The 72089-nt window shown below is 40.3% G+C and overlaps 1 protein-coding gene and 1 pseudogene across 2 annotated transcripts; one reads left to right on the forward strand and one right to left on the reverse strand.

Annotated features, from left to right (window-relative positions):
- Nucleotides 1-1821: 1821 nt before the first annotated feature.
- RAB21 (RAB21, member RAS oncogene family) lies at nt 1822-38408 on the forward strand. Of its 2 annotated transcripts, XM_051845669.2 has the most exons (8): nt 1848-2257; nt 4858-5080; nt 17258-17317; nt 18637-18744; nt 22692-22755; nt 30222-30276; nt 30767-30855; nt 36648-38408. In XM_051845669.2, the coding sequence occupies exons 2-8, from the start codon at nt 5030-5032 to the stop codon at nt 36788-36790; spliced, it is 570 nt and encodes a 189-aa protein (XP_051701629.1). In that variant the 5' UTR covers nt 1848-2257; nt 4858-5029; the 3' UTR covers nt 36791-38408. The 2 variants fall into 2 exon arrangements, with proteins under 2 accessions (XP_002711381.1, XP_051701629.1); XM_002711335.5 differs by lacking the exon at nt 4858-5080 and having other exon boundaries at nt 1822-2257.
- Nucleotides 38409-63265: 24857 nt separating this feature from the next.
- Nucleotides 63266-63754, reverse strand: LOC127490922 (large ribosomal subunit protein mL42 pseudogene; annotated as a pseudogene).
- Between the last annotated feature and the right edge of the window lie 8335 nt (nt 63755-72089).

A 72089-nucleotide genomic window follows, 5' to 3' on the forward strand; every position in this document is an offset into this window, starting at 1 on the left:
GCAGGAGCCGGGTGCTTCTCCTGGTCTCCCATGCGGGTGCAGGGCCCAAGCACTTGGGTCATCCTCCACTGCCTTCCCGGGCCACAGCAGAGAGCTGGCCTGGAAGAGGGGCAACCAGGACTAGTACCCGGCGCCCTGACTGGGATTAGAACCCGGTGTGCCAGCGCCGCAAGGTGGAGGATTAGCCTAGTGAGCCATGGCGCCGGCCAGACTAAAACATTTTTAAAAAGCATGGAGTCCTGTCATTTGCAGCAAGATGGATGGAACTGGTAGAAATTACATTAAATGAAATAAGCCAGATACAGAAAGACCCATACCACATCCTCATATGTGGAAGGTAAATGAAGTCTATCACAAGGTAGAATAGTTATTACTAGGGGCTAAGAGCGGAGTGGGAGGTAGATATAGAGATATTGTATAATAGGTACCAAAACATAGTAGAAGAAATGAGTTCCAGTTTTTCACAGCACACTGGGGGTGAGTATAATTCACAATAATACATTTTTATTTTATGAAGAATTAGAGGAGAGGAGCTCTGAGTTTTGAAACATGAAGAAATGTTAAGGAAAGGCTTTGTGTCTTGTTCAGCACAGTGCACCACATATGGTGAGGCACTCCGATATTCGTTGCACCAAAAGGGTGGCAGGAAGCCAATTACTTGAGCCATCAGCTGCTTCTCAGGGTCTGCACTAACAGGAGGCTGGAGTTGGGAGCTGGACCTGCATATTGAACTGGCGCACTCCAATTGCATGAGCACCTTAATCAGTGTCTTAACTGCTAGGCTGTATCTATAGTATATCCAACGACTGTCTATCTATATCTATATGTATAGTATATGTATGTATTTAACACATACGTGTATTTTAGAGGTAGTGACACAAACATGGAGACAATCTCTTTATTTTTAACCTGTCTTGAACTGTGAACGTCTGATGAAAAAGAATGTTTGCCTGAGACCAGATTTCTAATTGCGAAATTTCAGAAATAGCAGATGGTTTCTTGTGGGGAAAGATGGTTTCTCTCCTGAAAGAAAGGAACGATAAATGAGGAGAAATAAGCAACCATCAAGCCCGTCGGGTTCACCAAAGTGGAGTCAATATGGATTGTCAGACGCTTCATATACAGGAAAAACTAGGAAGCCTGGGTCTAACTGCTTAAGATGTGTCATTCATTCCTTAATTTTAACAGAGTGCCTATTAATTTGCCTGTCAACTGAGCCTAGGAATTCAAAAATGGGCAAGTCTTAACGCTGTCCTTGCTGTTAACAAACCTACAACCTAATGAGAGACGAATACTTAGGAAAATCATTTTCATGGAGGCGGTAAGCTCTGATAAAGAAGGTATAGAACTTAGTGGGGTTGGGTGGGAGGGATCGAAGGATGGGGTGAAGCATTGGGTGGGCAAGAAAACCTATCCAGTTTACACGAGACTGTAAAGAGGTGTGAGAAACCTGACAGTCTGGGGGAACAGAGACAAGTTCAACAGCTGTGATGTGGGCTCCCACAGAGAAAGAGCTGGAAGGGCACCTTGGTAGACTTGGCCCACAATGAAGCCTGTGAGAGTCATCGGCCATTGGAACGTCGCCTGGGCAAGGCCGAGAACATTCTGCACTTCATTACACCTGGGCAGGCAGCTCTTGCTTCACGTTACTGGTACCACCTGCAGAACGGCGCCGGCCCGCACAACGCCGGGCTCTGCCCGGGACAGCTCACGGAGCTCCACTCACATCCGACCGCGCCCAGGGCGGCGGCCCCATAAGCCCCGCCCACGTCCACGCCGGTTCCGCGGGGCCCAGTCCCTAGGGCCGCCCCTGGCCTCGGCGGTCACGTGACGCGAAGTGTGACGTAGGAGGAAGGAGACGCCATTAGAGGGAGGAGGAGACCGAGTGCTCTTCGCCTTTCCTCCGGTTCCTGACGTGGTGGCTTGGGCCCTTCATTCTCGGACTTTCCTTGGGCTCCCCCAGGCCTTGCTGTGAGGAGGGAGCGGAGGGTGTGCCGGGGTTGGCGGCCCTGGGCAGAGGCGACTGCGCGGGCTGCGGCTGGGAAGGCGCTGTCGCGACTTTGGGGAGCTCTGCGCGGCTCTCGGGCTTGGGCGGCGGGCAAGCAGCGGGATGGCTGCGGCCGGCGGCGGGGCGGCGGCGGGCCGAGCCTACTCGTTCAAGGTGGTGCTGCTTGGGGAAGGCTGCGTGGGAAAGACGTCGCTGGTGCTGCGCTACTGCGAGAACAAGTTCAACGACAAGCACATCACCACTCTGCAGGTGCGGCCCCGGGGACGGGGGGTGGCGCCCGGGGCCCCCACCCTCTGCGGCTGAGGACTTGGCCGCCAGGCTCCCTGGGTCGGGGTCGGTGGAAATCAGGGGTGTCAAACCCGCCTTCGGAATTCGCCCCGGACTGCTGGAGAGAGGAGGGAGTGGAAGGGCCCTGAAAAGTCCCCAGCGTCCCCGGTGGTGGCTGCGCACGTCGCGGAGTTCCCGTCCTGGGCTAGTTTCCCCTCCCTAATGTGCTTCCGCCCGGGCCCTAGGTGTTCTCACCCTGCTGCCTCGGAGCCTGGGCCCTTTTCTTTCGGAATTGGGAATTTAACTGCCGGTTTCATTTTGCGGACTAGGCGATGATTTGTAACTTCAGCCCTTACTGATGACTAAGTGTTTATGCAAGTTCCATTTTGTCCTATCTTCGAGTCACAGAAACGGCAAAGCAGCCCTGTGTGGAGGGTTTTTGAAATGACCGCTTGCCGGTGTGGGTTACGCAGTTTCATTGCAGCCTGCTTGAGTCTTGGCTTGTGGGTCACTCATTTTCTGCGAGGTCGGTCGGCCCACGTTGAAACGTCACGTGAATACTGGCCCGCAATTGGTCCCCAAAATACCAATTTAGCCGCTGGTACCATGCATTTCCTCCACCTGTAATCCGGTACAGTTACTTTGGGGAAGCGTTAAAATGTAATCATTGCTTGAGAGTGAAGCCAGCCTTTGAGGGACCTGTCTCTCCCGAAGAAATCAATTTGCATGTGTCAAAAGAAATCCTACTGATCTGACTTGATCAGTTTGGTCAGAGGCAGTGAGGGCTAGTGGACTCTGGAGCCTCACTGTCTCCTTTCATAACCCACCTCCGTTTAACTGTGTGCTCTTGGGTAAAGTACTTAATCTGCCTGAGCTTAGGTTTTTTTCTGTTAAAGTGACTATAATGGTGTCTGGCTGTTAGGACCTGAGCCACTGCATGATCTGTATTATTACTGCCCCAACTTGCACAGTATATGTAAATTAGTAATTGTAGTAGTGTGCAATAACATGGAACATGGAATTAATGGAACGCACAGGCTCCCCGTGGTTGTCATTTGATGTTTGGTGCTATTATTAAACTACTGAGTCTAGAATCTATAAAGATGCACTGCTTCTGATTCCATGTTCTATTTTTACTTCTCTGCTTTTACTCCTATGTAAGTCATAATATCTAAAGAAATGAATACTAGGAGATTGCATTTTTTTTGCCTTAAATTCTTCAAGAGCACTTAACAAATTTTTAATAGTAAATTGTTGAGTATTGCTAGTGAGTACTTTGTGCTTTAGAGAAAGGAAATTTCATGGGGGTAAATATGAATGATCATTTGAAAGTTTAGAAATTCACTTAGGTAAAGTGGTAACAATAACATTTAGTGAGTTTTTAGTGTGCTTATTTACTTTATGTCATTTAATTCTTTTAACAGATTATGGCATGGATAGGGTTGCATTTGTTTTGTTTTTTTAAGAGGCGGGGGAGAGAGCTCCCATAGACTGGTTCACTGCCCAAATGCTACTGAGGGCTGAAGCCAGGAACTCAGTCCAGGTCTCCCACATGAGACAGGAACCAGATTACTTGAGGCATCACTGGCACCTCCCAAGTCTGCATCAGTAGGAAACTGGAATCAGGAGTTAGAGCTGGGCGTATAACCCAAATACTCTGACGTGGGATGTGGGCATCTTGACTGCTAAGGCTAAACTCCCACCCTGATGTGCATCATGTTATTAGCCTGGTTTTACAGGTGAGGAAACAGGCTTTGTTGAGTAATTTGCTGGCAGTCATATTGTTGTCACAAGTATGGTCAAGTAGAGCCCAAGCTTAAATTTGAACCTCGGTCTGACTTGAGATTTTGAGAAGGCACAAACTACCCCATTCAGCACTTTGTTTTGTGCTAAGGTCTAAAAGAAAACTATTGTAGTTGAGATCTTAATTTTTTTTATCTTCAAACTTTTTTTTTTTAAATTTATTTGTTTGAAGGGCAGAGTTACAAAGAAGCAGAATGAGAGAGAGAGAGAGAGAGAGAGAGGTCTTCCATCTGCTGGTTCTCTCCCCAAATGGCTGCAACAGCCAGAGCTGGGCTGATCCGAAGCTAGGAGCTCCTTCCAGGTATCCCACCTGGGTGCAGGGCCCTAAGACCTGGGCCATCTGCTGCTGCTTTCCCAGGCCATAGCGGAGAGCTGGATTGGAAGTGGAGGAGCTAGGACTTGAACCGGTGCCCATATGGGATACCAGCACTGTAGGCAGCTGGTTTACCTGCAGCGCTGACTCCTCAAATTATTTTTTTTTAAACTGTAGTGGTATGCAGTTCCTATCAGTTTGTTTGACAAAGATTTAAAACAAAGTTTTCCAAAGCATTGCATTTGCAGCGAAACTGATGCACACAGGCATTTCTTTTTTTGTTTTAAATTTCAGCTCCTACATTTAACAGAAAACATGTAGTATTTGTCTTTCTGTATCTGGCTTTTTTCATTTAACATGAGATCTTGATTTTTTTTTTCTTCTTAAAGATTTATTTATTTATTGAAAGGCAGAGTTAGAGACAGACAGACAGACATTGATCTTCCATTTGCTGATTCATTCCCAGATGACGGCAATAGACACGGCTGGGCCAGGCAGAAGCCAGGAGCTTCTTCCAGGTCTCCCACGTGGGTACAGGGGCCCAAGCATCCGGGCCATCCTCCACTGCCCTCTCAGGCCATAGCAGAGAGCTCGATTGGAAGAGGAACAGCCAGGACACAAATCAGCACCCACAAAGGATGCCAGCACCACAGGCGGTTGCCACTGTGCCAGCCCAAAGAAAATATTCTGTAAGCTGTGGGCAGTTGTCGTATTACTGGATTTGCTGTCAAGTGAAAAACACCCTGGCTCTTAATTGCTTCAAAAAAGTTGTTTCATCCTTCAAATTCTTTTATTTGGTTTTGTAGTAAAAGTTTATTTTTCTTTTGGTTCCTAATATATTTGATCCGTTAAAGTTGGGTTTAATTTGTTCAGATGGTTAAAGCCTGTTACTGTCCTTTTGAATACTGATTCTGTAATTCATGGAATATTGGGCAGAAGCACCAGGAACTAGATTGGGTCCTGGGTGTGCAAAGAAGAGTAAGGGAGTAGAAGCTATGGTTTGGGTTACCTACTTTTTAACTTTGTCACCTGAAGATTTGATAATAATGCTTCCATGTTCTCATCAGGACATTAATAGAGACTTTGAAAGAAAAGAGAGAGAGAGAATGCCAAGTACAAAGCTATGTAGCGGGTCTTTACATAATTCAAGTAGTGCATGGCCAGAGGTAAGTTTTTTCAGCAGTGCAAACTCTTAGGATGGGGCTTTTTCAGACTGTGCATGGGCCACAGGCCTTCTCCTCTTTCTTCTTGAGTGAGAAACACAGGTATTAATGGAGTGGTAGGCATATTAATGATAAATGAAATGGAAAATAACTTAGGACTAACTACCTTGGGTTATTGCCTAGAGTGGACCCAAATCCTTTTATGAAATTTAGAGTTATCTAAGAACTACAATTCTGACTTTTTGCCCTGGCCACATCAGTCTTGCCCACAGGATTATCATGAGGTACTTTGTCAAATGTATGCAGAAGACAGGACACACAGTGTTTTTGCAGTACCCAGATCTGTGAGAGGGCTATATGATGTGGTAGAAATAGAAAGGACTTTGAAGTTAAACTTGGGTTTGAATTCTGAATCCTACTTCATAACCATCATGATCTTGGTAGGTTATTCTAATGTCTGTAAGCTGTCTCCTTTTCTATAAAAATGCAAGTACCTGATTCAGATCTTTTAAGTGACTAAATAGTCATCACATTTAAAGCTACTAGCACAGTGTCTGGCACATGTTTGTTGAATAAACATTTGCTGTGGATTGAAGACATGATTATGTTTCTTTTTTCATTATAGTCAATAAAGGTAATAAGAGTAATTTGATATGAATGGTTTTGAGAACCCATGCTGTCTTTGAGGAATCACATATTTAAATTAACAGCATTATCCATCCTGAAGTTTTGACTGGGACATTTTATTTTTTTGAAAATTGTGAAGTTTACCATGCTTGGGTATTTTCATATTGGCTTTTTTCCACAGAGCTGCTTCTAAGCTACTGATAGTTACAAAGTAACCTTATAGGTATGCTTTTTGGCCTAGAAAACTTGAGTATTTTGTAGGGTCTCCAAGTTCCCTTACGTGATTTCCCCACTGATTTAAGGTATTGATAAACCTGACAGAAAACAAAGACAATTAGAAGGAGAGAGTAATTGCTGCTTCTCTGAAATTTATTAAGGTGGTCTTGTTGACTCTCAGCAACTAAATTCAAGAAATGTTTATATCTGTTATGTATCAAACATTGTACTAACTGGGAAATGTAAAGATGATTAAGGAACTTTATTTTTTTTTTTAATTTATTATTTATTTGAAAGACACAGTGAAGAGAGAGATCTTCCATCTTCTGGTTCATTCCCCAAATGGCCATAAGCCAGGGCTGGTCCAGACTGAAACTAGGAGCCCAGAATTCTATCCAGGTCTCTCACATGGGTGGCAGGCATCCAAGTATTTGAGGCATCACCTGTTGCTCTCCCAGGTGCATTAGCAGGAAGTTGGATTGGCAGGGGAGCAGCCAGGACTCATACTAGCACCCCTATGTGGGATGCTAGTATTGTAGGCCATGGCCTATTCCATCAGTTAGTACTGTTAACAGATTGTGCTATTTTTGCTGTAATCATCTTTGGTCTTTAGGTGTGTCCTTTTTGTATCTGTGCTAGTGAGTGATCATTTCCATTTCTCTTACTGTGCTGCTTTGTTCATGCTACATGCAATTTCACTTTTGTCTTCTGAGGCAGTTAACTTTATTTTTTTTAATTTTATCTTTTTATTTAAGAGGTAGAATTACAGACAGCAAGAGGAGGAGACAGAGAGAAAGGTCTTCCTTCTGTTGGTTCACTCCCCAGATGGCTGCAATGGCTAGAGCTGCTCCGATCCAAAGCCAGGAGCTTCTTCCCTGTCTCCCACATGGGTGCAGGGGCCTAAGGGCTTGGGCCATTTTCTACTGCTTTCCCAGGCCATAGCAGAGAGCTGGATTGGAAGAGGAGCAGCTGAGACTAGAGTCGCACCCACATGGGATGCTGGCACCGCAGGCGGAGGATTAACCTACTGTGCCATGGCCCTGGCCCTGGCAGTTAACTTTAAAAAGTGAAAAGGTTGATTTAGCTCACAGTTTTGGGGTGTTCAAGTCCAAGATCAGGTGACTCCATTGGTCTGGTAGCTGAAGAGGGTAGCAGAACAAAGGAAGAAAGTATCACTTGGCAAGCCAGGAAGCAGAAAGAATGGCTGGGCCCAACTCAGGCTGTTAAAACCAACCGTCTCACAGGAACTATCTTCCTAGGGCATGTTCTCCATTGGACCCAAGGACCTCCCACTAGACCCACCACTTTAACACAGTGATTAGATTAAGTTTCTACCCTCATATGGGCTTTAAACATCTGCATGAGTTAAGGCATTAAATAATATTCAAATTATAGCCTTTTCTTTATTAAAAGTAACATTGTTTATAACCAGAATCAACAGTAACTTTACCTTTTTAGGGTTCTAACAGTGGAATTCTACCTATTTGCATTCTGAGTCTAGGGTAGGTGCCTGGCATTTGATTAGCAAAATAGTACTGTAAGGTTGGCTGGGCAGGCAGTATCCTGACATTTTGGCAAATGAGAACTAAGACTTGAATTATATTTCTGAGATTCCACAAATAAAAATGGCATACTGTTTTTTCTTAAGCCAAGTCTACTACAATTTTTTAATACACTTAAAACTCGTGAGCAAGACTTGGCATTCAGGTCCTAGCAGTTCTACATTTTGTGTCAAGTTTCTGATCTAGGAACCTTAGATTAATATTTTGAGTAGCTGAAATATCTTCTAAGTAACTGTGGAAGCCATATCACTATTGATTTAGCTAATTCATTATAGTTTGTTTATATAATAGTTGATGTCTTTTAAAGTCTCCTCAACTTCAATATTTTACTAGATAGATACATGTGAGCCATAGAGGCTAGTAGGGTTTTTTCTGTTTTGTTTTGTTTTTAATTTTAGAGAGATGGGGTTTGGGGAGGGAGAGTGAACATGCCTGCTCCCCCACTGACTAGTTCACTCTCTAGATCCCTAGAACTCAATCCAGATCTACATGAGAGGCAGGAACCAAACTACTTGAGCCATCAATGCTGTCTGCCAAGGTATGGGTTAATATGAAGCTGGAGTCAGAGAGCTAACCTAGGCACACCCCTATGTGAGATACAAGCATCCTAACTGATGTCTCACTATTGGCTCAAATGCCCACCTTCTCCCTTTCTTTTAAAATTTTTTTTTCTGAATTGTGGCTACAAATTCCTGAGATATAAGTATTTTATAGCTGACTACCATTTTTCCCCTGTGCTTTAACCTGCTCATTAAAAGTGACCTTTTGGCTTCCTTTTTGAAAATTTACTTGAGGGGGCCGGTGCCGTGGCTCACTTGGTTAATCCTCCACTTGTGGCGCTGGCATCCCATATGGGTGCCGGGTTCTAGTCCCGGCTGCTCCTCTTCCAGTCCAGCTCTCTGTTGTGGCCTGCGAAGGCAGTAGAGGATGGCCCAAGTGCTTGGGCCCCTGCACCCACATGGGAGACCAGGAGGAAGCACCTGGCTCCTGGTTTCGGATCGGCATAGCACTGGCCGTAGCGGCCATTTGGGGGGTGAACCAATGGAAGGAAGACCTTTTTCTATGTTTCTCTCTCACTAACTCTGTCAAATAAATAAATAAATAAATAATTTTTAAAAATCTTTACTTGGGATCTTAACTGATTATAAACCCTCTTTTTAGCAACTAAGAACAAGAAATGAAAAAAAATTCAGATACTCAGCTTAGTTTTTGATAACTAACTTGTATTGCCTTGATACAGAGGACAAATTTCCTAAGTTACCTGCCTGAATCCTGTTATGTGTTAAGTGTGGAAATAGTTATTGATACTTTAAAATTTTGTACCGGCAACAGTGTTGGTGACTAGCAAAAATAATGTAACTAGTTATGCTCCTATGCTCACACACTTATACGCACCTGTATTCATGAGAAAGTTTCTTGCCTAGTAGGTGTTAAAGACAGTAAAGTAGGCCGGTGCTGCGGCTCAATAGGCTAATCCTCAGCCTGCGGCGCCAGCACACCGGGTTCTAGTCCTGGTCGGGGCGCCGGATTCTGTCCCGGTTGTCCCTCTTCCAGGCCAGCTCTCTGCTGTGGCCCAGGAGTGCAGTGGAGGATGGCCCAAGTGCTTGGGCCCTGCACCCCATGGAAGACCAGGAGAAGCACCTGGCTCCTGCCTTCGGATCAGTGGATCAGTGCGGTGCACTGGCCATTGGAGGGTGAACCAATGGCAAAGGAAGACCTTTCTCTCTCTCTCTCTCTCTGTCCACTCTGCCTATCAAAAAAAAAAAGTATTTGTTCACAATTCAGTACTATTTTATTTTCAACAAATTCCTTATGGTTGTAAAATACACTGTTTGGTATTTTGTTAGTACTTAGCAAACTTAGCAAAATAGAACCACAAAATTGGTTAAATAAGTTAGGAGATTATCATTTGGCAGATATGTTTGTCCTGTTCTTTCTTTCCTATAATCCTTTTGGTTTTGCAAAAAAAATTTTTTTCTTTTCCACTATGATTGTGATTTTGGATAAGATGTTGAGTAAATAAGCCTTAGGTACAAATGACAGCATGAACTAAATACCCCTAAAATTTGGAAGATAAATGGAATTAAAAGATCTAGTGCTGGCACCGGTGCTGTGGTGCAGTGGGTTAGTCCTCTGCCTGCAGCACTGGCATCCCATATGGGCGCCGGTTCCAGTCCTGGCTGCCTCTCTTCCAATCCAGCTCTCTGCTATGGCCTGGGAAAGCAGTGGAAGGTGGTCCAAGTGCTTGGGCCCCTGCACCCGCATGGGATACCTTCTGGAAGGAGCTCCTGGCTCCTGGCTTCGGATCGGCGTAGTTCCGGCCATTGCGGCCATCTGGGGAGTGAACCAGCGGAGGGAAGACGTTTCTCTCTGTCTCTCCCTCTCACTGTCTATGAATCTACCTCTCAAATAAATATTACCCCAAAAATATTTTGGGAGGTAAATTCATGTGCAGGGGCACTTTGTAAATGTAAGTGTGCAAGATTAGGATATGTATATGTGTTCTAGAATAGCATCTTTGTGTATTGGCAAAAAGCATTATGGAGTCAGTCAGACTTCCACCCACTGTAGCATCCAGCTGAGTTGCCTGACCTTGGGTGAGTCACTGTATTTCTTTAAATCTCAGGATCACAACTGTAAAATAGGGCTAATTATCTGCTTCACAGGCTTTGTTAAAAACATTAAATGAGAAAGCTTAGGCACAGATCTTGGCACACACTGCATGTACTTTTTTCCCTTCCTATGGTCCAACAACATTTTGAGTTGCTATTGTTTTAATGTCACTTTGCTCCTTTCCTTACTATACTTGGGGTTCTTCACTGAGATGTTGCCAGGTATTTATAAATACCTTGGAACAATGTGGAAAGTGTTTTTGGTATGCGCTTATGAGCATTTTTCTTGGGAGTAAGAAGGTTCATGGCTTTCTTCAGATTCTTAAAAATGTCCATGATTACTTCTCCCCATCTTCACTACTATGTCACAGAATTAAGAATTGCTTTTCCAGATTGTATATTACTACCATAAATGGTATTTCAGTAGTATGGTCAAGTTAAGTGTTTCATAGATGTGGTTAAAAAGGAAAAGACAAATGTCAGCCTTTTGCTCATTTGTTAATATCTTCATGTTATATTAAATCTTTTAATTTGATTTCCAAATATATTTGTATTTTTCAAAAGTATTTTTTCCTTAAGAAAATAATTATAGAATATTACAAACTTTGGATGTTTATAAAATTAGATGACCTATATTACAAAAAGAATCTTTTTCATAGATTGATGATTAAGTTTTTCATTATGAAAGAAGAAAAATTTTGTAGGGATCCTATGCTAATATGCTCTGCTAGTGTATCATGTTGAGGTTAAAATAATTTGGCTTATAAGGAAACTTAGAGTGTATCATAAATAAATTGGGTAATACTTGCATTGTCTTTCTTGGGGATATTGTAGATGTGATTATCTACAATAACATATTTGAATGTATGTTGTAAGCAGAGCAGCTTGTGTGTCCTCACCCCCTTCACTAGAGAAGTGTTAATTCAGATTTCAGTCTGACCAGTCCCATAGTATAATGGTTATGAGTCATGTCTGGAGCCAGATGACCTGGATTTTAAATTCCCTTCTTTCACTTATTCTGTGACCTTATGTCTCAGTGTGCACATCTATAATATTTGAATAATCATTATATCTCATTTACTAAGTGTTATGATCATGAATTAAATTACTTAATATTTGGAAATCTTTTAGAACAGTGCCCATGGGCCACTGTTGTGGCATCATGGGTAAAGCTGGTGCCTGTGATGCTGGCATCCCATATGGGCACCAGTTCTTGTCCCAGTTGCTCTGCTTCCAATCCAGCTCCCTGCTAATGTGCCTTGGAAAGCAGCAGAAAATGGCTGAGTGTTTGTAGGAGAGCTGGAAGAAGTCCCTGGCTCCTGGCTTTGGTTTGGCCCAGCCCTAACCATTGCAATCATTTTGGGAGTGAACCAGTGGATAGATGATCAGTCTCTCCCTCCTCCCGCCCCCTCACCTCCCTCTCTGTCTCTCAGTAACTCTGCTTTTTAAATAAATAAAACTTAAAAAATTTAAAAGCTGCCTATTTCCTTGTGAACACCATGAGAGAATTAAATAAAAGTATGTGTTCTAGCTAACAAATTACTTATATCACTGAAAATGTGACTTATAGTACAAGGCAGTATATACTATATGTTGCATGATTGGATTCCCTAAAATTTTTCAGGATAGAGAAATTCAGTATGGATTGTATGCATACTATAAGAAAACTTAAAAATTCAAGGAAGAAGAGTATAAATCATAAAGTAAATTTATATAGGTAGAATCCAAATAGAGAGTAAACCATAGACCCAGATTTGATGAGAATTTTATGTGCAAACAGAATTGGAGGAAATGTAAAGTCCATGTAAGTTGGAGAGTAAGAGAAATACTAGAATCTGTCTTAAGGAAGATAGACCTATACATTGTTACAGAGATCTTTGGATACAAAGACAATGGAAACTTTGTAGATGAAGGCTCTAACTTTTATAAAAGAGAAGTTTATAAATGATTTTTAAAGTGGTTAACAATATTTGGTACAAGTAAACATTGAATAAATATTAGCAAGTGTTGGCAGTTGTGATAGAGATGACTTGTAGTGTTTCATTGAACAAGGGTATTTCAAAAAGTTCATCAAAAAGGGATTTAAAAGATGTTTATTTTAGTGGAAAAAATTATTGGAACTCATGCACTGTTTTTTCATAATATATATTTCCAACTTTTTGCATAGCTTCCAAAATATTTTGCACCATTAAATTTATAATTCCTTTTTCCACAAACTTTTTGAAGTACTTTTGTATGAATAGACTATATTTACATATTTTTTAAAGATTTATTTATTTATTTGGAAGTCAGAGTTACACAGAGAGAGGAGAGGCAGAGAGAGAGAGAGAGAGGTCTTCATTTCTGATGGTTCACTCCCCAATTGGCCGCAACAGCCAGAGCTGAGCCGATCTGAAGCCAGGAGCTTCCTCCAGGTCTCCCACGCGGGTGCAGGGGCCCAAGGCCTTGGGCCATCTTCTGCTGCTTTCCAAGGCCACAGCAGAGAGCTGGATGGGAAGTGGAGCAGCCGGGTCTCAAACCGGTGCCCATATGGGATGCCAATGCTTCAGGCCAGGGCATTAACCTGCTGCGATACAGCGCCAGCCCCTATATTTACATATTTTTAAGTAGTTGCCTGTTGATGAACATTTAAGTTATTTAATTGTTTTGTTTTTTTCTTCTCCCTTATAATCAATGCTGTGATGAGCATCTTTTCCACACAATTGTACAGCCATGATTTATAAAAAAAAAAACTTAATACTGTCCTTTAAATTCACCATGGGTAGAGGGCCATAAGCTGCATACGGAGTGGTAGAAAAACAGTTGTGACAGAAGGTTATTATGATATTAGTAAAATAGCAGGGATATTATTCAAGCATACTTATTAAAATTATAACTTATTAGGGAACTCTTCTATGAGTTTTTTTTTTTTTTTTTTTTTTTTTTTGACAGGCAGAGTGGACAGTGAGAGAGAGAGACAGAGAGAAAGGTCTTCCTTTGCCGTTGGTTCACCCTCCAATGGCTGCCGCGGTCGGCGCGCTGCAGCCGGCGCACCGCGCTGATCTGATGGCAGGAGCCAGGAGCCAGGTGCTTTTCCTGGTCTCCCATGGGGTGCAGGGCCCAAGCACCTGGGCCATCCTCCACTGCACTCCCTGGCCACAGCAGAGAGCTGGCCTGGAAGAGGGGCAACCAGGACAGAATCCGGCGCCCCAACCGGGACTAGAACCCGGTGTGCCGGCGCTGCTAGGCGGAGGATTAGCCTAGTGAGCCGCGGCGCCGGCCTATGAGGTTTTTTTTTTAAAAAGATTTATTTATTTATTTGAAAGAGTTACACAGAGAGGAGAGGCAGAGAAACAGAGAGATCTTCCATCTGCTTGCTGGTTCACTCCCCAGTTGGCTGCAAAGTCCAGAGCTGTGCCTATCTGAAGCCAGGAGTTAGGAGCTTCCTCCAGGTCTTCCTATGTGGGTGCAGGTGCCCAAGGATTTGGGCCATCTTCCACTGCTTTCCCAAGCCATATCAGAGAGCTGGATCAAAAGTGGAGTAGCCAGGAATTGAACTGGCACTCATCTGGGATGCTGGTGCTGCAGGCGGCGGCTTTACCTGCTACGCCACAGTGCTGGCCCCTCTACGAGTTATGATAAAATGCTTGTTTAAACTTGGGAGACTTAAGAAAATTTGATATGCAGTGCAAGGTATAGCAGGTATTTACATTATAACATACTGTGAGACTGGTAGACCTTGAACCCCAGAGGACGTATGATGACAAGGCTTGGTAGGTTGGAGGAATGGGGCAGATATGAACCAACAGGTGAGGGAAAAAATACTTTTAAGGTTCTAAACCTTCTTGACTTTAATGTGATCAAAATGCTAAGGTTGAGTGGGAAGCCATTTGGAAGGAAGACCAGTTCAGTTTTATGTGTTTGAAAAAAGAGAAGCATTTAAGTTGACCTACCTGTTAAATATTTGGATAGGATTCAAATTCTATAGAGAATGAAAGCTAAAACCATAATAATGATTGCATTCAAATAAATTGTATAGCTAGTAAGTGGCAAAGTTGAGATTGAAACCCAAAATTCTGCTCCAAAGTTCATATTCTTAGTTCCTGTGCTATAATGAATGGGAGAAGTCCCATTTATCATCATAACATATATTTGGTCTTCACATTTTCCTAGGTATTAATTTTATTATTTTGCCATTTAATTTATTTTTTACTTTTTTTTTTTTTGCATAATCTTAGTTCCTTTAGCAAAATATCTTGTAGTATAGCTTGGGGCTTTGAAGGCAAACATTCCTGAATTTGATACACATGCTGTTGTTTATATCTGTAGACTCTTTAGTTAATCACTAACTCCAGCAGCATTTTCTTTGTTCTAATTTTTCTTGGTGTGTGCATAGCAGAAAATCCTTCCTAAAATCTAAGGTTCTTCTGCTTCAGTAGTAATTCACCATCTTAGGCTTTAACCTGTTTTATATTTATTCTCATATACCTAAACGAACTGTCTTTACATAGCTCTGAACTGCTTTTTTCATCATCTCAGCTGACTCTGGTTCTGAGTGTATTTCCTGTGGGTAACTCTTGATTCTGTTCTCTTTTCTATCTTCATAGTCTTAGTTCAGACCCTTTTGATTTCTCTCTCCAACTTTGTAATAGTGTGTTTCCTGGGAGGAGACTTTCTAGTCTACCATTCCCTCCTATCCCAAAGTCATTCTCTTAAAATATAAACCTATTTCTCCACTGATTAAAATCCTTGAGTGAGTCTCCCTTTTCAGCATTACTATTGCTTAGTCATTGTGCCTTAGGGTGAATTAGGTATTTTTCCAAGGAGAAAGATATTCAGTGCTATTCAGAAGAAACTAAGGTAAAAAAGAGATCAGATGAGTTTGGGAAATGCTTATATTAATGTAGTTATACTGCTTGCTTTTTGGCCAAATCTACAGGTGCTGATTTGCGTTGTGAATGTACAGAGAGCAACATGAGGTACTTCCCAGATATATCTGACTATACTATATTGTATTTTAAAGTTTTATTTGATTTAAAAGGCAGAGTAATAGGGGGAGAGACAGAAAGATCATCCATCTGCTGATTGATTCCCCAAATGACCACAGTGGTCAGGGCTGTGCCAGACAGAAGCCAGGACCTGGAGCTTCTTCTGAGTCTCCCACATGGGTATAGGGGTGTAAGCATTTGGGCCATCTGCTTATTTCCCAGGCACATTAGCAGGGAGCTGGATCAGAAGTGGAGCACCCAGAACTTGAGCTAGCATTCCCATATTGGATTCTGCTACCGCAGGCAGCAAGGTGGCTTAATCCACTGTGTCACAACACTGGTCCCTGACCCTACTGTTAAAAAAAATACCTAGTATCTTGAGACAGGTTTTATTAAGACTCACAAGATAAAGCCCACGTATCTAAAAATGGAACTCTAGAACCTTTTTGATTCATCCTTTGCCCATCTATGTAGCCTCATCTGTGAATTGACCATACCAGGCTGGAGTTCCCCATGGGGTGGGGTCATGTATCTCAGGCTTCAGTGGCTTCGCCCATCTGTCAGGGAAAACCCCTACTACTCCTAAAGGGAAGATCTTTACCTTCTTCTTGAAACCTTCTTTGACTTAACCCAGGCAGTTATCATACTTCCTTTTTTAGCATACTTTTTTATATTATGCTGTTCAGACCCTCCATTTTAGGCATGATCACATGGAATTGTAATTCCCTTTAAAAGACTATAAGCTCTTTGAAGACTGGAACAATGGCTTTTCCTTTCTGTGACATTATATACTTAGGTTAATTATTAGATAATATGGTAAGCGATTGAACTGTATAAAATGCTTATAGAACCATTTTGAGTAATACTGGTCTTTAAGTAAATCACCAGGAAACATTTCTTATATTTTATTTTTGAAATGTCATAGACTCTTTTTTCCTTTGAGTAGGTAAGATGATATCAAATTAAATGCTGTCTGAAAAATTTTTTTCCACATATATAGGGGAAAAGCTGAAAAAAGTACATAGCATTTTCTTTATACTTTTTAAAAGTTTATTTTACTTATTTGGAAGGCAAAGTGATAGAGAAGTATTTTTTATTTACTGGTTTATCATACTATATTGTATTTTTAAGTTTTATTTAATTTAAAAGGCAAAGTAATAGAGGGAGAAACAGATCATCCATCTGTGGATTGACTCTCCAAATGGGCTGTGCCAGGCCAAAGCCATGAGCTTCTTCTGAGACTCCCGTGTGGGTGCAATGCCTACAACAGCTGGGGCTGAGTCAGGCTCAAGACATGAACCAGGATCTCCATTCAGGTTTCCCAAATGTGTGTCAAGGACCCAAACACTTGGGACATTGTCTTCTGCTTGCCCAAGTGCTGTAACAAGGAGCTGGTTTGGAAGCAGCATAGCTGGGACTTGAACCAGCACTCTGATGTGGGATGTAGGCATCCCAAGAGGTCACCTCTTGCCGCACCGCAATACCTGCGTTTTCCTGTATTATTCAGAAGTTGTGCTCATAAAATCTTTTTCATACATTACAATGTGAGTAATGTTCTGACTTTAATGTTTGGTAATTAATTGAAAGTTCTGATTACTTTTTTCCCAGATAACTTTTAAGTTCACATTGAGATGAGATGATTCATTCATCAATAGTTATTAGGATAAAGAACATTATTTTATACAAAACATTGCTTAATGTATATTTCTCTTTTCTTAGGCATCTTTCTTAACAAAGAAGTTGAATATTGGTGGGAAAAGAGTAAACCTTGCCATATGGGTAAGTTAATTTTTTCAACTATATGATTATGGCCTCTACCTATTCTTGATGTTCCAATTAACTAATTGGCTCAAGGAACAGAAATTTGAATTTTGTAAATTTTATTTTAAGCTGGTCCATAAAAATTATTCATATTTATGGGGTACCATGTGATGTTTTGATACCTGCATACTTTGTGTAATGTTTAGATCAAGGTAAACTTACCTACTTAAACATTTATAATTCTGGCCAGAGCCGTGGCTTAATAGGCTAATCCTCCGCCTGCGGCGCCGGCACACCGGGTTCTAGTCCCGGTCGGGGCACTGGATTCTGTCCTGGTTGCCCCTCTTCCAGGCCAGCTCTCTGCTGTGGCCCGGGAGTGCAGTGGAGGATGGCCCAAGTGGTTGGGCCCTGCACCCGCATGGCTCCTGCCTTTGGAGCAGCGCAATGCACCGGCCGCGGCGGCCATTGGAGGGTGACCCAATGGCAAAAGGAAGACCTTTCTGTCTCTCTCTCTCTGTCCACTCTGCCTGTCAAACAAACAAACAAACAAACCACATTTATAATTCTTTATGGTGAAAATGTTCAAGGTCTTTTTTTTTGTTAGAAAAATATGGAGTACATTATCATTATCTGAGTTTCTGTACTGTGCAGTAGAACACCAGAAGTGGAATTTGAATCTCTGATGTTTTTTAAATTAATTGAAGGTTAGCCAAAACTGTTTTGATAAAAAATTTCTTAAAATCTGGTTAATAATTGTGTCTTGAATACAATTTTATAATTAAATATTGCTGTCATACTTTTAAGCTGGAGAAGGATCAATTCAAAGAGAATTCCACTTTAGAGAGAGGGCAGGATGGATGGACAGCCTGCCTGGCCTGTTTTCTTCTTCACCCTGTGTTTCCGTGTTCTAGTCTTCTCAGGGAGTGACTCTTGTGTATTAGAGTGTGGTACCAGTTGGCAGGTGGTGCTGGTACATGCCTTATGCCTTGATGTATTCTCCCCAGGTGGGGAACCTAAAATTGTACGGTGAGACTTATTCTTGGCTTTAATACAGTGTTGGCCATTTTGATCCTTCAGCCAATGAGCTGATGTTTTAGATGGGGCAGGTGGAGATTGCTGAGGAGGAAAAGGGTTGAGAATGGGAAAGTAACCTTTGTATAACAGTAAAACATTACATATTGGTTATAATTTGACTAAAATTTTTTCTTTTGTAACCTACTTTATTTCTTTTAACGATTTTGGGATTATCTATGACTTCTCAATCAAAAATTCACTGTAGTTGTAGTATCAGATGTATTTTTTCTTCTGATCTAATAAGCATTTGTTGCTTTATTTAGGATACAGCAGGTCAAGAGAGATTCCATGCATTGGGTCCAATTTACTACAGAGATTCAAACGGAGCTATTTTAGTTTATGATATAACAGATGAAGATTCTTTTCAGAAGGTATTCTGTTTACTTTATGAGTACATGACTTAATCAGATTAATACCTAGTTTTTTTCAAGTTTCCATTAGTATGCTTTTGTTTACTAATATTTGGTTTTAAATGTGTAGTATACAGTTTATTCACTAGTAGTTACAGATCATATTATTGGGGCATTTAGTTCATATTAAAGCAATTGATTGTTTATTGCATGTTTTTCTCAAATATTTGTAAAGGGAAATAATTGAAGCTAAGCTTCAGAAAAATTTATAGACGTTCTTTCTTTGATTCCATACATATTGGGCACCTGAAAATTTGATGTGGCTGCTCTCTTACTGTGAAGAGGAAAAAGGAATAGCAAAATTAAATCTATACTTTTTTTCTCACTAAATATCCAAGATGGTATAATATAAAGTACAATCTAGGTAGTGTTTATTTAAAGTTCCTCTTTTAAAAAAAACTATTCTTCAAAGGTATATCGCAAATGCAGGATTTTTAAAGTTGTTTGGAACCAGAAATGAGTTAATGTTACACTTGTCTCTGAATTCTATTCAAATCAGGATGGGTTACTTATTTGACCTTTCTTCTAAAGCTTTCCTTGGAAAATATGTGTCAACCATGCAAAGGGGGTAGTTTGCAAGGCAGAACTTTTTCTTGTCTTGCATTATAGGTTTCTGCTCACTGAAATTGCTTGCCTATTTAATTTTTTCTAAGTTTTTTCCCAGTTAAGTCTGATGGAGCAGCTATACAGTTTAGGTCTTGGATTATTAATGATGTGTTTGAAAAAAAAATCCAAGGAATGGGAAAATGAAACAATATATACCTCGCAGAATTAATTTTTATTTTGTTTTTCTAGGATTTATTTATTTCTTTGAAAGGGAAAGTGATAGAAATAGAAACAGAGAGAAAGAAATCTTCCATCTGCCTGTTTACTCCCCAGATACTCACAACAGCCAGGGCTGAGCCAGGCCAAGTAGGAGCCAAGAACTCTTTCCCACATGGGTGGTAGGAACTCAAGTACTTGGTCCATCCTCTCCTGCCTTCCTGGGCACATTAGTAGGAAGTTGGATTGAAAGTAGAGTAGCCAGGACTTGAACTGGCATTCTGACATGCGATGTGGGTGTCTCAAGTGACTGTATAGCATGCTGCCCCACAATGCCCACCCCAGATTTAATGGTTTCTAAAAGTGATTTTGGGACTGCTATTTGGTGCTATTCATTATCCTTCCTGGCTTTTTGCATGGAAACAAATGGTCTAAATATTTAATTGAAGCTTTTATCTTAAAAATTGGCCAGTTACTCAAAATTAAATAATAATAATAACAACAATGATAATAAAAACAAACTTGGTGACTTAGAATAATGGTTTGGGGGCTGGCAATGTGGAGTAGCGGGTAAAGCCACTTGAGATGCTGATGCCAGCATCCCATTTCCTGTCCTGGCTGCTCCACTTCCCATTCAGTTCCCTACTAATGGCCTGGGAAAAGCAGCAGAAGATATCCTAAGTGCTTAGGTCCTTGCCACCCACGTGGGAGACTCAGAAGAAGCTCTTGACTCCTGTTTGCTTGACCCAGCCCCATTGTGACCATTTGAGGATTGAACAAGTAGATGGAAGATCTCTCTCTGTTTCTCCCTCTCTCTCTGTTAACTTTCAAAGACAACTAAATTTTTTTTTTTTTTTTTTTTAAGAAGAATGGCTTGTTATTTCTTCATACTTCTGTGGGTTGACCAGGCAGGGTCTCTGCTCTGTGTGGTGGTAGTAGAGTCACTCAGGCAGCTTCACTGAACTGGGAGTTTGGCTGGGCCTGGAATGTCCAAGAAGTGCTGGCTCTTCTTCAGATGACCTCTCCCTCTATCCGGTGGCTTATCCTCTAGTAATGTCACCATATGCTCTCTCATTCTGTAATTTTTTATTATAAACAATAGATCTGAGGAGTATAAAAGGGGAGTAACTGCCAGTCCTTCTTAAGGCTTAAGTCTGGAACGGGCATGGCATTACTTCTGCCATATATTCTTGGTTAAAGTAAGTTCCAAGGCCAGCCCAAATTCAGAGGGTAGGGAATTTGACTACCACTTGATAGGAGGATTGACAATAAATCTGTGACCATCTTTAACTCACCACAAAATGTATGGAGACAAGAATTAGGATGTCAGGGCTGGTGCTGTGGTGTAGCAGGTAAAGCCGCCGCTTGCAATGCCAGCATCCCATATGGGCACTGGTTTGGGTCCTGGCTGTTCCACTTCCAATCCAGCTCTCTGCTTTGCCTGGGAAAGCAATAGAAGATGACCCGAGGGGCCAGCACAGTGGCACAGTGGGTTAAAGCCCTGGTCTGTAGCACTGGCATCCCATATGGGTGCTGGTTTGAGTCCCAGCTTCTCCACTTCCAATCCAACTCCCTGCTAATGTGCCTGGGAAAACAGTGGAGGATGGCCTAGGTCACTGGGCTCCTGCAGAGACCTGGAAGAAGCTCCTGGCTTTGGATCGGCTCAGCTCTGGCCGTTGCCGCCATTTGTGGGAGCGGGCCAGCAGATGGAAGAGCTTTCCCTCCCTCCCTCCCTCTCTCTACTTTTCTGTGCAACTCTTTCAACTAAATAAAATAAATCTTAAAAAAAATTTTGGATGTCTATAAAGGAGAATCTAATTAGAGATATATAACAAGTTTGTTTCTTTTTAATTGGCTACTTTAGTAGGTTGTCATGTGTGCATAGTAGAGTAATATGTAATTAGATTCTGGCCTGTTTATTTTGAGGTGGTGAGACTATGCATTTTAACAGTACTGTCAAATTTTCCTCAATGCTTGGAAAAATTTAGACATGAATGAAGCAAAAGATGTGGCTGTATTGAAAAAATTGTGGTTCAGTCTGTTATAAGGTAGCAATAATAATTACCTTTGCACTTATAAAGATTTTGGGTTTACTAAAGACAGTTCCTCTGCATTTTTGCAGAGAATAGGAGTGTGGAACTGTTACATTTGTACCATAGGACCAGATGCACAGTAAGTGCTTACCACGTATCTAATATAATTTTTCTAACTTATATATGTGTGTACATTTTTTAGGAAGGTGTATAAGTTCTATGTGATTTGACCATATGTAGATTAAACTCCATTATAAAAACATGAAAGCAGGTGCCAAACTGTTCTTTATCTTGTTGTTTTATAATTGTTATTGAAATATTTAAGATTATGAATTTCCAAGATTAATTTGCTTTACTTGGAATTTACTGCCAGCTGTGCCTATTGCCGTGCTTCATCCACAGTAGATAATCAGTTTGTTACTGATGTTGTTGTACACCACTGGTTCTTCACCAGAGGATGACAAACTCTGGAGACATCTTTGATTGACTTAAGTGGAGAGTGCTGTTGACTCTAGTGGATAGGAGTCCAGGGATTCTACTAAACATTGAACATTGCACAGGATACTCCACAACAAAGAAGTATCTGAGCCAAAATGTCTAGTACCAAGGTTGAAAAGCCTTTTTATACACTGAATAAGGAAACTTTGTTTTGCCCCCCAGTGTCCAAGTACATTTTTTAAAAAACGTGTACCACAGAGGTTCCTATGCCCCTGTTTCAGAACTGTTTAGGGTGCAGAAGAGTGTTTTAAGTCCATCTGTTCTTGAGTCCAAAGTGATTCTGTACAGTATTCTATTTATCAGAGGCTGGAGTTGACAAGCTTTTGCTCTGATGAATAGCTTTGCTTGGATCTCTGGATAGTTTATGAAAATTTGTAATTGCAGTACCTCTGTGAATACCTGTATGCAAGTATATAGTTTTTTTTCATTATATGACTGTGGTTTGCAGTCTAATCTGACAACAAATAATCTGTATGTGAATCATTGCTTGTAATAACTAAACATATGACTTATTGGGCAAAGTTCTGAGATATTTTGACAATGTTGAGGTTTTGGGTATTATAATAGTAATTTCTAACAAGATTTGTTTTAATATTTGCTCTTTTGTATACACAGGTAAAAAATTGGGTCAAAGAATTACGGAAAATGTTGGGAAATGAAATCTGTTTATGTATAGTTGGTAAGCATCATTACTTTTTTAAAACATTTTTTTCCTTTAATGTTTTATTAAAATGATTCATAAATAAGTAATTCTTGTTATAAAGTTATATAAGAAAGGAAGAAGAATTGCATTTTAGTATTTAATATTTTAGAATAATTTAGGATTTAGAAGTGATTTTTTTTCTAGAAGATTCAGGTTCTTGTCTTTAGGGAATACCTTGGGAAGGAAGTGGGAAGCTACACTTAATGCGACAGGGTTCAGTTCCCCAGCCTTGTTTCAGTTTGACTGTTACTTTTTTCTCCATAAGATTCTGTTTGAAATAAAGAGTTTAAAAACTGTTTTAAAATTGAAGCCATCGACTTAAGCCAGTATTCCCTTTCTATTCATTTAATTATATACATTTAGATTATTATCTAGGGTGGAGGAATGTTCTTAATGGGTAAAAATAGAAGAACTATAGAAATGACTCTTAGACTTCTGGAATTTCTCTTTGCCACCCTTTTCTGTGGATTATTCCGTAGAATAATTGAGCGATAAAAGTGTCCTAGAGACTGCTGTGCACTTGACAGACATTATCTTGTATAATCATTGTAACCTTGTGAGGGCTTCTGTAGTAAAGGAAGCTGAGGCCTGGAGGTACTTAATAACTTGCCCAATATCAGGCAGTTAACAGAGATGGGATTGGGATTGAAGTCATCCTGACTCTGTTCTTACCTTATTAATCCTTAAGATGTGTAGCTCCGTGCTTTTTTGCTCTTGTTTTCTACCTGACAGATAATAGTAAAAAGGACCTGGGAGAAACCAGGATAGCTTTTAGTGGAGAATGAAGATGGTGTTTGGGGGAAATGAAAGAACAAGATGGTCACAGTGGGGAAATTCTGCTTTTCGCCTTGAGTTAATATTTCTTTCATCTGATTACCATTAGGCGGGTAACTTTACAGTCCCAGATCAGGGTGCAAGTCTGGAGGAGGAAGTTTAGGAGATAATTTTCTCTGCTTTCTGATCTAGATGCTAGATGTTAGGCTAGATGGCAGGAAAGTTTCAGACTGGAACACCTAGCACACCACCTAGGAGTTTGTGGCCAAAGCTGCAGCTAGTCATTAGTGAGTTTTGTGTGGCTTGATTTGATGGTGGGTTAAACAACTGAAAATTAAATTTTTGGGATTTTGGTCATCTGTCTGAAGAGAGAAAGAAATCACTAACATTTAGGTAAGAAAATCAAAGAAATGGCCGGTGCTGTGGCGTAGCAGGTAAAGCTACCACCTGCAGTGTTGGCATCCCATATGGGCACCAGTTTGAGTCTTGGCTGCTCCACTTCTGATCCGACTCCCTGCTATTGCCTGGGAAGGCAGTGGAAAATGGCCTAAGCCCTTGGGCCCCTGCACTGTGTGGGAGACCCAGAGGAGTCTCCTTTCTCCTGGCTTCAAATCAGCCCAGTCCTGTCCATTGCGGCCATTTGGGGAGTGAGCCAGCAGATGGAAGACCACTCTTTCTGCCTCTGCCTCTCTGTAACTCTGCTTTTCAAATAAATAAATGTTTAAAAAAATCTAAGAAGCTTCAAGAAAGTTGTTACATGTCCAAGGTCACAGTAACATTTCAAAAAAATAGTTGGGTTAAATAAGCATATAAATAGTTCATTTAAATTGCATTCTCCTCATTTTCATATTTATGAGAAGGTTTAGGAATATTGGGGTCTGACAGCTTAGTGCCTCAAATAGTGTCAGTTATACCTCATTTAACATTAAGTAATGTTTAGTGACGATTAGTGAGGAATATTGAAAGCTCTCACTCTCTTCTGTTAGAAAGTATAACATGGGATTTTAGTTAGAATTCAAGTAGAAGAATTTTGAAAACCCATTTACTGTTATTTCCAAACATGGCTATCATTAGGATGACCTGGAAAACATAAAAATATATTTTAGGTTTCTCAGGCCTCATTCTAGATGCAGTAAGTCAGAATCTCTATGAATGGGACTAGGAATTAATTCTTTCTTTTCAACCCACCTTTCTTCCTTCCACAAGTACTTTTGAGTGTCTCCTTTGAGCTGGGCACTGTTGTGAGTTCTGAGTTATCCTGTGTATACGCTGGTGTTTGAAATGGCTCACCTAATCTGGCACAATACAAGGATAGATCATCGTGTCATGGGAAGACTTGTGGTGACAGTTCTTACCAGAAAGGCCGCAACTTTTTTTTTTTTTTTAACTAATTTGAAATTTTTCCTTCACATTTAGCTGAAATCACATTCCTTGTAACCTTGATTTTTTTGAAGTGAACTTTTTATTGAAATACGACACGTAAGAAAAAGCATACAAATTGTCAGTAACCTGATTTTCTCAACATGAAAATTATACAGAGTGTAAACAGTATCCTTGAGTCCCACCTGTACTTCTTTATTATCCCAACATTATCACCATTCCATACCCCAAAACATTATCCTGACTTTTTAGTGTATGGATTAGTTTTGTTTTGAATTTTATGTAAATGGAATCATGTAATGCAAACTCTTGTGTTTGGTGTCTTTGGTTTTACCTTGTGTTTACAAGATTCCCCTCTGCTGTTGCTTATGCTTTTAGTTCATTTTGCTCTTTTTGCCATCTAGTATTTTATCCTATGAATATTCTACACTTTATCTGTTTTGCTGTTAGTGGCTATTTGTATTATTTTTTCTACCACTTGATTTTTATTTCTGTTGTCTGTAATAGTTCAGTGTTTATTCTCTTTTATTTCATTACTAACTTTGAATAAGGATACACAGGATTGTAGTAAAGAATGTATAATGATTTGGAAAACGTGGCATAGAGATTGACTTTTCGCAGATATTCCTTTCTCTTTATGTAGACAGTCCTTCAAACATTTGAAGTCTCCTAGAATGATTTACTTCATGTGCTGTATCTCTAGATCTTCAGCAGTTTTTCATTTGGCATACCTACCAGACAGGCTGATCACACTGATTGTTTTCTCGTAGGTTTGTTCATTGTGTTTCCTAAACATGAAATAAAATACTAGAATCCAAATGTCACTGATCCAAGCCCTTTGATTTTTAAAACATCCTCACACTATTTTATTAAGAGTGCCCAACATGGCATAAACTTCATAGCAGCCATGTCAACTCAATGTCTCTTTTATATAGATTACAGAATCCTTAGCTAAGCCCCTGATTAACACATCTTAAGCAGTAATAAGTGAGCCTCATACTTCACTAGCAGAGCCTTTTCCTTGTAGGTTGTCATGAATCCATTGATTGGCACTGTTAGATGTGGTTGTTCTACTTGGTAATTTTCTGCATTTAGTCTTCCATTAATATGTGCATTTGTTAAACAAATATTTGTTAGTAATTGTAGTTGCCATCTAGTGAGTGCCAGTCACTTGTCTGAGAATGGCATATTAATTATGTCATCCAAGCATCCTGACAACATTGCAAGAAGACCGTTTCTGTTTTACAGGTGAGGAAATGGGCATGGAGGGCTTGATATTTCTCAAAGTCAATTGCTAGTTAGAGATAGAACTTGGATTTTAACTTGGGTCTGCCTACTGCATCATGCCCACATCCTTAATCAACATGCCTGTTATGTTGCTTATTGTATATCAGGCTTTGGGAATAGTTTAGTGAATGAATACATAAGATAGATATGGCCCTTGCCCTCTCAGAATTTATTGTGTAGGGAGATACAAAAAAGCAAGCTTCTGTTTTTTGGTATGATAAATACTATTAAAGGAGAAGTGTAGAAGGGATCCCGTGAAGAAAACCTTAACTAAGTTTAGGAAAGATTTTTCTAAAATAAGTTTTGGGTAAACTATATGAGCTGGATGAAGCCAGCATGATGTTGATAGTAGTTTGTTACCTTCTATGAATTTTAATTCTCTCATAACAGTAATTGATTTTTCATTTGATCATTCACTGTGATTAAGAGGGCTGATATTAGCAACTATTTTTTTATTGAGCATGTTCTGTGTACTAGGTCTTTCACATCAACCCTGAGAAGTTGTACAAAGTGAGACTAACAGAGGTTAAGTAGTTTTCTTCAAATCTTAACATCTGTGAAGTGAACCAAGATTTTAAGTTTTATTACATTTGGAAACTTTATGAAACTTTCTTTCTGCTATGCAGAAAGAAAAGGCAGTCTAACTAAAATATCTATCACTCTTAGGCCATCCACCCTTAGCATAGGCATATTTCTTCCAAGTTCTTAATTCAGATATGTATTTTTAAAGGAGCTAAAGTTTTTATTCTTAGCAGGGAGCTTTCTTCTACTTTTAATAGTGTCAACCTATTTGTTTCTTGAACCTTCATAGCACTATTCTTTAAAATAGCTTACTGTATTGGTTGTCCTTATTTTCAGGTGTTCTAAGCCTATCAGAAAGACTCATGTGTAACTGCACAGTTACACTGAAACAGATCTGAGCCTGTGAGCCTTACTCCCTTAGCCATCTTGCTTTTGAAAGAATAGGATTTAGCTTTGGTAAGCACATCAGTTTTTTGTGACATAATCTATCAGTCCATTGTGAATACTGATTGTTCAAAGTAGTAGTAATTTAGTGATGAAGGAATTTAACATTTTCTAAACTTAAAATAATTAGGTTGTTAAAAAGTTACTTTAATGATAATCTGATATGTTGAAATTAGTCAAATTTGAAATCTTAGAAAAAACAAAACAGGTCTTAATTAATGCCCTTATATTTTTATTTGAAACAGTAAATAGCATTTCTGTGCTCACCTTTTATTCCATAGATGTTGATGATTATGGTGGAATTTGGAAAATAAAGCACTAAATATCTAGAAAAAATTCATAGGGAATTAATTAGAATAAAAATCTCCCAAATATCTATAGAGGAACACCCTGTTTTTGCCTTTTTATAGGCAGAATCTTGTACCTATTTTTGGTACTGCTGGCCACCAGGTGGTGCTTTTTGCATTCTTTATGGAATGAAACAACTTGTTTTCCCTCTGGTTATTGTTAGATATATTGGAAATAATATTTAAGAATTTTTATTGATAACATACAGTGTTGGAAATAAAAATTAATAGAAAACTTCTTGCTGAGGTAGAAAGATAACTGTTCAAAGAAGGACGAGCTCATTACTAAATTTGTTAGTGCCCGCTGAGCTTTGGTATTGTCTACTTTCCTCCCTCTCCTTAGTAGGTCATAGTGGTAAATAGCTTCTTGGAGTTGTCAGCAATTAGGTGCTCAGATTATTTGAGGTCTCAGTCTGTAGCATTTCTAGACTTAGGCTTCTCAGGGCCAAACATTGATTCTTTCTTTTTTTTTTTAGATTTTTATTTATTTATTTGAGAAACAGAGTTACAAACAGAGAGAGGTCTTCCATCTACTCCCCAAGTGGACGCAAGGGCCGGAGCTGGGCCAATCCAAAGCTAGGAGCCAGGGGCTTCTTACAAATTTCCCATGCAGATGCAGGGGTAGAAGGACTTGGGCCACCTTCTATTGCTTTTCTAGGCCATAGCAGAGAGCTGGATTGGAAGAGGAGCAACTGGGACTCGAATTGGCGCCCATCTGGTATGGGATACCAGTGCTGCAGCGGAGGTTTAGCCCACTACACCGCAGTGCTGCCCCTTGAGTCTTTCATTGTGCTTACTTCAGTGCTTTATATGAAATTGTTTTCTAAATTCCATCAGGTTCCAAGAAGAGATAATCTTAATTTTTAAGGTTTCCTCTTTTTTTTTGTAATAGAAAAGATGAAAATATTTGTTTGAAGTGTCCTCCTTTGGGCTTCCCTGTTCCTATCTGATGTTTGCATTACCTTTAGCACTACATACCTGGGCAACTGACTTTAACATCTCTCTTGTACTCAATAGGGAATCCACATTTTGCAGTTTCTTTATTTTTATTCTGGTGGCTTTTTATCATAATCGCTGTTTTTTTTTTTTCCAATGTTTAAAGAGAGCTAAACTTAATTCAGTAATTTTTGTGTTTTTTTAATTCAGTAATTTTAAATCTGAATGATATGCATGTATTAAGTTCTTGTAGTGGGCCCAGCACCTTGATGTAGTGGGTAAAGCTGCTTTCTGCAGTGCTGGTATCCCATAAGGGCACCGAATCTCGTCCTGACTGCTCCACTTCTGGCCCAGCTCTCTGCTATGACCTGGGAAGGCAGTAGAAGATGGCACAAGTGCTTGGGCTCCTGTGGGAGACCCAGAAGAATCTCCTGGCTCCTAGCTTCTGATTGACCTAGCTCTGGCCATTGCAGCCATCTGGGGAGTGAACCAGAGAATGGAAGATCGCTCTCGCTCTCTCGCTCTCTGTCTAACTCTGCCTTTCAAATAAATAAATAAATCTTTAAAATAAAGTTCGTGTAGTGAATCACTACAATTTTTTTTTTTAATATTTGTTTTATTTATTTGAAGAGCAGAGTGACAGAGAGGGAGAGACCAAAAAAGAGATCTAACCATTGTTCATACTCGGAATGGCTGCAATAGCCAAGAGCTTCATTCAGGTCTCATGTGGGTGGCAGGGACCCAGGTACTTGGGCCATCTTCCTCTGCTTCCCAGGCTCATTAGCAGGGAGCCAGATTAGAAGTGGAGCAGCTGGGACTTGAACTGGCAGTTATATGGGATGCTGGCATTGCAGGTAGTGTCTTAACCCACCACACCACAATGCCAGCCTCTAAAATTGGTTTTTAATAAACAGAACAGCCTTCCTTCCTGTTGTGGTGGGGTGTTTAACCATTTGTATGTTTTAATTCTTAACCAGTTTATGTTATCCATGAAACAAAACTATACTTGGTATCCAAGAGACTAGCCTAATATGTTTTGGTAAACAGTAAGATAACCATACTTAATTATTTTTTAAAATATTTATTTATTTGAAAGAGCTACGGGGGGGAGGGGTGTCTTCCATCTGCTGGTTCACTCCCCAGTTGGCTGCATTGGCTGGAGCTGCGCCATTCCGAAGGCAGGAGGCAGGTGCTTCTTCCAGGTCTCCCACTTGGGCCACCTTCTGCTTTCGCAGGCCATAGCAGAGAACTGGATAGGAAGTGGAGCAGCTGGGACTCGATCTGGTGCCCATATGGGATGCCGGCACTGCAGCAGCTTTACGTGTTATGCCACAACGCCGGCCCCCATACTTAATTATTGACTGCTCTAATTTGATTGGGGAGTGTAGAAATTATTTGGCTGTTACTTTTGACCATTTATACTTGGTCATAAATTATAATCTTGGTCTCTGGTATACCTAAAGCAAAGAATAGTGCCCATTTTTTGGAGAAGTTGTGTTTTCTGAGGGAAGCTACAATTTGGGGGAGGGGTATACAGTGATCCATCTGAGGAAGGAAGAGGCGTTTACCCCGACAGTCATGATCAATTCTCAATCAGTGGGGTTAACTTTATCCTTTCAAAATATTTGCAAGTCTGATGAGGATTTATATTATTTTGTCAGGTAATTAAAATGGCAATTATATATTTAGAATTGGCTTAATTTTATAAAATGAATTGATGTTAAAGATTAGTATTTACTTTTTTCAAATTAGGTAATAAGATAGACTTGGAAAAGGAGAGACATGTTTCCATTCAAGAAGCAGAATCGTAAGTGTTGTGTCCTCTTTGCTCCACTTTCCATCCCTCTTGTCTCTACTCTAGAAGTACAGTGTGCTTTACTATTTGAGTATTACTCAAACCTCTTAATGTAGATTGTGCTATTGGATTCAGTGGAGCATGTTTATTTTGATTATTTCTGGACTTTAGGCAATAATATATTCCACTTTTGTTACCCTTTTTGATTTCAGTAAAAATGTAAAAATGATGTAAAAGAAAACTACCATGATCAAATAGGCAGTGAGTCACAAAGTTTTAAAATTACTAGGGTTCTAGATCTATAAAACATTGCAAGTTTTGTTATATTTGTTATTTAAAATTTGAATCTATGTATAGAGAGGCTAAAAAGCTATATAATTTTTATTTTACTAAACTTAAGTAAATTAATAGATACTAAAATAGCCACTGTGATAAATGTCAAATAGCAGGCATAACAAAAGCATAAAAATGTTTTAATCACCGAAGTTACTTTTTTCTTAAGGTATGCAGAATCTGTTGGAGCAAAACATTATCATACTTCAGCCAAACAGAACAAAGGAATTGAGGAACTCTTTCTTGACCTTTGTAAACGTAAGTATATTCAGATTTAGTATGTGTATTACTTTTTGTTACTACAACAAAATACCTGAGAGTATTTAACTTTTTATGTAAAGAGAAAGACTTATTTTTACTTAGGTTTAGGAGGTTCATAGTGCAAGATTGGGTGTCCCCATTGGTTGGGCATCTGGTAGGTGCGTTCTTGCTAGCAGAGATCTGAGGTGGCACAGAATATCACATGTGAAGAAGGGAATGTGGCTGTATCTGTGTCTCTCTGTATAAAGCTACCCCAACAACCTAATCCAATCAGATAATTTTCGATGATTCCACCTTTATACCTCATACACTCTTAGTACGATTAACATAGGAATTTGAGGACTAAGCCACTGATGCGTGGGCATTTAGAGGACATTCATCATAAAAACCAGCATCTATGGGTGGATGTTTGGTGTAGCAGGTAACACTTTGCTTGGGATTCCTGCCTCCCATATTGCAGTGCCTGGCTTCAAGTACTGGTTTGGCTCCCAATTCGAGCTTCTTGTTAATGCCCTGGGAGGAAGCAAGTAAAGTTGCCAGTAGTTGGGTCCCTGCCATCCACTTGAAAGACCTGGATTGAGTTCATAGCTCATGTCTTTGGCCTGGCCCAGCCCTAGCTATTGCAGGCATTTGGGTCATGACCCAGCAGATGGGAGATCTTTCTTTTTCTCTGTCTTCCTCTGTAACTCTGCCTTTCAAGAAAATAAATTAATCTTAAAATTTTAAATACGTGCCTTAGCTCTGTTTTAAGAAGTAACTAATGGCTATGAAAAAATATATGTAATATATCCTAAATGCATACTACAATATGTATGTGACTACTGAAAGTGAAACTGGAAGAGAAATTTATAATTCAGAAGAGATATAAGGAGCTGACATTGTGACGAGGTAGGTTATGCCACTGTCTGCAATCTAGCTTCCCATATGGGCACTGGTTCAAGTCCCAGCTGTTCCACTTCCAATCCAGCCCCCTGCTAATATGCCTGGGAAAGCAGTCGAAGACGACCGAAGTGCTTGGACCCTGCACCCATGTGTGAGTGGGAAGAAGCTCTTGGCTCTGGTCTGGTCCAGCCCCAGCTATTGCAGCCATTTGGGGAGGAAACCAGATGGGTGGTGTCCCTCTGTCTCTCCCTATTTCCCTGTAACTCTGCCTTTCAAATAAATAAATCGATCTCTTTTTTTTTTTTTTAAAGGCAACTAGATATAAGAGCTCTATCTGTTGCAGTTTAGATCTCAATTTGACAAACTGGTGAAAAAACTTTTGTGAAACAGTAATACGTGAAAACTCATTGGATATTTGACATTATTTGATGTTGTTAAGTTCTAATTGCTAAAATATTTGAAGTGTGATTACGGTGTTACAGTTGGGCTTTAAGCAAGAATTTTCATCTTTTTTAGAGATGTACATTAAGATAATTTATGAATTATGTGTCTGGGATTTAATTCAGAATAATGGTAGAGATACTTAAGAGGCATGGATGAAATTGTGTGATCTCTGCTCTCCCCTTCCCATTTATGAGAATAACCTTTATTTTTGTTGTTGTTATTTTACCTAGAAACCATTTATTGAAGGTATACAAACTTCATACATTTCATAAATACAACTTTAGGAACAGAGTGATAGTGATTCTCCCCACCCCCACCCTTCTTCCTCTTCCTTCTCCTATTCCCATTCTTATTTTTTATAAATATCCATTTTCAATTAGCTTGATACACATAAGATTAACCCTACACTAAGTAGAGTTCAACAACATATACATATACATATATATATATACACATATATATATATATAGTTCCTCAACAGTTGAGACAAGGGCTGTTCAAAGTCATCGTATCTCAAAGTGTCAATTTCACTTCTATAGATTACCTTTTAGGTACTCTGTTAGTTACCACAGATCAGGGAGAACATGTGGTATTTGTCTTTTTGGGACTGGCTTATTTCACTAAGTATGTTTTGCAATTGCATCCATTTTATTGCAAATGACAGGATTTCATTTTTTTTTTTACCGTTATGTAGTATTCCATGGTGTACAAATACCATAATTTCTTTATCCAGTCTTTAGTTGACAGATTTTTTATTCTTTCTACTTGTATGCTTGTAAATTTCCATATTAAAAAGTTTTTTGAAAAGAGAAAAATAAGTTTGTTTATATACTACCTGAAAGTAATTTCTTATCACCAATAAAATGCTGCCATTTTGGGGAAACTGTCAAATTCTAATCCTTACATTTATGAACCATTGAGCATTTGAAGACACTATAGTTTTTCTCCTTAGAAAAATATATGTTCTTATAAACTTTGGAGTGAAGTTTAGTTTTTTGATACCCTTAAGTCATTTATAATTCTTCTAGCACATCACTTGAGAACGTGTTAGAAATGCAAATTTGTGGACCCTACCCCAAACCTACTGAATCAAAATCTGGAGAATGGTACCTAGAGTCTGTCAGTATTTTAACAATAGAAAAATAGGAAAATGTGAGAACCACTGCTGAACTTGTGGATCTTATTAAAATGCATATCTTGATTTAGTAGATCCATTAAATGATTTAATCTTATTTCTGCAAGCATCCAATTACTTTGAGTTGCAAAGCTACAGACCAGTGACTTAGAAATGTTAAAAATCTCATGTCTTCAAAAACTTTTTCAGTATTCCCCAAGTTTAGTCTTTTCTTCTCTCATCCTGTAAGATATGTATTTTGCAAATATTTTCTTCCAGGCTGTGTTGTCTTTTTTTCTTAAGATACATTTTTATGTACTTGAAAGGCACAGTTAGAGACAAAGACAGAGGTCTTCCATCCACTGGTTCACTTCCCAAATGGCTAGAATGACCAGGGCTGGGCGAGGCCAAAGCTTCTTCTGAATGTTCATGTTGGTGGAGGGGCTCTAGTACGTGGGCCATCTTTTACTGCTTTCCCAGGCACTTTAGCAGGGAGCTGGATCAGAAGTGGAGCAGTCAGGACTTGAATCAGCTCCCATATGGGATGCCAGCATTGCAGACAGCATCTTTACCTGCTACACCACAACACCTGCCCAGCTGTGTTGTCCTAAATGAGAAACCTTTGTCTAAACCAAAGACAGAAAATTTTTCTCCAATAAAAGTTTTTCTCCTATATTTTGTTCTAGAAGTTTTATTGTTTTATATTAAAATCTGTAGTTTTACTTTTTGTTTATTTTTTACAAATGATGTTGGAGTATGTTAAGGTTTACTTTTTACATATGGAAAGATGTCCAGTTCTAGTACTATTGAATTTACTCTTTCTTCATTGAATAATCTTGGCAAAAATCAGGTGACCATTTACATGGGGATCTATGAGAGAATTTCAAGAAGTTTATGAAAAATGTATATTATGAAAAGGCTGTGTGTGGATTTCAAATTTTTTTGACCTTTTCCATGAATTTTTGAAGTATCCTCGTGTTTGTGGACTCTGTTCTGTTCTAGTGATCTCCATGTTTTTCCTTTTGTCAGTATCTCACCATCTTGTTAATGTAGCTGTATAATGTGTTTTAAGTTAGATGATATGAGTCCTCCAGCTGTTCTTTTTTTTTTTTAAATTATTTATTTCATTCTTTTGAGAGGTAGAAAGACAGATAAATAGAATTTTTCTGTTCTCTGGTTTGTTCCCCAAAAGCCCACAACAGCCAGGGCTGAGGTAGGCATCCAAAACTCAGTTGACATCTCCCACATGAGTGGCAGGAACCCAACTACTTGAACTATCACCACAGCTCCCAGGTGCGTGTTTGTAGGAAACTGGACTCTAAAGAGGAGCTGGGACTCAAACCTAGGCACTCTGGTATAGGATGCAGGCATCCCAAATGGTAACTTGATCTCTCCACCAAGCATCTACCGCCAAGCTGTTCTTTGAAGCTCTTTCATCTTTAGCTCTTTCTGGTCTTTCACTTGTACTTGGAACAATTTAAACTTCTTTGGCTTATTTTCAAGTATGTTTGGAAAAATCTTAAGGCTTATGTTTATATACATTCATACATTCAGAGCAGAAAAAAAATCTTTATAGTGTTACTATTGCCTTTATACCACTGGGTAAATGCCTACTACTTGGTGATAGTTTTTTTCTTTTTTTTTTCTTTTTTTTTTTTTTAAGATCATTTGTTTTTGGCTGGCGCCGCAGCTCAATAGGCTAATCCTCTGCCTGTGGCGCCAGCACACCGGGTTCTAGTCCCGGTCGGGGTGCCAGATTCTGTCCCAGTTGCCCCTCTTCCAGGCCAGCTCTCTGCTGTGGCCCGGGAGTGTAGTGGAGGATAGCCCAAGTGCTTGGGCCCTGCACCCACATGGGAGACCAGGAGAAACACCTGGCTCCTGCCTTCGGATCAGTGCGGCACTGCCGCAGCGCGCCGGCCGCGGCAGCCATTGGAGGGTGAACCAACGGTAAAAGGAAGACCTTTCTCTCTGTCTCTGTCTCTCTCTCACTGTCCACTCTGCCTGTCAAAAAAAAAATCATTTGTTTTTATTGACACACAATAATTGTACATATTTTGGGGTACAGTGTAATATTTTGATACATGCATGCATTGTAGTAACCTACATGAAGGACCTCTGTGGGTAAGACCCCAGTAGAAAAAAGTGGTCCTCAGCAGGATACACAGCAGACTCATAGAATGGCAGATGTCCTAAACAGCACTCTGGCCTCAGAATCAGCCCTTAAGGCATTCGGATCTGGCTGAAGAGCCCATCAGAGTATTTTAGGCATGGAAAGCCAAGACACTCTGGCAAAAAATTAAAAAAAAAAAAGGACCTAAATGAAAGATCTTTGCGAGTGAGATCCCAGTAGAAAGAATGGGCCATCAAAGAAGGAGGTACCTTTCTCTGAAGGGAGGAGAGAACTTCCACTTTGACTATGACTTTGTCTAAATATGATCAGAGTTGGCGAACTCAAAAGGCCTCCATAGCCTTGGTAACTCATGACAAGAGCCTAGGGTGATTACCGATGCCGTAAACAAGAGTGTCAATTTGTTAAGTCAACAACAGGAGTCACAGTGCACTTACTCCTCATGTAGGATCTCTGTCCTTAATGTGCTGTACATTATGATTTAATGCTATAACTAGTACTTAAACAGTATTTTTCACTTTGTGTTTCTGTGTGGGTGCAAACTGTTGAAATCTTTACTTAATATATGCTAAATTGATCTTCTGTATATAAGATAATTGAAAATGAATCTTGATGTGAATGGAAGGGGAGAGGGAGCGGGAAAGGGGAGGGTTGCGGGTGGGAGGGAAGTTATGGGGGGGTAAAGCCATTATAATCCATAAGCTATACTTTGGAAATTTATATTCATTAAATAAAAGTTAAAAAAAAAAAAAAGTGGTCCTCAAGGGAGGAGGTACTTTTCTCTGAGGGGAGGAGAGAACTTCCACTTTGACTATGACTTTGTCTAAATACTGTTGGAATTTGTGGATTCCAAAGGCTTCCATAGCCTAGGCAGCTCATGTCAAGAGCCTTGGGTTGATCACTGATGTCATGCACTAACTTCCCATGCAGGACCTCTGTCCTCAAAGAGTTGCATTAGAAGAGTTAATAGAAAAACTTGTTCTCAAAGATTGACTTTGTTTTAGTGTATTAAGTGGAGGATATTCATTTGTCTCATAAGCTATAGTTATGTTGATAATAGTTTTTAAACTTGATGGTAAAGCTATTTAAGAGAGCTATGCGGTGTTAGTTTCTTGTAAGTTGAAAATTAGAAAGAGTTGTCATAGTGGTATACAGCTATTATAGAAAGAGAAAACTAAAAGATTTGTGGTATTAATAATTTTGACTTTCTCCTTCTTTTAGGAATGATAGAAACAGCACAAGTTGATGAGAGGGCAAAAGGCAATGGCTCCAGTCAACCAGGAGCTGCAAGACGAGGTGTACAAATAATTGACGATGAACCTCAAGCTCAGAGCAGTGGTGGAGGGTGCTGTTCTTCTGGATAGCTGTTCACACTGAAGAAACTGAAAAACAAAACAAAACTGTGGATCATTGCCCTCAACATGAAGACTGCCATATTCCAAGTCACATTATTTTACCAATGGAGTTATAGAATTAACAGTATTTTAAATTACGTTTATAACACTGCAGAGACCTTAAGTGCTAAACTTAGTGGAGTTTGTGACCAGAGAATTGGCATTTTCTACAGAAGTTAACAAAGCAATTACCAATGGCCTTTTTACATACTTTTTCTTTAATGAGGAATAATATGCATGTAGAAAAGACCTACTTAAAGGCTTCATTTATATTCTTTTAAATCAAATCTTTATTTAATAACTTATATATGTTGTTGGAATGGTATACATTTTTCAGCCCTTTGTATTTTGTGGTAGTTTGAATTGTATCACTTCTAAACAGCAAATTGTTTTTGTTTTTGTTTTTGTTTTTTTTTTTTTTAATTAGCAGATACCTGAAGTACTATTTTTGCAGGGTTTGCACAGACCCCTAACTGTCTACTACTTTGATATAATCTATATACATCCTGTATGCTCAGCTCATAATATACATTGTAAAGTACATATTAAATATTTTATCTGCTTTTTCAAGCGCAAGGTGCAAAAATATATACAATATTCTTGTTGATGACTGTAAAGTGAATTAACATTTGGTGATAATGCCTAAGCTTTTTGACTCTGATATAAAGATCATAGGTCCCCTTCACTTTGTCTTAACTTGAAAGTGACGTGTTAAATTTTCACACATACTTTACTTGAATTATTGCTGTTGTCACACTTTTTTGCCTCTGAAGTCCACCTAATGATTGAGCAGCAGCATTTGCCTTCTGGTTTGGATTGGGATTTTTTTTTGTTTTTTTTTTTTTTTTGGTTTCTTTTCTTCTTCTTCTTCTTCTTCTTCTTCTTCTCTCTCTCTCTCTCTCTCTCTCTCTCTCTCTTTTTTTTTTTTTTTTTTGCTTTTGGAATGGCTACCTTAGACAATTATGAGTGGAGCATGCTGAGTTTCACTTCTGCCATCTCTTTGGTTTTCTCTTGGGTTTTCTGTGAGATGGATTCACTGATATTAGAAGAGAGGAAGAGGTTCCCAGTAGTAGCCACTTCCAAGACGACTCCATACAGCATGTTAATGGTAGCTTATGCTCCTGAGGCAGAACTCTTAGATCCTTTGAGAGTAAGTTGTATTTGTTGCTTGCCAGAGATTAACATGGAAAAGTTCTGCTTCATTTTGTAAGAACTCTCACTCCCAGTTTCTGTGGAGGAAAATATTTCATGTAATGCAGTTATAGCGAACACTGGAAAGATGTATTATAAAATTATATTCTTGTATACTTTGTAAATTAGTCCTTCTTACAATTTTTTTCCTAAGCATAGGACTGAACTTAAATTTGTTAATTTTAATAAGAATCAGGCGCTGCTCACAGAAGGAAACAGATTGTGGAAATTAACATAAATTGTTCTTGTTCTAATATATATATTTTTCCATTTCTGTCATGCTTGGAAACTAGTAAATGTTATGTCTAAGATAAAATGGAATGTTCCCTGGATTTACTTCTTACCAGAAGCAGTAGTTTGCAATAAATCTGTTAACATGAGCAATTAAAAACATAAAGAGGTTATAGTTACTGAAGAAGTACTACTATATTTTTACATTGATAGCTTAAACCTCCCCATGTGATTTACAAGTTGGAATAATTGACACCCTGATGTTATATAATTTTAACTTAGTATTAAGTGGTGTGTGAGCCCTCAGTCGATCTTCTTTACCTTGCCAGACTCAACATACTGAGCTCTATGTGAGGTGTTTTTGAGGAGGGCAAGAGTGGGAAGAGTCAGGGAGATCAGCTGAAGTTGTCTTCTTTTATGAGATGATTGTACTCTGTAGTCTCTTAGTATTCTGTGAAATTAGTATTTGTGCAGGGGTGGGGGAGAAAGTAGGAATCATGAGTATCAGGGAAATTTGTATTTGTACTCCTTGCTTTTTTAGAGGGAGTAAAAAAGTTTTGCCATTCCTTTTGTTGTAGGTGTTGGTAGGAAATAAGCTGTTCATATTGGAGTGAAGTGTGGTTTTTCAACTATTCAGAGATGAAATTGAGTTTTATTCAAAAAATGTTAGAAAACCTGATGACTGGAGATCTGTCCTTTGATTTTTGACCCTATTTTAATGGTACAAATTCTAGGTAGGAACCTTTGCTCAAACTTGTTTAATAATTATTGGTGGGGTGTGACTATTCTCCAGCTTTTGTTCTTTACCATCTCTTGGTTACTGTGCATCTTTGTTAACCTCAGCTATTTCTTTTTTTCTTCCTTTCCTGTAATTCAGGCTAATTCAGTGGCAAGAATAGAAAATATAGTGTAACTGTTGTTGCTTTATAGCTCCCAAAGGTCTTCAGGTGGGATTACAGTGAGGGTAAGGAAAAAGGCTGTCTCGTGCAGTATGCATATATTGGGAAGACAGATGATAAAGCAAAGTTAGGAAACTTTTCTGAAACTGTCTTCATTTTTAAGATCTTTTGTCTTCCTATCCTAATAATTATGCTAGTAGGAAGGCACAAGTTACTGTGTTATGTATTAAATTCAGTAGGTAGGTAGAATCAATGTTTTTTCAGCTACTAAATATATTCACTTAACAAATATAATTAAAAATTGGTTAACGTAGTCTTTAAAATTTCCTGAATACTTTATTATAATGTTAAAAGTATACAGTTGTTTCTGTAATGAAGGTGGGATTCCACTTTTTGTTTTTGTTTTGTTTTGTGATAAGAGGGAAAGATTATTGTCTTTAACATATATATTGCAATGACTGGGTAAATAGTAATTGAAAAGAAACAAAGCATCATATTACATGAAATATGAGAATTCTAATTTGTTTTATTTGGGTTGTCTCCTGAGAATACCCTAAAGCTATTGCTTTTAACTGCATTGAAATCTTTTTTTAAAATAGTATTTATATGTTATTAGTGTAGTAATTTTTGTTTAGCATTAAAGTCAGGAAGAATACTTTGTTTTTAGATTTTTAGTAATAAAAGATAAAATTGGGAAAATAGAGGAGGATAATGAAGAATAGAAGGAAGTCAAGTAGATCTAAAACTCTACAATCTGACAATCTTTAAAATCACTTTGAAAAATGCATGACTTTTACCAAGTTTTTTTTTTGTTGTTTTGTTTTGTTTTGTTTTTGTTTTTTTGGCAGAGGTAGTGAGAGAGACAGAGAGAAAGGTCTTCCTTTTGTTGGTTTACCCCCAAAATGGCTGCTACGGCCAGAGGTACGCCGATCCGAAGCCAGGAGCCAGGTGCCTCCTTCTGGTTTCCAGTTAAGGCAAGCTAATTACATTGTGCCAAATATTTAGAACATTTTGAAAAAGTAATTGTGATTCTGTTTATTTTAATATGTAATTTCTAATTTTCTCTATTACTAGTGCTATCAGGAATTGAGATAATTGATCTGACATCTCCAATAATTACCACTTATGCTATCTCTAGAAGGAACTAGATTAGTACCCTCCTTTAACTTTGGAAATTTATCTTTTGACCTCTCTTGGCCATGTAGAATTTTCAGTTTTTTTTTTGTAGTTACAGATTGACATAAGTCGTGACCATTTAAGATGTTGAGATCTTCTAGAAAAGGGTGTAGATGGTACTGACCAGGTCAAAAGACACAAGAATGAATAGTTCCTTAAATACTCTTTTCTAAATTATAAAATGTGTTACCTGTATTTGAAAAATTAAAAGCTGGGATTCATTGAACTATATTTACTTGATTTCATAATAGGCATTGATTCTAGTATGTTTCCGCTCTATTTTTTGTTTAGTCAACTATAACACCAAAATTCATTCTACATTTCTGTCTGACTTTGATGGCCTTTCTCTCTTCAAGAAAACAGTTACAACTTTTTGTTTTGTTTTTTATTAGACAGGCGGAGTTAGACAGTGAGAGAGAGAGAGAGAGAGAGAAAGGTCTTCCTTCCGTTGGTTCACCCCCCAAATGGCTGCGCCGATCCGAAGCCAGGAGCCAGGTGCTTCCTCCTGGTCTCCCATGCGGGTGCAGGGCCCAAGGACTTGAGCCATCCTCCACTACACTCCCGGGCCACAGCAGAGAGCTGGACTGGAAGAGGAGCAACCAGGACAGAATCCGGCACCCGTATGGGATGCTGGCGCGACACAGGTGGAGGATTAACCAAATGAGCTACGGAGCCGGCAGTGGAGGATGGCCCAGGTGCTTGGGCCCCAGCACCTGCATGGCAGACCAGGAAGAAGCACCTGGCTCCTGGCTTAGGATCAGTGCAGTGCCGGTCATAGCGGCCATTTGGGGAGTGAATCAACGGAAGGAAGACCTTTCTTTCTGTCTCTCATTGTCTATAACTCTGCCTGTCAAATTAAAAAAAATATATATTTAAGGTTAAAAACAGCTACAACTTTCAGCAAAATATTTCTAATTGTAAGTATTTAGAAAAAATTTAGAAACACTTCCAGTTTCTTGCAAAAATGCTTCTCTTCTAAAAAAATATTACTTTACACTGCTTGCTCTATCCAGGATTTCTTTTTATATATTTTTTTAAGAATTATTTTATTTATTTGAAAGTCAGAGTTAGAGTCTTTCATTCCACTGGTTCACTCCCCAAATGATTGCAATGGCCAAAGCTGAGCTGATCTGAAGCCATGAGCCAGGAGCTTCTTCCGGATCTCCCATGTGGGTGCAGGGTCCAAGGAGTTGGGTCATCTTCTACTGCTTTCCCAGGCTGTAGCAGAGAGCTGGATAAGAAGAGGAGCAGCTGGGGCTTTAACCCGCTGCGCCACAGAGCCAGCCCCTCTTTTTTTTTTTTTTATTTCAAAGTCAGAGTTACATAGAAGGAGAGAAGTTGTGACCATTTAAGATGTTGAGATCTTCTAGAAAAGGGTGTAGAGAGAGAGGTCTTCCATCTGCTGGTTCACTCCCCAATTGGCTGCAATGGCCATAGCTGAGCTGATCTGAAGCCAGGAGCTAGGAGCTTCTTTCGGGTCTCCTACACAGGTGCAGGGACCCAAGGACTTGAGCCTTCTTCCACTGCTTTCCTAGGATGTAGCAGAGAGCTGGATCTCAAACCCACGTCCTTGTGGGATGCTGGTGCTTCAGGCCAGGGCGTTAACCTGCTGCGCCGCACCACCGGCCCCTTAGATATCTTTTCTGACAAGCTGTATGGTTTTGAGTGTTAACCTTTCTACTTCAACATTTTTTCTAAAGTAAATGAGTAAATGTGGCAAGTTAATGTTACACAGCACATTAAGACTTTTATTCCTGAAGCATCTTGCTTGCTTTGGAAATCTGCACATATTTCAAAATGCATTACATTAAAGCCACAAGCCAAGAAATGAGGCTGCATACTTAAATTGCCTTTATTGCCACAATACCAGCTCTCACTGTTGATTTTGATACTTCCTAGCAACTGTATCTCTTATTTTGAAGTACTTAAAAAAACTAGAATGATTTCCTTATATTTGAATAATGGGTAGAGCAATGAGAAAAAGATAAGGGGATACCAAGGATAAAGTGTGATAATGTAAAAAACAGGGATATGTGCTAACCTATCTTTGGTAGCAAGCTGTTGTAAGGAAGGCATTGTACTTAGTGTAGTACTTTCTAGGAGATACTTTAAGAGTGCCCCTCTGAAATGGTGACCGTTGCTATCTAGTATGTATGCTTCTGTTACCTTTTTGGTATGCAATTATATACACATATATTCACAGAAAAATGTAGTCTTGTGGATTTTAAATTTTTCCTAAGTTGTGTCTTATCATGCAAATATTTTGCAGCTTTTTTAAAAAAAACATCTAGGAGCTTTTTTTTTTTTTTTTGACAGTTAGTGAGAGAGAGAGACAGAAAGGTCTTCCTTCCGTTGGTTCACCCCCAAATGGCCAGAAGTACGCCAATCCGAAGCCAGGAACCAGGTGCCTCCTCCTGGTCTCCCATGCGAGTGCCATCCTCCACTGCTTTCCCAGGCCACAGCAGAGAGCTGGACTGGAAGAGGAACAACTGGGACTAGAACCCGGTGCCCATATGCCGGTGCTGCGCCACAGGCGGAGGATTAACCCAGTGAGCCACGGCGCTCAGTTTCCCATTGTTTTCACTTTTTCTTTTTTAAGAACATTGAATTGATGACATTTTTTAAAAAAGATTTATTTATTTCAAAGAGTTACACAGAGAGGAGAGGTAGAGAGAGAGAGAGAGAGGTCTTCCATCTGCTGGTTTACTCCCCAATTGGCCGCAAAGGCTAGAGCTGCACCGATCTGGAGCCAGGAGCCAGGAGCTTCTTCTGGGCCTCCCACGCAGGTGCAGGGGCCCGAGGACTTGGGCCATCTTCCACTGCTGTCCCAGGTCATAGCAGAGAGCAGCCAGGTCTCGAACCGTGCCCATGTGGGAAGCCGGTGCCTCAGGCCAGGGTGTCAACCTGCTTCGACACAGCACTGGCTCCTGATGACAGTTCTGAAACTAAAGGTTAACTGCTTACCTTACTCTTAAGATGTCTTATGTTTATTATAAATAAAACTTAGATTAACCATATAGCATTCTGGGAAGGTCAGACACTTGGCTTCTGCCCCTGTGGAAATACTGTTGATAAAGAGGAGTGTGTACGTCCAAGCCCCTTAACAGTTTGGTAACCCTGAATTGGATGCATTCCCTTGACATTGTTTCCTTCTTGGGGAACATTGCAGTGTACAGCAGTTACTTTGTAGGTACATCTCTGCACCATCAAGGCTAGAGCTTTACATCTGAGAGCTGTGACAAAAGGTTAAATGTGTGTGCCTGAAACAAAACAGATTTATTAACATTTGACTAATAGTGAAAATTCAGAGAATGAGTTCAGTACAAATTTAACTGAGTTTTTTAAAAAATTTTTTAAGTTCTAAATGTTTTGTATCATAAACAGAATAGCTGTTGGGTCAGTGTGTACTGCATGTTTTAAGCATTTTATGCAATTCATTTATTAAATTCTCTCAATAACTCTAGAAGTCACAGGATTTGTACAGATAGGGAGAGGGAAGAGATGGTAATTGTTCCAAAACATGTCAAAGGAGAGGCCAAACTCAAAGTTTGGTTCCAGAGCTGCACTCTTGACCGATTTATCTTATTCTTGAATAAATAATCCTTGTGGAAAGAAAAGGCTGACAATTTAGAAATTAAGTGGAGCAAGCCAAACCGTAATGTGATTTTTGATTCACAAATGCTCCTAAAGGAACATGGGGAAGTTCTGATAGACAATCCAGCATACGAGAGTAATCCATGTAGCTCATCAACCAATACTAAGGGAAGCTGAGCCTCCACGAGTCTCATAGGAATGCTCAGAACTTGACTCTCTGCATCTTGAACTTTCAGGTATCTGAAGATGAAAACTTTAACATTGTGTTGTCTGATATTATTGTGTGCTTCGCAGTGCAGGGTTGATATCTTCCCAACACCACAGCTGGCTTGTAGCAAGGTTTCTAAGTTGGATAGTTGTTGACTGAATAAATGAAAGAGCTCTATAGAGGAAGCTACTCATGCTGTTTGAGTAACCCACTGAATGCCACTGTGTCCTCTTCACAGTTAGTTGGTAGAGGATCAAGAGTCAAAAATAATCTCTTAAGTGCTCCACTGGGAAGGTAAGACCCCCTCCCAAAAAATGTTTTCCTCTTCCTCTGTTGTTAAAAGAACAAGGAAAGCAAGGGGGTTTGTACTGTCTGTCCCCAGCTCCTGCTTTGAGCTGTCAGAAGTGTCAACACACCCGAGCAGTTTTCCATTGTCTATTTCATGTCCTGGAACATTTATGATTGATTATGATTATTAGCAAGCACTCCAAAGAAAAGGTGAAGAGACCCCTGCACACACTGCCAGTTCTGAGATCTGCTGCTCACATCCTAGACCACAGCAGCAGAGGAGCCAGGTAAATGAAATGTTTTCCTTTTTAGCTGGAATTTTGAGATAGAGACCTGATGACTGTTGGCCACAGTCTGAGATAGTTAATTTTTCTGTAGATTTGACGTCAAGTGTACACACATGTTCACGTTTTGTGTTTGATCAAATGTATGCTTGCCAGACTTTTGGGGGGAAATAAATAGAATGACAGTTGAATTTGACGATGAAACTTGAGCTAGAGCTGGACAGAATGTTTTTAAGTCTTGCAAATACATTTTAAAGCCAGATTAAAATAGAATTTTCTAGCTTGAAGGGATATGTGATCCTCCAGGCCACACTTTTTCACATTTTTTGGTAGCAGTAAAGAAACAGATGTTTCTGTTGACTTTGCTTAGTGCATTGTCACTACAGAGGAACCCAGACATGATCCATTCCAGAATCATAGTAGGCCTTTTTGGAGACTGTAACAGAATAGTTTGTGTATTTCTAAATACACTCTCCACTTTGGGAATGTGGGTCCCTTTTTCTTACCTGAAATTGAAGTTACAGGCCTGAAGTATAGCTTAATATCTGAATTTCCTGATTATCTTTTCAATGCCTTTTAAGGATTTTTTTTTATATTACTGTATAAAGAAGTTAATGTGTATAAGTCCCCTCTTGTCTCTTTGGGGAGAAAATAGAGTGAAATCATCGTATTCTAAGAAAAGTCCATAGGTCAGATACTGAGAAGAAACTTGCTCATCTGCATTCTTACTGATTCACAAAATGGGAATAGATTTAATGATCTATTGATAGTTCCTCAAATTATAAAGTTGTGTAGAGGAAAAACTAGGAAGAGTACGACAATTTGAGGACGTTAGGCTGTTTCTTTCCTACCCCCCTAGTTTCCCCCACCCCCACTGAACCTGTATTGATTCTTTTAAAAATTTTGAGGTGGTTTGTTTGGCCTAGCAGTTAAGATACCACTTGTGACACTCTATCTTACATCAGTGTGCTTGGGTTTAATTCCAGCTTAAGATTTAATTCCTGCTAACGCACATCCTGGGATGCAGTGGTGATGGCTCAAGTGGTTGGGTTCTTGCTGCCCATAAATATGGGGAGACCAGGTTCACTTCTTTGCTCCCAGGTTCAGCCTGGCCCTGCCCTGGCTGCTGTGTACATTTGTGTAATGAACAAGCAAAAGGAGGTTTCTCATTCATATTCGTTCATAGTTTCTCTAAAAGGAAAAGAAATGTTACTTTACTTTATTTGTGAGACAGACAGAACCTCTGTTTGCAGTTTGAGTCTCTGAATTCTTACAGTGGCCAGGACTGCAGCTTGGAGCTGGGAATATAATCCAGGTCTCTCATGTGGGTGGCAGGAGTCCAATGGAGTCATCACTGCTGTCTCCCAGGGTCTGCTCTAGCGGCAAGATGGAACCATGTGCCAGAGTTGAGCATCAAACCCAGATATTCCAATGTGGGATCGAGGTGCTGGGCTGTGTTCTGGAAATACTCTTTAACTGAAGAAGTAACATGACTAATAGCCCCCATCAAAAGATTTTAGCCAGTAGTAATGGCACAAGAAATTTATGAAGAACATAATTTTGGGTGAACTTCATTGAAGATGATCAGATATGGCATTGGTAAGGGAGAGAGATAGATAGTACCAGATGGATTCTAGGTTCTAGGCTAATTAATTGTGTTTAAGGCTAATGTTTTAATCCTGATTTGTTTGCTCCTCTTCCAGGACTTCAAAGTTCACTGCTAGCTTTTTCCAGTCAAAAATGTGAATCATTGTTATCTAGATGTAGGATTATTTGCTAAGTAATCACCATGGTAAGCAATCCTTATCTGCAAAATGGTTAATAGGGAAGAGGTTATAAAACCTTGCAGAGTAGGGGAGCCTTCATTGCAGAACTAAGAGCTAAAAGCTACAGCTTGAGACTGCAGTGTTGCTGGAGAGCTCCAGTCAGATTGATAAGTGACTTTTATTTGTCCTTTTCCATTGGTAATGAATCAAAGGAATATGGGTTGGTTTTGAGAAATAAAGATGGGTAAAATTTGGGATCCAGAATATTAAAAGCTAAGAGACCAGAATAGCCACTTAAAAATATGCTGCCAAAGGATCACAGTATTTTGTAGTGGTGCTAAAAGAAGCAGCTGCTAAGCCAAGTGCTGCTTTGAAAAAAAAGTCTTGGGACAGCCATTTCACACAGCAGTTTAGGACACCTCTTGGAACAATTTGGGGTTCCTGCATTACCTCTAGGAGTACCTGGGTTTGAGTCCCACCTCCAGGGGGGCCGCAGTGACAGCTGAAATGGTTGAGTCCCTTCCATCTTTGTGAGAGACTTGGACTGAGTTCCTGGCGCCCTACTTAAGCCTGGCCAACAGGAAGCCAGGAGCCAGGTGCTTCCTTCCAGTCTCCCATGCGGGTGCAGGAGCCCATACACTTGGGCCATCCTCCACTGCCCTCCTGGGCCACAGCAGAGAGCTAGACTGGAAGAGGAGCAACTGGGACTAGAACCTGGTGCCCATATGAGATGCTGGCACCGCAGGCAGAGGATTAACCAAGTGAGCCAAGGCGCCGGCCCCTCCTGCTTTTTAAGTAAAACTAAATAAATTTTTAAAAATATATCTTCTTTTTAATGAAAATGGAGATGTCCCCAGCCTGATAATTACTTACATTGACAGTAAAGTCGGCTTAAACCTTGTTGGGGAAGGTTAACATAACCTCTAGTCACATAAGGGTAACTAGTACCTCTTTCAGAGTCAGCCCTCTCCCCCCTGCAAAAAAGTAAAAAATGAAACCCTTTCTCTGATTAGTTAATTACATGGAAGCTGCCTGGCGTTTGTATGAAGAATTGAAAACTTTTGAAGTGCCACACTTTTTGCAAATGCTATCCTAATTCCCTTACTATTTGCATTTTTTTTGAATCTGATTATGGTAATGCCTGTTATCTTTTGAAAACACTGGGACTGGAGAACTGGAGCTGTCACAACTATTTTTGCCATGGTGTTGAAAACATTAAGAATTAGTGTCCAAAAATTCTTAATCTCTTACAGAAATTTTTTGTTGTATCTTCAGTTTTTCAAGATAATTTTGAGGGTTTTTTTTGTTGCTATTTTTGGTTTTCTGATTGCTTTGTAATTATAAATTACACAGGCCAGTTGATTAGAATTAGTTCAGTACACTTAATGGGATATTCAAAGCAAATCATTACACTTACATATAAACTCAAATGAATTTTCATGACATCTTAATGAACAAACTAGCAAAGAAACACTAAAAGGAACCTCTGCAAGTGCCTCATGTGCACCCTGAGAATTAAACAGTAAGAGACAAAGCTCAAAATAACCTTGAATCTCACTGATAAGCCTTGTAGAGGGACATTTATATACTCAAATAATTAAAGTTAATTCTTTGGTAAGGATTCACTTTTTGGTGGTGTTATGAGCTCATTGGTTAGATCAACAAGTCTCAGTTACCTGCCTCTGAAGGACTTTAATACTGGCACATTTTGGAAATTTATGCTTCACTTTTTTAAGAGTTGGGAATCTTTTTTTTTTTTTTTTTTTGAAAGAGTTACAGAGAGGGAGAGAGAGAGATCTTCCATTGGATGGTTCACTCCCCAAATGGCCACAATGGCCAGGGCTGGGCCAAGCCGGAGAAGCCAGGAGCTTCTTGCAGGTCTCTCACATGGCTAGCAGGGGCCCAAGCACTTGGGCCATCTTTGCTTTTCCCAGGCCATTAAGACAGAGCTGGATTGGAAGTGGAGCAGCTGGGACACAAACAGGTGCTGTTATGTTATGCCAGTGTTGCAGGTGGCAGCTTGACCCACTACAACACAACCTTGTCCCACAGTCATGATGTTTGAGGAAGACTTACTTTCAGGCATAGTGTCTCATGTTGTGGGGGAAACCTACAAAGACTCATTTTGCTGGGCAGTTTTAAAAGCTGCTTTTTGTCTCTTTTTGAAGTTTCATCTTATTTCTAGCTTTTACTTTACCTTTTGAATGGTTCATTTAGAGGTTAGACTGTTTACATTTGAAAATGTTGTGGGGGAGAAACACATACTTTACCAAAGTGAAACTGCTGATTTTATGTAGCTTTTTAAAGATGGATACGTGACTATTTACCCTTCCTATCTAGATAATTGGTATAGTTTAACCTCTAAATATAATGTAAGAAGACTTATTTTCTCACTTATAGCATTTAATCTTCTACTTTAAGGTTTGGTTTTGACCTATTTGTTTTATTTTAAAGATTTTATTTATTTATTTGAGTGGCAGAGTTACAGACAGTGAGAGGGAGAGACAGAGAGAAAGGTCTTCCATCGGTTCGCTCCCCAAACTCCCCAAATGGCCGCAACGGCCAGAGCTGCGCCAATCCCAAGCCAGGAGCCAGGAGCTTCTTCTGGGTCTCCCATATGCATGCAGGGGCCCAAGGACTTGGGCCCTCTTCCACTGCTTTCCCAGGCCGCAGCAGAGAGCTGGACTGGAAGAGGAGCAGCTGGGACTAGAACCAATGCCCGTATGGGATGCTGGCGCCGCAGGCGAAGGATTAACCTGTGCCATGGCCCTGGCCCCTGACTATTTGGTTTTAAGCTTTACTGATTATCCCCTGTCACACCCAACATTATGTCTAATGTGAGTAGTTGGTTTGGTTTGGTTTTTGAGAGGCCAGAAGAGAACGAGCTCCCACTTACTCACTGTCCAAATGCCCACAATATCTGAGGTTGGGCCAAAGCTAAGGGTCAGAAACTCAACCCAGGTCTCCCACATGGTTGGCAGGAGGCCAATTACTTGAAACATCATATTTGCCTTCCACGATTTGCATTAGCAAGAAGCTGGAGCCAGTAGTAAAGTCAGGTACTCTGACATGGGATACAAAGTGTCTTCATTCTTAGACCAAATACCTGCCCCTAGTGCGTGTAGTTTTTAAATTAAATAATTTATAACTTCGAGGAAACTGTTGTGGACAGTGTATGTATGTCACCAAAAAAGTTTAAACAGAGCTGAACACTAAAATGTTTTAGGTTTTTCCTAAATGTAAATCCAAGAAAAAAAAAGCCTAGTTTGCTGAAAAAAATATTTATGTGACACTTGAAGTTACTTTGTTAGGAAAGGAAAAGTAGATATTATGAAGGGACAGAATCAATCTCCTTTTAGAAAGAAATCTATTTTGGTTGCATTTGTGGTAGGACAGACAACAATGGTATAAATAATCAGGCAGGTTCAAACTTTAGCAGGCATTTCGTGTTTCCATAATCATAGTACTAATTAGTTGTATACCATTCTAGGCGAGCAATTCTGGTGGTCTGAAAGGTATATAAAATAAACTACTATAATTCATGTCTCCATGGAACTTAAATCTAGGGCAGAATTATTTAACAGATGTGAGAATTTTTTTTAAAAGATTTTATTTATTTGAGAGGTAGAGTTATAGAGAGAGGGAAGCGGGGGGGGGAGGGGAGTGTTTCCATCCACTGGTTCACTCCCCAGATGGCTGCAACTGCCGGAGCTGGGCTGATCCAAAGCCTGGATCCAGGATCCAGGAGCTTCCTTTAGGTTTCCCACATGGGTGCAGGCACCCAAGCACTTGGGCCATCTTCTACTGCTTTCCCAGGCTGTAGCAGAGAGCTGGATCAGAAGAGCAGCAGACAGGACTAGAAACAGTGTCCATATGGAATTCCAGTGCTGCAGGTGGTGTCTTAGCCCACTAAGCCACAGTGCCAGCCTCCAGATGTGAGAAATTTCAAGACATTAAAGTGGAAAATTTGGGGCCGGCGCTGTGGCACAGCGAGTTACTGCCCTGGCCTGAAGTGCCAGCATCGCATATGGACTCTGGTTCTAATCGGGGCTGCTCCTCTTCCAATCCAGCTTCCTGCTATGGCCTGGGATAGCAGAAGATGGCCCAAGTCCTTGGGCCCCTGCACCCATGTGGGAGACCCAGAAGAAGCTCCTGGCTCCTGGTTTCTTGCTTGGGATCAGCGCAACTCCAGCCATTGCAGCCATCTGGGGAGTGAACCAGTGGATGGAAGACCTCTCTCTCTGTCTCTCTGTCTTTCAAATAAATAAATATTAAAAAAAAATAAATTGGAAAATTCATATTTGTAGACAATGCGAAGTTTGAGAGCCAACTGAAAGTTTTAAAAGAAACTCTCTAGGTATAAAATTAATCATGCAAATCCAAACTTTGCATTTCACTGAAATAAGTCAAACACGTGGAAAGGCTCTTTGATAGGACAGCAACATCATACATATTCTGGTCCTACACACTTAATGTTATCTCATTAGGAACATCAGGATCTTAAGAAACTTGGTAGCTGGTTCCAAAGTTTCTATATAAAAGAAGCAAAACCAGCTATGAAAACTCTGAAAGAAAGAAAAAAAAAACAGTAAGGGCAGGCAGGCCTTGTGAAATATCTAAATAGACTATTCTGATAATTTAAAGTTTGATATTGGCATATGACTAGACAAATTGTTTCAAACACAATAAAAAGGCCAAAATAGACCCACATATGGGAATTTAGGATAAATATGACCTTTTTTTAAGGATTTATTTATTTATTTGAAAGGCAGAGTTAAAGAGAGGCAAAGGCAGAGAAAGAGAGAGTTTTCCCATCTGCTGGTTCACCCCCCAGATGGCCTCAATGGTCAGAGCTGTGCCGATCTGAAGCCAGGAGCCAGGAGCCTCTTCCAGGTCTCCCATGAGGGTGCAGGGGCCCAAGGATTTGGGCTATCTTTTACTACTTTCCCAGGCCATAGCAGAGAGCTGGATCAGAAGTCGAGCAGCTGGGACCCTTATGGGATGCTGGCACTGCAGGCGGCGGCTTCACCTGCTATGTTACAGTGCCAGCCCCTAAAGACATTTGACACTAGTGTTGTGGCACAGTGGGTTAAGCCACCACTTGCAATACAGGTATCCCATATCAGAGTGCTAGTTTAAGTCCCAGCTACTCTGCTTCCAATCCAGCTTACTGCTAATGCAAAATTACCCAAGAACTTGGGCCCCTGCCACCTGGGCTTTTGGGAAAACAGATGTAGTTCCTGGGTACTGGCCCAGCCCTTGCTGTTGTGGCTATTTGGCAGTTGGAAGATTCCCACCCCAACACCAACCCCCTACCTCTTTCTTGCTCTGCCTTTCAAATAAATAAATCTTTTAAAAAGATGACATTTCCTAAACAGCACTCTGGCCTCAGAATCAGCCCTTAAGGCATTCGGATCTGGCTGAAGAGCCCATGAGAGTATTTTAGGCATGGAAAGCCAAGACACTGGCAAAAACAAAACAAAACCTAAATGAAAGATCTCTGTGAGTGAGATCCTAGAGGAAAGAATGGGCCATCAAAGAAGGAGGTACCTTTTTCTGAAGGGAGGAGAGAACTTCCACTTTGACTCTGATCTTGTCTAAATAAGATTGTAGTTGGCGAACTTAAAAGGCTTCCATAGCCTTGGCAACCCATGACAAGAGCCTCAGGTGATTACTGATGCCATAAACAAGAGTGTCAATTGATAAGTCAACAACAGGAGTCACTGTGCACCTACTCCCCATGTAGGATCTCTGTCCTTAATGTGTTGTACAATGTAAATTAATGCTATAACTAGTACTCAAACAGTATTTTTCACTTTGTGTTTCTGTGTGGGTGCAAACTGTTGAAATCTTTACTTAATATATATTAAATTGATCTTCTATATATAAAGATAATTGAAAATGAATCTTGCGGAGCCAAGATGGTGGAATAGTGAGGGTGCGCACTGATAGTCCAGGAAAAGTTAGTTTAATAAAAGTGGAGTTACTGTAGCCACAGGAAAAGGCTCAGGAAAAAATTGCAGAGGAAACTCTTCCGGATCTAGTGGATGTGACACGGAGGACCTACAGGGAGAGCAAGTTCGCCCCCCGTGTGGAAGCCGAGCCATGGGAGCCGCGCCGCCACAAAAGCCCAACAAATAAAAACGAACAAATAAGGGGAACCGGCATGGACATTAGCCTCTCTCTCCACTGACCTTACAAAGCCAAGCAAGACAAAGAGCAGGCGCCATTTTACGTATGTAAAGAGGTGCCGGCCATTAGCCAAGCAGAAAAACCTGACTCTGGTGGGGAGAAATAACAGGAGGTTAAGACTTAGTTAGTGAAAGTGAGGAGCTAATGAACTGAGACTGTGAAAATCTGAGGGGAGGGCGAGAGAACTCACCGAGTACACAAACTCGGTAACTTGGGCAAACTGCTGAGACTGCTGAGAAATTTGAGACCACACTGAGGGCCGCATAAACTCTTTGTGTGGTCCCAGGGGTAGAGCAGAAGAATACCCACAGGGGCCAGATTTCATACATCAACTACCCACAATTCCACTCAGCTGTGTGGAATTACTTCCCAACTGAGTCAGAAAAGAAAGAGAGAGAGAGAGAGAGAGAGAGAGAGAGAGCAAGCGGGAGAACAATCTGGGTGAGTCACCTTTGGCACACCCTTAACCCTGAAGAACCAAACAGAGCTCTCTGGCCACACCCATCACAGCCTCTAAGGATCCATCAAAAGCAGACAGTCCACTTAATCTAGAGTCACAGTATAACAAGAAGAAACCAAAGAATATCTCCAATATGCCAAACAACAAATGCAGAAACCGAGGTAACAAGAACAAGGAAGACACTATGATGCCCCCAAATGAAAAAGACACCCCAATTCAAGATTATGAAGATGATGAGATAGAAGAAATGCAAGAAGCGGATCTCAAAAAATTGATAAAAACATTAAAAAGTTCTCAAAAACAAATTCTTGAACTACAGAAATCCTTAATGGACAAGACAGAAAATCTCTTTTGCAAAAATGAAATATTAAGGAGGAATCAAAATGAAATGAAACAACTAGTAGAACATGAAACTCTGATAGTGACAAGAAATCATAATGAAATGAAGAATTCAATTGATCAAATGACAAACACATTAGAGAGCCTTAAAAACAGAATGAGTTAAGCAAAAGAGAGAATATCGGACTTAGAAGACAGAGCACAGGAAAGTATACAGTCAAACCAAAGAAAAGAAGAGGAAATTAGAAATCTAAAAAATATTGTCGGGAATCTTCAGGATACTATTACAAAACACAACATTCGGGTTCTAGGAGTTCCTGAAGGCATGGAGAGGGAGAAAGGATTAGAAGGCCTTTTTAGTGAGATACTAGCAGAAAATTTCCCAGGTTTGGAGAAGGACAGAGACATCCTAGTACAGGAAGCTCATAGAACCCCTAATAAACATGACCAAAAGAGATCCTCACCACGACACGTTGTAATTAAACTCACTGCAGTGAAACATAAAGAAAAGATCCTAAAATGTGCAAGAGAGAAACGTCAGATTACTCTCAGAGGATCTCCAATCAGACTCACAGCTGACTTCTCATCAGAAACCCTACAAGCTAGGAGGGAATGGCGAGATATAGCCCAGGTACTAAGAGAGAAAAACTGCCAGCCCAGAATATTATATCCTGCAAAGCTATCATTTGTGAATGAAGGTGAAATAAAGACTGTCGCTCCCCCTCTTCATGGAGGAACGACACCAAACCCTGCCTAGGCTTCATATCCGAGTCACGGCACCATTATGTCGCTCCCCCTCTTCATGGAGGAACGACACCAAACCCTGCCTAGGCTTCATATCCGAGTCACGGCACCATTATGTCGCTCCCCCTCTTCGTGGAGGAACGACACTAAGCCCTGCGCTGTTCTTTCGTCTGCTCGGCCCTCCCCGGGTTTGCTGCTGGTTCTTCCCGGGTCGGCTACTATCCCTTCCACCTCCGTGGAAGGGCAGTTCCCCCTGGCCACATTCCCCACTTCCGCAGGGGAGCGGCACACCGTCGGCCGGCTCTTCTCGGGGGCTGCACAGGTGTTCCTTCAGCTAGATGTTCCCCATAGATGTTCCCGGTGCATGCCGTCTCTCTCCTCCTTTATAGTCCTCCTCCGCCAATCCCAACTCGGCTGAGTATGCTGCTCTCCAATCAGGAGCAAGTCCTACAGTTAATTGGTTGAACTGGAGGCAGCTGTGCGGAAGCTGTTTACTTCTCTCCCAGCGCCATATTGTGGGAGAGCAGATGCATAGAATAAGTCCTAATTCGAGTAACTTAGTCTAGTCCGGATTGCTCCCCACAGATCCCCCTTTCTTTTTATTTTTTAGCGTTGATACGCGCCTGTCTTCGGTGTCCCGCGGCACACACTCTGCTCTACTTGCTAGAGTTGCCACAGGCTCTTACAAGTCCTATCAATCAGGAAAACCGAATCCGGGTCCTCTCTTCGCCATGTTGTGAGGAGGTTTTTAGGCGCTGATGCGTGCCTGTATTCGGTGCCCTGCAGCGCATGCTCTGCTCTGCCTGCAGGGGACTTACAAGACCTATCAGGCAAACCGAATCCAAGCCTTCTCATTGCCTTATTGTGGGGGAGACTTATTAGTGTTGCTTCGTGCCTATCTTCGGTGACCTGCAGCTCATACTCTGGTCGAGCTTTGCTGGCGCTTACCGCCTTAAATCAGGCAGACCGAATCCAAGCCTCCTAATTGTTGCATTGTGGGGAAGCTTTACTGATGTTAATTCGTGCCTGTCTTCGGTGACCTGCGGCTAGCCGCCCAGGTGCTCATCGCCTCACTAATTGGGCAGACCGAATCCAAGCCTTCTAATTGGCATGTTGAGGGGAGGCCTTATTTTTCTCTATTTCTCTATCTCCGGGCATTCCTATTTCTCCCATTTTACTTCTATCTTCCAGCATTCCCATTTCTCTTTTACTTCACTTCCAAACTTCTGTTTCTCTTATCCCTGCGGCTTTCCGGCACCTCGCCCCGCCGGCGGGTTCCCGGCTCTGCGCCGCTTCAGCCCGCGCGCCTCTCTCATCTGTGCAGCTTCCCGGCTTTGCGCGGCTCGGTTTCGCGCGCTCCGCGGGCTCCACGCTTAACCCTTTCGCGTCTGAACCACGGCCTACGCCAGCGTTCCCTATCTATTCACGCCCCGTGCTCTCTCTGCACGCGGCGGCTTCCGCGAGTAACACAGCGTAGCTTGCGTCTCCACCACTAGCATTCAATCCAAGTTCCCCGGGCTAGCCTGGTGAATTCAACCCAGCGTACGTCTCCGCCCCACGGTTTGGCTTTCCGTCCTTTGCTCCCCGGGCTAATCAGACGGATCCCAATCTGGCTTGCGTCTCAGCTTCTGGTTTTAACTTTTCGCCCCCTATTCCCGGGCTAACTTGAGAATCCCAAAGTGGCTTTCGTTTCCGCCTCGGCCTGCACTCGCGGCTTCATTTTCCCTAACATTTTTCTCTACCCGGTATGTTTCCCCAAACTTTCCTCCAACAATACTCCTCCCTCATTTCTCCTGGCCTCTCCCCACAGTCCGCGTCGGAGTCTGTTTGTTCTAGCTTTCACTTTCGCTTTCGACCTTAGAGATTTCTCCCAGCTTCCCCCCGTAGTCCGTATCCGAGTCTATGCCTAGGCTTTCAATAGCTTCTTCCGGCACCTTTTTCGTCCGGCTTTTCCCTAGGCTGTTTGCTAGTCTCTCTCTCCGATATTTTCCCTAGTTCTTCCCGTTTCTTCCCTCCTAAGTTTGCTATCCGTCCTAGGTTTCCTATCCGAGCTAGGTTTCCTATCCGAGTCACGGCACCATTATGTCGCTCCCCCTCTTCATGGAGGAACGACACCAAACCCTGCCTAGGCTTCATATCCGAGTCACGGCACCATTATGTCGCTCCCCCTCTTCATGGAGGAACGACACCAAACCCTGCCTAGGCTTCATATCCGAGTCACGGCACCATTATGTCGCTCCCCCTCTTCATGGAGGAACGACACTAAGCCCTGCGCTGTTCTTTCGTCTGCTCGGCCCTCCCCGGGTTTGCTGCTGGTTCTTCCCGGGTCGGCTACTATCCCTTCCACCTCCGTGGAAGGGCAGTTCCCCCTGGCCACATTCCCCACTTCCGCAGGGGAGCGGCACACCGTCGGCCGGCTCTTCTCGGGGGCTGCACAGGTGTTCCTTCAGCTAGATGTTCCCCATAGATGTTCCCGGTGCATGCCGTCTCTCTCCTCCTTTATAGTCCTCCTCCGCCAATCCCAACTCGGCTGAGTATGCTGCTCTCCAATCAGGAGCAAGTCCTACAGTTAATTGGTTGAACTGGAGGCAGCTGTGCGGAAGCTGTTTACTTCTCTCCCAGCGCCATATTGTGGGAGAGCAGATGCATAGAATAAGTCCTAATTCGAGTAACTTAGTCTAGTCCGGATTGCTCCCCACAAAAGACCTTTCACAGCAAACAGAAATTGAAAGAATTTGTTGCCACTCGTCCAGCCTTGCAAAAGATGCTTAAAGATGTGTTACACACAGAAACACAGAAACACGGTCATCAATATGAAAAAAGGTAAACGAAGGAAACCTCACAGAAAAAGATCACAGGAAGTTCAAAACATATATTAGAAAATATCTTTGGCAAATGGCAGGGCAAAGTTACTACTTATCAATAGTCACATTGAACGTTAATTGCCTGAACTGTCCAGTTAAAAGACACCGATTGGCTGACTGGGTTAAGGAACAAAACCCATCTATTTGCTGCTTACAAAAAATACATCTTTCCAGCAAAGATGCATACAGACTGAAAGTGAAAGGCTGGAAAAAGATATACCATGCCAACAGAAATGAATAAAGAGCAGGCGTAGCCTTCTTAATATCGGACAACATAAACTTTGCCACAAAAACTGTTAGGAGAGACAAAGAGGGGCACTATATAATGATCAAGGGATCAATTCAACAGGAAGATATAACGATTATCAATGTATATATGCACCTAATTACAGGGCACCGGTTTATTTAAAAGATCTGTTAAGGGACTTAAAGGGAGACTTAGACCCTAATACAATAGTACTGGGGGACTTCAATACTCCACTCTCAGAAATAGACAGATCAACAGGACAGAAGATCAACAAGGAGACAGTAGATTTAAATGACACTATAGCCCAAATGGATCTAACACATATCTACAGAACTTTTCATCCTACACAGAAAGCATTTACATTCTTCTCAGCAGTACATGGAACCTTCTCTAGGATTGATCACATACTAGGCCATAAAGCAAGTCTCAGCAAAATCAAAAGAATTAAAATCATACCATGCAGCTTCTCAGACCATAGTGGAATGAAGTTGGAAATTAGCAATTCAGGAATCCCTAGAGCATATGCAAATGCATGGAGACTGAACAACATGCTCCTGAATGAACAATGGGTCATAGGAGAAATTAAAAGAGAAATCAAAAATTTTCTGGAAGTAAATGAGGATAACGGCACAACATATCAAAACTTATGGGATGCAGCAAAAGCAGTGTTAAGAGGAAAGTTTATATCAATAGGTGTTACATCAAGAAATTAGAAAGGCATCAAATAGATGAGCTTTCACTGCATCTCAAGGATCTAGAAAAACTGCAGCAAACCAGACCCAAATCTAGTAGGAGAAGAGAAATAATTAAAATCAGAGAAGAAATCAACAGGATTGAATCCAAAAAAAAAAAATTACAAAAAATCAGCCAAACGAGGAGCTGGTTTTTTGAAAAAATAAACAAAAATTGACACCCCATTGGCCCAACTAACTAAAAAAAGAAGAGAAAAGACTCAATAAAATCAGAGATGAAAAAGGAAATGTAACAACAGACACCACAGAAATAAAAAGAATCATCAGAAATTACTACAAGGACCTGTATGCCAGCAAACAGGGAAACCTATCAGAAATGGATAGATTCCTGGACACATGCAACCTACCTAAATTGAACCAGGAAGACATAGAAAACCTAAACAGACCCATAACTGAGACAGAAATTGAAACAGTAATAAAAGCCCTCCCAACAAAGAAAAGCCCAGGTCCAGATGGATTCACTGCTGAATTCTACCAGACATTTAAAAGAAGAAGTGACTCCAATTCTTCTGAAACTATTCAGAACAATTGAAAAAGAGGGAATCCTCCCAAATTCTTTTTATGAAGCCAGCATCACCTTAATCCTAAGCCGGAAAAAGATGCAGCATGGAAAGAGAATTACAGACCAATATCCCTGATGAACATAGATGTAAAAATCCTCAATAAAATTCTGGCCAATAGAATGCAACAACACATCAGAAAGATCATCCACCCAGACCAACTGGGATTTATCCCTGGTATGCAGGGATGGTTCAATGTGCCCAAAACAATCAACGTGATACACCACATTAACAAACTGCAGAAGAAAAACCATATGATTATCTCAATAGACACCAAGAAGGCATTTGATAAAATACAACACCCTTTCACGATGAAAACTCTAAGCAAGCAGGATATGGAAGGAACATTCCTCAATACAATCAAAGCAATATATGAAAAACCCACAGCCAACATCCTATTGAATGGGGAAAAGTTGGAAGCATTTCCACTGAGATCTGGTACCAGACAGGGATGCCCACTCTCACCACTGCTATTCAATATAGTTCTGGAAGTTTTAGCCAGAGCTATGAGGCAAGAAAAATAAATTAAAGGGATACAAATTGGGAAGGAAGAACTCAAACTATCCCGTTTTGCAGATGATATGATTCTTTATTTAGGGGACCCAAAGAACTCTACTAAGAGACTATTGGAACTCATAGAAGAGTTCGGCAAAGTAGCAGGATATAAAATCAATGCACAAAAATCAACAGCCTTTGTATACACAGACAATGCCATGGCTGAGGAAGAACTTCTAAGATCAATCCCATTCACAATAGCTACAAAAACAATCAAATACCTTGGAATAAACTTAACCAAGGACATTAAGGATCTCTACGATGAAAATTACAAAACCTTAAAGAAAGAAATAGAAGAGGATACCAAAAAATGGAAAAATCTTCCATGCTCATGGATTGGAAGAATCAATATCATCAAAATGTCCATTCTCCCAAAAGCAATTTATACATTCAATGCAATACCAATCAAGATACCAAAGACCTTCTTCTCAGATCTGGAAAAAATGATGCTGAAATTCATATGGAGACACAGGAGACCTTGAATAGCTAAAGCAATCTTGTACAACAAAAACAAAGCCGGAGGCATCACAATACCAGATTTCAGGACATACTACAGGGCAGTTGTTATCAAAACAGCATGGTACTTGTACAGAAACAGATGGATAGACCAATGGAACAGAATTGAAACACCAGAAATCAATCCAAACAGCTACAGCCAACTCATATTTGATCAAGGATCCAAAACCAATCCCTGGAGTAAGGACAGTCTATTCAATAAATGGTGCTGGGAAAATTGGATTTCCACGTGCAGAATCATGAAGCAAGACCCCTACCTTTCACCTTACACAAAAATTCACTCAACATGGATTAAAGACTTAAATCTATGACCTGACACCATCAAATTATTAGAGAGCATTGGAGAAACCCTGCAAGATATAGGTACTGGCAAAGACTTCTTGGAAAATACCCCAGAAGCACAGGCAGTCAAAGCCAAATTAACATTTGGGATTGCATCAAATTGAGAAGTTTCTGTACTGCAAAAGAAATAGTCAGGAAAGTGAAGAGGCAACCAACAGAATGGGAAAAAATATTTGCAAACTATGCAACAGATAAAGGGTTGATAACCAGAATCTACAAAGAAATCAAGAAACTCCACAACATCAAAACAAACAACCCACTTAAGAGATGGGCCAAGGACCTCAATAGACATTTTTCCAAAGAGGAAATCCAAATGGCCAACAGGCACATGAAAACATGTTCAAGATCACTAGCAATCAGGGAAATGCAAATCAAAACCACAATGAGGTTTCACCTCACCCCGGTTAGAATGGCTCACATTCAGAAATCTACCAACAATAGATGCTGGAGAGGATGTGGGGAAAAAGGGACACTAACCCACTGTTGGTGGGAATGCAAACTGGTTAAGTCACTATGGAAGTCAACCTGGAGATTCCTCAGAAACCTGAAGATAACCCTACCATACAACCCAGCCATCCCACTCCTTGGAATTTACCCAAATGAAATGAAATTGGCAAAGTACAAGCTGTCTGCACATTAATGTTTATTGCAGCTCAATTCACAATAGCTAAGACCTGGAACCAACGCAAATGCCCATCAACAGTAGACTGGATAAAGAAATTATGGGACATGTACTCTATAGAGTACTATACAGCAGTCAAAAACAATGAAACCCAGTCATTTGCAACAAGATGGAGGAGTCTGGAAAACATTATGCTGAGTGAAATAAGCCAGTACCAAAGGGACAAATATCATATGTTCTCCCTGATCAGTGACAACTAACTAAGCACCAAAAAGGAAACCTGTTAAAGTGAAATGAACACTATGAGAAACGGTGACTTGATCAGCCCTTGCCCTGACTGTTGATGAACAACTTAATACGTTATCCCTCTTAGTATTTTTTTTTGTTTGTTTTACTTAATACTTTTGGTTGAATACTGTAATCAATACACAGTTATTCTTATGTGTTGAAACTTAACTGAAAAGTGATTGGTGGTAAATATAAGAGTGGGAATAAGAGAGGGAAGAGATGTGCAATTTGGGACATGCTCAAGCTGACTTGCCCCAAACGGTAGAGTTAGAAACATACCAGGGGATTCCAATTCAATCCCATCAAGGTGGCATGTACCAATGCCATCTCACTAGTCTAAGTGATCAATTTCTGTTCACAATTGATCATAATGATAGGACTAAGAGCCAAAGGGATCACATAAACAAGACTTGTGTCTGCAAATATTAACTGATCGAATAAAAAAGGGAGAGAACGATCCAACATGGGAAGCAAGATACACAGCAGACTCATAGAATGGCAGATGTCCTAAACAGCACTCTGGCCTCAGAATCAGCCCTTAAGGCATGCGGATCCAGCTGAAATGCCCATGAGAGTATTTCAGGCATGGAAAGCCAAGACACTCTGGCAAAAAAAAAAAAAAAAAAAAAAAAAAAAAAAAAAAAAAAACCTAAATGAAAGATCTCCACGGGTGAGATCCCAGTGGAAATAACAGGTCATCAAAGAAGGAGGTACCTTTCTCTGAAGGGAGGAGAGAACTTCCATTCTGACTATGACCTTGCCTAAATATGATCAGAGTCTGTGAACTCAAAAAGCTTCCATAGCCTTGGCAACTCATGACAAGAGCCTAGGGTGATCACTGATGCCATAAACAAGAGTGTCAATTTGTTAAGTCAACAACAGGAGTCACTGTGTACTTACTCCTCATGTAGGATCTCTGTCCTTAATGTGCTGTACATTATGATTTAATGCTATAAATAGTACTCAAACAGTATTTTTCACTTTGTGTTTCTGTGTGGGTGCAAACTGTTTAAAGCTTTACTTAATATATGCTAAACTGATCTTCTGTATATAAAGAGAATTGAAAATGAATCTTGATGTGAATGGAAGGGGAGAGGGAGCAGGAAAGAGGAGGGTTGCGGGTGGGAGGGAAGTTATTGGGGGGGAAGCCATTGTAATCCATAAGCTGTACTTTGGAAATTTATATTCATTAAATAAAAGTTAAAAAAAAAGAAAAGAAAAGAAATCTTGATGTGAATGGAATGGGAGAGGGAACAGGAGATGGGAGGGTTGTTGGTGGGAGGGAAGTTATAGGGGGGAAATAGCCACTGTAATCCAAAAGTTGTACTTTGGAAATTTATATTTATTAAATAAAAGTTAAAAGGAGGAGAGGGGCTGCAGCCCCTTGCATACACTGAGAAGACCCTGTTTTGAATATGGCCTCTGGAGTTTGTAAGGCATTTATTAGAGGTGCACTTGAGTCAGACTGGTTCTGGAACAAACGCTCACAGGCCCCCGCTGGCCTCACAAGCAAAGATGGCGCTTGCCTTGAATGGCTCGCTGCGTCTAACAAGCACCTGAAGCTCCCACATGCATTTCCAGTCTTCCTGCTCTCTCACCTCAAGTGCCAGGTCTTCTACGTCAAGAGTGTGTGGGCGTGCACCTGGCATCCGCGCATGTGAAATGCATCATTAGGATTCAAGTGTTTGTGTGTGTGTGTGGGGGGGGGGTCACCACTCTGCCTCCACACATGTTTTGGCAGAGGACTTAGCATCAAGTTGTACGAAACCCCTTCTTTGCCAAGTCCCTTCACGCTTTCCTGATAAACACAGCTGATGGTCCCCACCGGGAGCATGTGGCACTGAATGCAAGTCTACCTGAAATGAAAGGTCTCAGTGCACTTCTGCTTCCACGAAGGGCCACTGTTTTCTCTGAGGTCAATAAACTGGAATGAAAGTGAAAAAAAAAAAAATTTAAAAAAATTGAAAGATGACATTTAACTCAATGGAAGTTAAAATAGATTATTCATTGAAAGGTAGTAAGGTACATAGGTAACTATTAAAAAAAACTTGGGTTCATACCATTTTTATATGAAAATTCAGTTTTAAATGTGAAAACTGAAATGTTTAGAGTAGCTTTTTTTACATGAAAGAACATTTAATGATTATTTTACTATATAATATATAGGGTGAAGATACCAGATTGCATTTTCTGAGGTGGAAAATGAGGCATAGAATAATATTCTTCTTTCACTCCTAGAGCCTCAGAATCATCTGTCCTTTGGAGAATCCAGTTTTTTTTCTTTAAATTTAAGTTATGCAAGTTTTATGTATTATGTATATGCAGATTTAGGAACATAGTGACTCTTCCCTTCCTACCCTCCCTCCTGCCCACACTCCAACCCTTCCTCCTCCACCAGGATGGAGTTTCTTATCTCTGTGATAATGTAAATGAGGATACCAATGGTGCTTAGTACTAAAGAATGTTTTTCTAAGTTGTTCTACCATGGGTCCTTGCTCAAAATGTTTACTTTTTTCTTCAAATCTGTTTTTCAGTGCTTGATCATGTGTGTCTTCATTATTAAGCACGGGATCTGGTAGAGGGATAGGTTTTGTGTGTATGTCCTCAGAAGGGTGTCCACAGAAGGGTGGTAGCATGGTATTTTCCTGCCATTTGATGGCAAAGGAAGCTCTAATTTGCATCAGAGTTATCTGGAAGAGGAACATATGTAGAATTATGGCAAAACAATAAAAAGCTCCATTTTGGATTAGAGATAAATGTTTCAAGATAGTTCTCTTTGATACCACTAATTTCACTGCTGCTGCTGTAATGATGTATTAAGATGCTGCCTAATCATTTCCTCTCAGATCTGGAACAAGACAAGGATGTGGACTTCTGCCACTCTTATTCAAGTACAGGAATTTTTAGGAAGAGCAATTAGGGAGGAGAAAGAAAGAACATCAGAATTGGAACAGAGGAAGTCAAATTATCCATGTTTTCAGATGATGTGATGTTGAACATGGAAAAACTAAAACACTCCATCAAAAAGACTTTAGAATTGGTAAAATAATTCAGTAAAGTTGCAGATTGCAAAACAAACATACAAAAAAACAGTAGCTTTTTGTATGCTAATGATGAACTCAGAGAAAAACAAATCAACAAAGAAATCTCATTCACAATCACAGAAAAATATTTAGGAATAAATTTAATCAAGGAAGTGAAAGTTCTCTACAATGGAAAATATCAAACATTGATGAAGGAAATCATTGGGGACACAAAAAAATGGAAAGATATTCCTTGTTCATGGATTGGAAGAATCAATATCATTAAAATGTCTATACTACCTAAAACAATTTACAGACTCACTGCCATCCCTAGCAAAATACCAATGGCATTCTTTACAGAGTCAGAAAAAGCAGCCCTAAAGTTCATATGGAATCACAATCACAGAAGACCTGAATAGCCAAAGTGATACTGAGCAAGAGAAATCATTCTGGAGGCATCACAATAGCTGATTTCAAAGCATACTATAAAGCTATAGTAATTAAAGCACCTTGATACTGGCATGAAAACCGATACATATTTCAGTGAAACAGAGAGGCCAGAAATTAATACATGTACATACAGCTGACTGATTTTTGGCAACAGTTCTCAGACCATTCTATGGAGTAAGGATAATCTCTTCAACAAATGGTGCTGGCTAAAATGGACATGTGTATGTAGTGGAATGACATTAGATTCATACCTCTCACCAAATACCAAAATCACTCAAAATAGATCAAAGACCTAACTTTAATACCTGAGAATATGAAGTTGCTAGAAGAAAACATATGGGAAACACTACAAAACATGGGCATAGGGGGATAACTTCTTGGACAAGACTCTCAAAGCACTGGCAACAAAATCAAAACTAAACAAATGGTACTAAATCAGACTTGGAAGATTTTGAATAGCAAAGGGCACCATCAATAGAATGAAGGGACATCCAACAGAATGGGAAATAATGTTTGCAAACCACCTCTTTGGCAAAGGGTTAATATCACAAATTTATCAGCAACTTAACAAGAAAAATAATCAGTCCAGTAGAAAAATGGGCAAGGGACTTCAATAGACAGTTTTCCAAAGAAAAATATGAATGGCCAACAAATATAAGAACAAATGTTCAGCATCAGTAGCCATCAGGGAAATGCAAATCAAAACCACAATGAGACATCACCTTACCCCATCAGAATGGCGAAAATACAAAATATAGAGAGTGACAAATTCTGGCAAGGATGTGGCCAAAGGGAAACACTTTTACACTGTTGGTAGGGATGTAAATTAGTGCAACCACTAAGGAAAACAGTGTGGAGATTTCTTAGAAATAGACTTGCCATATGATCCAGCAATTACACTAGTGAGGATATACCTGAAAGACTTGAACACAATGTATCAAAGGATAACCACACCACCATGTTCATAGCAGCACTGTTCACAGTAGCCAAAATTTGGAACCAACCAAGGTGTCCATCATCAGATGAACTGATAAAGAAAATGTGGTATATTTACACAATGGAATATTATTCAGATATAAAAAGAATGAAATTCTACCATTTCCAGCAAAATGAATGCAACTGGAAGACATGATGTTGAGTGAAATAAGCCAGATCCAGAAAGACAGTATTGCATGTTCTCCCTTATATGAAGCCAGGAACCAGAAATTCTTCACTGTTCAACCTACTGAAATCTTTGTTGTGACACCATCATTCCACTAGATTGCTTTTAACCCAACCACTACTTTTTAGAGATGTTTCTCCCATCATATCCATGGCAAAAGCACAGTTATTCTTAAGTGTTGAAAATTAACTGAAATGTGATCCCTGTTGAACATGGTGGTGGGAATGGGAGAGGGAAGAGATGTATAATTTGGGACATGCTCAGGCTGACTTGCCCCAAGTGGTGGAGTTGGAAGCATACCAGGGGATTCCAATTCAATCCCATCGAGGTGGCATGTACCAATGCCATCTCACTGTTCCAGGTGATCAGTTTCAGTTCACAGTTGGTCATGGTGAAGGAACTGGGAGTCAAAGGGAGCACATAGACAAGTCTAGTACCTGCTAACGCTAACTGATGGAGTAAATAAAGGGGAGAGTGATCCAACATGGGAAGTGAGATACTCAGCAGACTCATAGAATGGCAGATGTCCTAAATAGCACTCTGGCCTCAGAATCAGCCCTAAAGGCATTCGGAGCTGGCTGAAAAGCTCATGAGAGTATTTCAGGCATGGAAAGCCAAGACACTCTGGCAAAAGATCTCTGCGAGTGAGATCCCAGTGGAAAGAACAGGCCATCAAAGAAGGAGGTACCTTTCTCTGAAGGGAGGAGAGAACCTCCACTTTGACTATGAGCTTGTCTAAACAAGATAAGAATCGGAGAACTCAGAGGGCTTCCATAGCCTTGGAAACTCATGACTGGAGCATAGGGAGATTACTGATGCCATAGACAGGAGTGTCAATTGGTAAAGTCAACAACAGGAGTCACTGTGCACTTACTCCTCATGTAGGATCTCTATCCTTAATGTGCTGTACATTGAGATTTAATGCTATAACGAGTACTCAAACAATATATTTCACTTTGTGTTTCTATGGGGGTGCAAACTGTTGAAATCCTTACTTAATGCATACTAAACTGATCCTCTGTAAAAAAAAAAAAAAAAAAAAAAAAAAAGAAATTATCAATTCCCAACTTGACTCTCACTGGGATTAAACATGACAATAGGTCTGCTCTGATTTCATCATCATTTTAAAAAATCATCTATTATTTTTCACTTTATGTTTCTGTGTGGGAGCAAACTGTTGAAATCCATACTTAATGTATACTAAGCTGATCTTCTGTATATTAAGATAATCGAAAATGAATCTTGATGTGAATGGAAGGGGAGAGGGAGTGGGAAAGGGGAGGGTTGTGGGTGGGAGGGACGGTATGGGGGGAAAGCCATTGTAATCCATAAGTCGTACTTTGGAAATTTATATGCATTAAATAAAAGTTTAAAAAAAAATAAATAATTCAAATCTAAAAAAAAAAAAAGAAAAAAAAATTATAATCTTTTTAAAAAGATTTATTTATTGAAAAGTAGTTACACACAGAGAGAAAAGATCAGGATCTTCCATCTGCAAATGTCTTGTTCCAGATCTGAGGTGAAATGCTTTCAATTTTTCCTCATTCAGTATGATATTGGCTATTGGTTTGTGATATACAGTCTTTAAAATTGTAAGGAATATAGGCCAGCGCTACGGCGCACTAGGCTAATCCTCCGCCTGTGGCGCCGGCGCACCTGGTTCTAGTCCCGGTGGGGGTGCCGAATTCTGTCCTGGTTGCCCCTCTTCCAGGCCAGCTCTCTGCTGTGGCCAGGGAGTGCAGTGGAGGATGGCCCAAGTGCTTGGGCTCTGCACCCCATGGGAGACCAGGAGAAGCACCTGGCTCCTGGCTTCGGATTAGTGCGGTATGCCGGCCGCAGCGCACCGGCCTGCGGCAGCAATTGGAGGGTGAACCAACGACAAAAGGAAGATCTTTCTCTCTGTCTCTCTCTCTCTCACTGTCCGCTCTGCCTGTCAAAAAAATTTTTTTTAAGAAATATTCCTTCTATACCTAATTTGTGAAGATGTTTTTTATCATGAGGAGATGTTGAATCTTATCAAATGCTGTCTCTGCATCTATTGAGATGACCATATGGTTTTTGTTCTTCATTCTATTGATGTGACTTATGATGTTTAGTGGTTTCTGAATGTTGAACCACCCTTGCATTTCTGGGATAAATCCCAGTTGTCTGTGATGTATGATATTTTTGAGATGGTCTTAGATTCAATTTCCCAGTATTTTGTTGAGTATCTTTGCATCTAGATTTATTAAGGATATAGGTCTGTAGTTTAATTTTTGTGTCACATATTTATTTGGTTTTGGTACAAAATTAATACTAGCCTCATAAAAAGAGTTTGGCAGAATTCCATCCTATTCTATATTTTGGAATAGTTTAAAGAATATTGGAGTTACTTCCTCTTTGAATGTTCTGTAGAATTCAGTAGTAAAGCCATCAGGTCCTGGACTTTTCTATGATGGGAGACTTGATTACTGCTTCAATCTCATTGTTTGTTATGGGTCTGTTTAGATTGTCGATAGCTTCTTGATTTAATCTTGATAGGGTATATAAAACTTGTTGAAATGAAATGGACACTATGAGAAACAGTGACTTGATCAGCTCTTGTCCTCACGGTTGATGTACAATGTAATACTTTATCCATTTTAGTATTTTTTTTGTTCTAGTACCATTGGTTGACCTCTGTAATTAACACACAATTATTCTTAGGTGTTTAAATTTTAACTGAAATGTGATCCCTGTTAGGAATTTGGAAAACATTATGCTGAGTGAAATAAGCCAATCCCAAAGGGACAAATACCACTTGTTCTCCTTGATAGGTGACAACTAACTGAACACCAAAAAGGAAACCTGTTAAAGTGAAATGAACACTATGAAAAATGGTGACTTGATCAGCCCTCACCCTGACTGTTGATGAGCAACTTGATATGTTATCCCTCTTAGTATTTTTTGTTTGTTTGTTCTACTAAATACTTTTGGTTGAATACTGTAATCAATACACAATTCTTCTTAAGTGCAGAATCCAAAAATGTATCCATTTCTTTGAGGTTTTCCAGTTCATTAGCAGATAGCTTTTCATAGTAGTTTCTTATGATCCTTTGTATTTCAGTTGTATGTCAGTTGTAATGTCTCCTTTTTCATTTCTAATAGTGTTTATTTGAATTTTCTCTCTGTTTTCCTTTGTTACTCTGGCTAAAGGTTTATCTATTTTATCTTCTGAAAAAGCCAGGTTTTGGTTTTGTTAATCTTTTGCATTTTTCAGTTTCAATTACATTTATTTCTGCTTTGATCCTTATTATTTCTTGCCTCCTGCTACTTTAAGCACCTAATACTATAAACCTCTCTCTTAATACTGCTTTTACTCTGTCCCACAGGTTTTGATATGTTGGGTTTTCATTTTCATTTATTTCAAGAAAGTTTTTGGTTTCTCTTTTAATTTCTTCAATGACCCATTGATCATTAAATAGCATGTTTAAGCTGGTACTGCGGCTCACTTGGCTAATCCTCTGCCTGCAGCACCGGCACTCCGGGTTCTAGTCCCAGTTGGGGCGCCAGATTCTGTCCCAGTTGCTCCTCTTCCAGTCCAGCTCTCTGCTGTGGCCCAGGAAGGCAGTGGAGGATGGCCCAAGTGCTTGGGCCCTGCACCCGCATGGGAGACCAGGAGAAGCACCTGGCTCCTGGCTTTAGATCGGCGCAGCACACCGGCTGTGGCGGCCATTTGGGGGGTGAACCAACGGAAGGAAGACCATTCTCTCTGTCTCTCTCTCTCTCACTGTCTAACTCTGCCTGTCAAAAAAAAATAGCATGTTTAATTTCCAAGTATTTATTAATATTCTGTTGTTCTTGTTGATTTCTAGTTTAATTCCTTTATGGTCTGAGAAGATACATGGTATGATCGCAATCTTTTTAAATTCATTGAGAGTTGATTTATGGTATCATATGTGGTCTATTCTAGAAAATGTTTCATGTACTGATGAAAAGAATGTGTATTCTGTAGGCACTGGGTGAAATGTCCTGTAATGTCTGTTAGGTCCATTTGCTTGATAGTATGTTTCAACTCCAGTGTATCCTTACTGATTTTTTTTTTTTTGGACTGGATCATCTGTCCATTGATGAGAATAGGGTGTTGAAGTCACCCACTATTATTGTATCAGTCTGTTACTCCCTTTAGGTCTAGTAGTATTTTCTGTATATATCTAGGTAGTCTTGTATGGGGTGCATATATATTTATAATTGTTATGTCTTCTTGCTGAACTGAACTTTTTATCAAAATATAATGTCCTTCTTGATCTCTTTTCACAGTTTTTGATTTAAAGTCTGTTTTATCTGATACCAGAATAGCTATGCTTGCTTGCTTTTGATTTCCGTTTGACTAGCATATCTTTTTCCAACCCTTCACTTTCAGTCTGCGTGTTTGTGAAGTGAGTTTCTTACAGGCAATGTATAGTGGGGTCATGGCTTTTTATCCATTCAACCAGCCCAAGTCTTGTGGTTGGTGATTTTGCTCATGAACATTTCATGTGGTCATTAATTTTCTTCATAATAATTCGAGGTGTTTATATCATTGTGTTTTTTTTTTTTTTTTTTTTTTTTGACAGGCAGAGTTAGACAGTGAGAGAGAGAGACAGAGAGAGAAAGATCTTCCTTTTTGCCGTTGGTTCACCCTCCAATGGTCGCTGCAGCCGACGCACCGCGCTGATCCGATGGCAGGAGCCAGGATCCAGGTGCTTTTCCTGGTCTCCCATGGGGTGCAGGGCCCAAGCACCTGGGCCATCCTCCACTGCACTCCCTGGCCATAGCAGAGAGCTGGCCTGGAAGAGGGGCAACCGGGACAGAATCCAGTGCCCCAACCGGGACTAGAACCCGGTGTGCCGGCGCTGCAAGGTGGAGGATTAGCCTATTGAGCCACGGCGCCGGCTCTCATTGTGGTTTTAATTGATGTTTCTCTAAAGATAACATGTTGAGAATGTTTTCATATTCTTTTTTAACTTCTGTACGTCTTCAGAGTTGACATATATGCTAAAATCTTTTGCCCATTTTATATTGGATTGTTTTAAAAATTATTTAGTTTTTTGAAATCTAGAAGAAATGGATAGATTTCTGGACAATACAACCTACCAAATTTGAGTCATGAAGACATAAAAAAAACTAAATAGACCAATAACAAAGGCAGAGATTGAATCAGTAATAAAGACCCTCCGAACAAAGAAATGCCCAGAACCGAATGGCTTCACTGCTGAATTCTACCAGACTTTTTTTTTTTTTAGAGATAGAGTTACAGAAAGAGGGACAGAGAGAAAGGTCTTCCATACACTGGTTCACTCCCCCAGATGGCTGCAATGGCCACAGCTGAGCCAGGAGTTTATTCTGGGTCTCCCATATAGGTGCAGGTTTCCAAGCACTTGGACCATCTTCCACTGCTTTCCCAGTGCATTTGCAGGGAGCTGGATGGGAAGTAGAGCAGCCGGGCCTTGAACTGGCACTCATATGAGATGCTGGTGTCACAGGCTGTGGCTTAACTCTCCATGCCACATTGCCAGTCCATAGTCAAATTTATTGAGAGTTCTCATTGGCACCTCTGTATTTTGCTATTCTCTTCACTACTCAATCCACTGAAATCTTTGATCTGATCCTATCACTCCACTAGATGGATTCTACCTAATCACTAGGTTTTTAAAGCATGTTTCTCACATTGTATCCCTGATGCCCTCTCTACCTTTTTAAAAATTATAAAGGGATCACATAAACAAGAATAGTGTCTGCAAATACTAGCTGATAGAATCAAAAAGGGAGAGAATGATCCAACATGGGAAGTGAGATACACAGCAGACCCATAGAATGGCAAATGTCCTAACAGCACTCTGGCCTCATAATCAGCCCTTAAGGCATTCGGATCTGGCTGAAATGCCCATGAGAGTATTTCAGGCATGGAAAGCCAAGACACTCTGGGGGAAAAAAATGACCTAAATGAAAGATCTCCATGAGTGAGATCCCAGTGGAAAGAATGGGTCATCAAAGAAGGAGGTGCCTTTCTCTGAAGGGAGGAGAGAACTTCCACTTTGACCATGGCCTTGTCTAAAAATTATCAGAGTCAGTGAACTCAGGGGGCTTCCATAGCCTTGGCAGCTCATGACAAGAGCCTAGGGTGATTACTGAGGCCATAAACAAGAGTGTCAATTTGTTAAGTCAACAACAGGATCACTGTGTACTTACTCCTCATGTAGGATCTTTGTCCTTAATGTGCTGTACATTGAGATTTAATGCTATAACTAGTACTCAAACAGTATTTTACACTTTATGTTTCTGTGTGGGAGCAAACTGTTGAAATCTTTACTTAATGTATGCTAAACTGATCTTCTGTATATAAAGAGAATCGAAAATGAATCTTGATGTGAATGGAAGGGGAAAGGGAGTGGATAAGGGGAGGGTCGCGGGTTGGAGGGATGTTATGGGGGGCAGCCATTGTAATCCATATACTGTACTTTGGAAATTTATATTCATTAAATAAAAGTTAAAAAAATTATAACCTTCTTAAAAAAG

This window comes from Oryctolagus cuniculus, chromosome 11 (assembly GCF_964237555.1).
Source record: "Oryctolagus cuniculus chromosome 11, mOryCun1.1, whole genome shotgun sequence".
Lineage (NCBI taxonomy): Eukaryota > Metazoa > Chordata > Mammalia > Lagomorpha > Leporidae > Oryctolagus > Oryctolagus cuniculus.

Excerpts from the sequence above, each read along its gene's own strand:
- RAB21 (XM_002711335.5), top strand. The coding sequence starts at position 2,111 with ATGGCTGCGGCCGGCGGCGGGGCGGCGGCGGGCCGAGCCTACTCGTTC. Across the intron at positions 2,258-17,257 it reads AGCACATCACCACTCTGCAG|GCATCTTTCTTAACAAAGAA; the intron begins GTGCGGCCCCGG and ends CTCTTTTCTTAG. Across the intron at positions 18,745-22,691 it reads ATGAAGATTCTTTTCAGAAG|GTAAAAAATTGGGTCAAAGA; the intron begins GTATTCTGTTTA and ends TTGTATACACAG.